General features: G+C 40.4%; 1 protein-coding gene across 1 annotated transcript; it reads right to left on the bottom strand.

The window, feature by feature from the left end:
* Nucleotides 1-26,626: 26,626 nt before the first annotated feature.
* LOC115140237 (neuropeptide FF receptor 1-like) lies at nucleotides 26,627-49,806 on the bottom strand. Its single transcript, XM_029678473.1, has 3 exons — nucleotides 49,388-49,806; nucleotides 32,148-32,247; nucleotides 26,627-31,794 (listed from the first exon to the last, which is right to left on the bottom strand). The coding sequence occupies exons 1-3, from the start codon at nucleotides 49,764-49,766 to the stop codon at nucleotides 30,774-30,776; spliced, it is 1,500 nt and encodes a 499-aa protein (XP_029534333.1). The 5' UTR covers nucleotides 49,767-49,806; the 3' UTR covers nucleotides 26,627-30,773.
* Nucleotides 49,807-72,089: the final 22,283 nt, after the last annotated feature.

The raw sequence follows: 72,089 nt of genomic DNA, 5'->3' as shown, positions 1-72,089 counted from the left end.
ATGAATGGAAAATATGTTATCCATTTATTTTCACCTATTTATCAGGACACAATGTTTTGGAACATTCAGATAGAAATAGGCTGTAGATGTGGTAAAGACATCAATAGAACTTGACCAAAACAATGGTAATACCATGGCAACTCCACTCACAAGTCCCCTAGTGGGTGAAATATTCACTGAACACTGAACAATAATATAAGCATATGCAACAATTTCAAAGATTTTACTGAGTTACGGTTCATAAAAATAAATCAGGCCCTAATCTATAGATTTCACCTGACTGGGAATAGAGATATGTATCTGTTGGTCATAGTTACCTTAAAAAAAGGTAGGGGCATGGATCAGAAAACCAGTCAGTATCTGTGTCGATCATTGGCTGTGGGACACATCTCCTTTGTGTAGAATTGATCTGGCTATTCACTGTGGCCTGTGGAATGTTGTCCCACTCCTCTTCAATGGCTGTGTTAAGTTGCTGGATATTGGTGGGAACTGGAACATGCTGTCGTACATGTCAATCCAAACACGCTGTCGTACATGTCAATATGATTAACCAGAGAATCATCATTTGTTTTTCAACAGGACAATGACCCAAAACTAATTTCCAGGCTGTGTAAGGGCTATTTGACCAAGAAGGAGAGTGATGGAGCACTACATCAGATGACCAGGCCTCCACAATCACCCAACCTCAATCCAATTGAGATGGTTTGGGATGAGTTGGACCACAGAGTGAAGTAAAAGGAGCCAACAAGTGCTCAGCATATGTGGGAACTCCAAGACTGTTGGAAAAGCATTCCTCATGAAGTTGGTTGGGAGAATGCCAAGAGTGTGCAAGGCTGTCATCAAGGCAAAGGGTGGCTACTTTGAAGAATCTCAAATATAAAATATATTTTGATTTGTTTAACACTTTTTTGGTTACTACCTGATTCCATATGTGTTATTTCATAGTTTTGATGTCTTCACTATTATTCTACAATGTAGAACATAAAGAAAAACCCTTGAATGAGTAAGTGTGTCTAAACTTTTGACTGGTACTGTAATTCCACTTTGACATTATGGGGTATTGTGTGTAGGCCAGTGACAAAAAAAATCGCAATTTAATCCATTTTAAATTCAGGCTGTAACACAACAAAATGTGTAAAAAGGTTTGTGAATACTTTCCGAAGGCATTGCACATTATTTTACTGCACTGGTAGATCATTTATTCATTATCAAGTGCTTTGGAGTCTGAGGTATCAAGAATGAATGCCTGTAAGCCTGTAGAATAATTAAGAAAGCCATGCCTGATTTGCAGGTGGCTTGTGCTTGGTGATCTGAATTTCAAAGCTATGGGGCCCATCTCTACAGCAGGCATATTTCTCACATTTCAGTCTTGGCTATGTTCTCTGAAGAAAATATTATGTTTCAGGGTCCTTATGCAAGTTATGATCACTGAAGCATGAAAGTGGCAATTCTGGTCCTATAGGAGGAATGTCAAGCCAAGTCCCTTTTATATTCTAGAACTTAGTCTCTATACTCCAGAAGACTGGGTAATTAAATGCCTTAATATGTCATCCAGCAGTCCCTGGGTTTGAAAATGATTTAATTGACCTTTTATCCCAGCTGTCACAGCATAAACTATCCAGATCTGCCAAGCAAATGATTACCAGCTAGGCTACTTCAATACAACTCCCTTTGACCTTAGCACAAAACAAATGTCAATGCAATGAAGCGCAATGAGCTTGTCCAAAAATGAGTTGCCACTCAAACACCATCCCCTGGTTCCATTTACTGTACACTCCCCTCCGCATGTATTTGGACAGTGAAACTAAAACCTTTAACTTGATGCTATACTCCACCATTTTGGATTTGAGATCATGTGCTTTCATTTTTAAACGGTAAAACATACTGTATGTATGAAATACCCTTGACATTATGTACTATTGGGCTAAAACATTAGCCCAATAATAGACCAAAAGACGCTAACATTACTCCTTACTTGTTCTGTTTAGAGGCGAAATGGATCTGGCAGCCAAAACAGCCAAATAATCCATCTAAACGTGAATTGATCTTCAATTGCAGTACGGTTTTTAGAAACATAAATCTCTCTACTTTAATGGACAGAATTTCAGAATCTCCACATGAGACCTGGATGGAGTCTGAGGACAAAGTAAGGGAAACGATCTCAGAGAAACCAAAGATTGACCACAGGAAGATTGAGGTGGAGTGTGCCCACAAAACCCACCACCGGCCCAGGTGACAGGCCCAGGCCGATAGTGGTCAAGTTGCTGAGGTTCAAGGACAAGGAAGCTGTTCTGGAAAGAGCCCAGAACTTGAGAAGAATATATATCTTCCTCAATGAGGACCATCCTGAGGCTGTGCACCCGAGGAGGAAATAACTTATCCCAGCCGTGAAAGCGGCCAGAGCGCGTGGGGACGTTGCTTACATTTGCTATGACAGGCTCACTGTCCACTCTCCCTTTCAAAAGCCTGGAAGGGGTGAGAGAGTGAAGCCTATGGGTTCGTAACTTCAACCCCGCAGCACACACACACACACGCACCAATTGATTAATGGATGTATATATTTTTTTTCTCTTGCTTTGTTTGCTCATTTCCATATTATGTCTATCTCTCATAACCTACCCAGGAAAGGCCTGAAAATAGCCCATATTAATATATGTAGCCTTAGCAAGAAGGTTCATGAAATCAATAACTTGCAAACATCAGATAACATTCATATATTAGCCATTTCTGAGATTCACTTATATAACTGATTTGATGATACAGCAATATCAGTACAAGGATATAACATCTATAGAAGAGAGAAATGCTTATGGGGAGGTGTTGCTGTATATATTCAGAGCCCAATCCCTGTAATGCTTAGAGAAGATCTTATGTCAAGTGTTATTGAAGTGTTATAGTTGCAGGTTCACCTGTCACATCTAAAGCCTTTTCTTCTGTGGTGTTGCTGTAGGCCACCAAGTTCTAACAGTCATTATCTAAATAATATATATGAAATGCTTGATAGTGTATGTGATGTAAACAGAGTTTACTTTCTTGGGGACCTGAATATTGACTGGTTTTCATCAAGCTGTCCACTCAAGAGGAATATGGTTCAGGTTATTCATCAACCTACCAGGGTGTTTATAAACACTACAGGAACAAGAGCATCCACATGTATCGATCACATGTTTACTAATACTGTAGAACTTTGTTCTAAAGCTGTATCCCTACCCATTGGATGCAGTGATCACAATATAGTTGCTATATCCAGTTGCTATATCCAGGAAAGCCAAAGTTCCAAAAGCTGGGCCTAAAATAGCGTATAAGAGATTTAGCTGTGACTCTAATGTGGATGATGACTCAACAAAAATACAAATAAACTGTATTATGAAGCCAGTATCAATGATATAAACTTTGGAGCACTTTAAATAAAATTAAGCTACTGAAGATGGTAGCCACTCCTATATATCATATCTGAGCCTAGAGGAAAGTCTTTGTCCTCAGGCCTGGAGGGAAGCTTGGAGGGAATGCACTACTGTTCCACTGGATGTCATAAGGTGAATGCACCAATTTGTAAGTCGCTCTGGATAAGAGCGTCTGCTAAATGACTTAAATGTAATGTAAATGGGAAGCGGCCTTTACTGGTTCTAACAGCTGACCTACGAGCTTGCTGCCAGCTCTTAGTAAACTGTTGGAAAAAATTGTGTTTGACCAAATACAATGCTATTTCTCTGTTAAAAAAAAATTACAACAGACTTTCAGCATGCTTATAGAGAAGAGCACTCAACATGTACTGCAGTTGAGTGTACTGCAGTGACACAAATGATTGATTACTGACCTCTGCCATATCGTGGATTCAAAGCTATCTATCTAATAGAACTCAAAGGGTTCACTTTACTGGAAGCTTCTCTAATGTCAAATATGTAAAGTGTGGTGTACCACAGGGCAGCTCTCTAGTCCCTTTTTTCTATTTTTACCAATGACCTACAACTGGCATTAAACGAAGCATGTGTGTCCGTGTATGCTGATGATTCAACCATATATGCATCAGAAACCACAGCTAAGGAAGTCACGGAAACCCTTAACAAAGAGTTGCAGTCTGTTTTGAAATGGGTGGTCAGCAATAAACTGGTCCTGAACATCTCTAAAACTAACAGCATTGTATTTGGCACAAATCATTCCCTAAGTTCTAGATCTCAGCGGAATCTGGTAATGAATGGTATGGCTGTTTGAACAAGTTGAGGTGACTAAATTACTTGGCATTTCCTTAGATTGTAAACTATCATGGTCAAAACATATAGATTCAATTGTAAAGATGGGGAGAGGTCTGCCTGTATAAAGAGATGCTCTGCTTTTTTGACACCACACTCCAAAAAGCAATTCCTGCAGGCTCTAGTTTTGTCTTATCTTGACTATTGTCCAGTCGTGTGGTCGAATGCTACAAAGAAAGACCTAGTTAAGCTGCAGCTGGCCCAGAAAAGAGCGGCACTGCTTTTCACTGTAATCAGAGGGCTAATATAAATACTATACATGCCAGTCTCTCTAGGCTAAGAGTTGAGGAGAGACTGACTGCATCACTTCTTCTTGTTATAAGAAACATTCATTAAAATTCCAAATTGAATGGGAGAAACTCGCCAAGTACAGGTGTGCCAAGCTTGTAGCTTCATACCGAAGAAGACTTAAGGCTGTAATCGCTGCCAAAGGTGCTTCAACAAAGTACTGAGTAAAGGGTCTGAATACTTGTGTAAATGTGATATTTCAATTGTTTACTTCAATTAAATTTGCAAATATAAAAAAAACAGTTTTTGCTTTGTTATTATGGGCTATTGTTGTAAATTGATGAAGGAAAACAAATGTCATCAATTTTAGAATAAGGCTGTAGCATAACAAAATGTGGAATGAGTCAAGGGGTCTGAGTACTTTCCGAATACATTGTCCTGTTACCTAGTCACTTTTTCCCTACCTATATGTACATAGCTACCTCAATTACCTCATACTCTGCACATTGACTCAGTACTGGTACTCCCTGTATATTGCCATGTTATATTAACTCGTTATTGTTGTTCATTATTCTGTGTTTTTATGCCTTGTGTCACAATTTATTTTTATTTTTTCTTGTTGGAAAATGACCCGTAAGTAAGCATTTCACTGTTAGTCTACACCTGCTGTTTACCAAGCATGGGATAAATAAAATTAGATTAGATTAGTATTTTATATGATCTAAAACGAGACCAAATCATGAAGTGCAGGCACCCTTTAACATGCATTTACATGTAAAGGGTTTGTCAAGGGTTTTGGTTAGGAGTCATCAGATCAAAGATACTGTATAGCAGGGGTCAATAATTACATTAAACTGCGTGCTGATCATTTTTACACTGCGAATTGACCGCAAGAATACCAAACAGAATTAACAACGGAATTATTTCAAGCCTTGATTACATTGGGATATGATCACATATGCCTCTCTATTTATGCATGGGAATAATTGTGAACAGATTTCCTAAATTAAAATCACATGCAGCTGATTTCCTGGTGATTTTACAGTGTTTTATGTCCAACAATGAAAATAATTTTAAAAAATAGATTTGGGGCCAAATAAAATCACTTGCGGGCCGAATTTGGCCAGTGGGTCACATATTGGGGAACACTGCTGTACAGAATGTCAAGGTGGCTGGGGATTTGGACCAACACAAAGGATTGTAAACAAATACAGACTGTGGACTTTCTGAAAAGGGAGGTGATGGGGCTGAGGACAGGCTTTGGAAGAGCTGTTGAGAGGGGTGGATATCAAATTAGGCAAACAGTGCTAACTGATTTCCAGTAAGCAAATTATAATAGCATGATAAAATTATTCAATCAACAAGTAGCCTCTATGTACCCTACCAAAGTAACCGAGGATAATGTCCCTACCCGCAAAGAGGCTCTCAAAACAATAGACTGATTGGCAGAGTAGAAGCAATGCTGCCATTATCCAATCAGTCTGGTTTGATTTGTGACAATCATTGTAATTCAGACATTTGTTCCTGACAGGAGACTCAATCTATCAAGTCCATTGCCTCTGCTGCTGTTGTAATCTGTCCATTGAATAGGACTGAGGGAGGGAACTGGGTTTTCATTCATGTACTGCTATGGAGGACAAGGAATGACTCTTTCTTTCATTCTTTCTTTCTACAGTGTTATTTTAATTGTTTAGCTGTATTTGTAGGTGTTCTAGGGACGGTAGGTAGCGGTTAAGAGTGTTGGGCCAGTAACCAAACGGTCCCTGGTTCAAATCCCAAATCCTGAGTGTCTAAAATGTAAATGTACAGCATATAACTATATTAGGCCAAAGGCCAGCAGATGGCGATATTGAGTCATCTTCATTTTACCATTCAAATGCATTGAATGCAGACAGCAATATTCGTATCCCTCGTGGACCAGTTTGTATCTAAAACATGCAATTTCCTCCCTAACTTTATTTAATTGCGAAAAAAGCTGGGAAAATATGCATACTTTCCATATGAAATACCATTGTCCACCACCATGCTAGAGCGGCTAAATACTTATCCTGGATGTTGTGTATCGCGTTCAGCGGAAAAATAAAGAGTCAACTCAAATTATTACATTGCAACAACAACAAAAAATGTCATGCCATGACATGTTCCAGAACGAAACAGTCCAAAACGGAGAGGTGGCAGATCCTGTTCCGGCAGGATTGGCTCAAATGACGCACTGCTTTTCATCACTCAAAATGTTCTGTGAAATAATCTATCCTATTTTATATGTTTGAAGTTCTTCTGGCACCATGTTGTGATCTTAGTCAGACTGTAGCCTACTGAGCAGCAGAGCACAAGCAACTGGCTCAGCTTCAAAATACCCAAGCCCTGAAGGGAGCCTACTTATTGTCGAAAAAACAGGCCTTACCCGGCCCTAACCAGATATATAATGAATGTTGGGGCCTGTTGGGCTCGGGAGCCTACCTCAGCTGTTCAGCAGGAGCAAAAAATAAGCTACAATATTCTCATAATAACTTTGCTTTACAGAGAGTAGGCTACTGAGACAGACAGTGATGTGTCGCACTGGCGCTCAGTGGTAAGGCTGAGGCAGGAAGAGAGGAAACAAGCAGAAAGAGATTAGTACATCTCAATTGTCCACTGGAGTTTATAGTTAACCTTTTTTACCACTACATCACTGATAGTAATTCAGAAGCGTAAGTAATATTCTAATAATGAATTTGAATGTGATATGATCATCTGTGTGCTTAATTGATGTCTGTTTGTGCATAGCTTGATTATAAATGCCTAGGAATACAAATGTGAACGCTATGCAACTTGAGAAAAGAGATATCTATGTAAAGAGTTGATGATTTTATACAATTCATCATTACAACTAACTGAACTGTCTCTGATGCTACAGGTCAGTGTGAATTATTTCTCATATTTCCCTCTTTTCAGGGGTATAACGTTACAATTGCATAGCTAATAGACTATGTGTTTGTAGATTGACTGAGGTCAATAAACCTTTTAGCCACCAATTGTCTTGTTTTGCACACTTTGTACAAAACAATAAAATGCAGTACTACATGATATTTCTTAACTTAGCTCTTTATTAGCTAGCTATAACTGGCATGTTCACGTATCGCCAACCAGGATCAAACTGCCCATGACCTAACCATTTGGGTGGTCTTAACCAATAATAGCACAGTATGATATGGCGGTACAATGCATCCAATTACAATTCAGTATGTTTACACATATGAATATTACACCAATTAAATCAACATTTGCAGTCCATCACATAATAATTGGAAGAATTATTATTTCAAATTATTTCATACTCTGAAAGGTTTTACTGTTAGACAGTGATGATTCTGATTATTCACATTCACAAATGATGAGACGCAACATCAAGGTCAAGGGTTCATTTCCCCCAGGGATCAAATATCCACCTGTGGATAAAAGTGTCTGCTAAGTGGCATATATTTTGGTCAATATCTGGTCGTTAGGCTACAGCTCATGTGGTGTGTAGATGATTCATAGCACAACTGGTATACTCTCCAAGGTCAACTGAACCAGCTCTACATAAATAACTGCACTATATACCCACATTGATAAGGTAAGTCAGATATAGGGCCATGCCTTTTGGCGCAGAAATGGTTGCACTGTGCTTTTACCGATATTGAGTTGACACAAGCTGTCTCCAATCAACAAATCAATGTCTGGCTGTGTGAACGTATGCTTGGCAGGGAGGATTGCCTGAGCCAGGGAAGACGTAGCTCTGCAAATCTGGATTGCACAAAACCTGTTATTAAGCAGGAATATTATTAGTAGATCATTAATTCTACACCTCACTTTTCTGTATGGATTCGGTAGAGATCAATCAAACCCGAACAAAACAATGGGAAAATGCCATGGCAACTTCACTCACACTGGGCCCCTGTGGGGAAATATTCATAAACACCTCATTGTCCCCCAGCAAAATTAGCTTACATTTAGGCTATTCACACTATTTGGGGGTAAAAATCGAGTATAAGTTTGTTTTACTCACTGCTTTAGCACACTCTGCCAACCCTCATGTCCTTGCCGTGTCTGAATCCTGGCTTAGGAAGGCCACCAAAAATTCTGAGATTTCCATACCCAACTATAACATTTTCTGTCAAGATAGAACTGCCAAAGGGGGAGGAGTTGCATTCTATTGCAGAGATAGCCTGCAAAGTAATGTCATATTTTCCAGGTCCATACCCAAACAGTTCGAACTTCTAATTTTAAAAATGAATCTCTCCCGAAATAAGTCTCTCACTGTTGCCACCCCTCAGCTCCCAGGTGTGCCCTGGACACCATTTGTGAATTGATCACCCCCCATATAGCTTCAGAGTTGGTTCTGTTAGGTGACCTAAACTGGGATATGCTTAACACCCCGGCAGTCCTACAATCTAAGCTAGATGCCCTCAATCTCACACAAATCATCAAGGAACCCACCAGGTACAACCCTAAATCCGTAAACATGGGCACCCTCATAGACATTATCCAGGTTTCGGGGCTGCAAACTTCAGACGGGCCTGGACATGCGTTGGCTTGAGCAGGGGAGACCTTGCGTGCGCTGCAGGATTTTAATCCATGACGGCGTAGTGTGTTACTAATGGTTTTCTTTGAGACTGTGGTCCCAGCTCTCTTCAGGTCATTGACCAGGTCCTGCCGTGTAGGTCTGGGCTGATCCTTCACCTTCCTCATTATCATTGATGCCCCACGAGGTGAGATCTTGCATGGAGCCCCAGACCGAGGGTGATTGACCGTCATCTTGAACTTCTTCCATTTTCTAATAATTGCGCCAACAGTTGTTGCCTTCTCACCAAGCTGTTTGCCTATTGTCCTGTAGCCCATCCCAGCCTTGTGCAGGTCTACAATTGTATCCCTGATGTCCTTACACAGCTATCTGGTCTTGGCCATTGTGGAGAGGTTGGAGTCTGTTTGATTGAGTGTGTGTCTTTTACACAGGTAACGAGTTCAAACAGGTGCAGTTAATACAGGTAATGAGTGGAGAATAGGAGGGCTTCTTAAAGAAAAACTAACAGGTCTGTGAGAGCCGGAATTCTTACTGGTTGGTAGGTGATCAAATACTTATGTCATGCAATAAAATACAAATTAATTAATTAAAAATCATACAATGTGATTTTCTGGATTTTTATTTTAGATTCCGCCTCTCACAGCTAAAGTGTACCTATGATAAAATTACAGACCTCTACATGCTTTGTAAGTAGGAAAACCTGCAAAATTGGCAGTGTATCAAATACTTGTTCTCCCCTCTGTATATCCATCCTGCCCTGCCTATCTAAGGTCTTCGAAAGCCAAGTTAACAAACAGATCACTGACCATCTCGAATCCCACCATACCTTCTCCACTGCGCAATCCGGTTTCCGAGCCGGTCACAGTTGCAACCTCAGCAACGCTCAAGGTACTAAACGATTTCATAACCGCCATCGATAAAAGACAGTACTGTGCAGCCGTCTTCATCGACCTGGCCAAGGCTTTCGACTCTGTCAATCACCATATTCTTATTGGCAAACTCAGTAGCCCCGGTTTTTCTAATGACTGCTTTGCCTGGTTCACCAACTACTTTGCAGACAGAGTTCAGTGTGTCAAATCGGAGGGCATGTTGTCCGGTCCTCTGGCAGTCTCTATGGGGGTACCACAGCGTTCAATTCTCGGGCTGACTCTTTTCTCTGCAATATATCAACGATGTTGCTCTTGCTGCGGGCGATTTCCTAATCCACCTCTACGCAGACAACACCATTCTGTATACTTCTGGCCCTTCCTTGGACACTGTGCTATCTAACCTCCAAACGAGCTTCAATGCCATACAACACTCCTTCGGTGGCCTCCAACTGCTCTTAAACGCTAGTAAAACCAAATGCATGCTTTTCAACCGTTTGCTGCCTGCACCCGCACGCCCGACCTAGCATCACCACCCTGGATGGTTCCGACCTAGAATATGTGGACATCTATAAGTACCTAGGTGTCTGGCTAGACTGTAAACTCTCCTTCCAGACTCATATCAAATATCTCCAATCCAAAATCAAATCTAGTCAGCTTTCTATTTCGCAACAAAGCCTCCTTCACTCATGCCGCCAAAACTGACTATCCTACCGATCCTCGACTTCGGCGATGTCATCTACAAAATAGCTTCCAATACTCTACTCAGCAAACTAGATGCAGTTTATCACAGTGCCATCCGTTTTGTTACTAAAGCACCTTATACCACCCACCACTGCGACCTGTATGCTCTAGTCGGCTGGCCCTCGCTACATATTCATTGCCAGACCCACTGGCTCCAGGTCACCTACAAGTCCATGCTAGGTAAAGCTCTGCCTTATCTCAGTTCACTGGTCACGAGGGCAACACCCACCCGTAGCACGCGCTCCAGCAGGTGTATCTCACTGATCATCCCTAAAGCCAACACCTCATTTGGCCGCCTTTTCTTCCAGTTCTCTGCTGCCTGTGACTGGAACGAATTGCAAAAATCACTGAAGTTGGAGACTTTTATTTCACTCACCAACTTTAAACATTTGCTATCTGAGCAGCTAACCGATCACTGCAGCTGTACATAGTCCATCTGTAAATAGCCCACCCAATTTACCTACCTCATCCCCATATTGTTTTTATTTATTTACTTTTCTGCTCTTTTGCACACCAGTATCTCTACTTGCACATGATCATCTGATAATTTATCACTCCAGTGTTAATCTGCTAAATTGTGATTATTCGCTCCTATGTTCTATTTATTTTCTACCTCCTCTTGCCTTTTGCACACAATGTATATAGACTCTTTTTTTCCTACTGTGTTATTAACTTGTTTATTGTTTACTCCATGTGTAACTCTGTGTTGTTGTCAGTTCACACTGCTATGCTTTATCTTGGCCAGGTCGCAGTTGTAAATGAGAGCTTGTTTTCAACTAGCCTACCTAGTTAAATAAAGGTGAAATAAAAAAAATTTCAACCCCAATACATATTTATGTTATTAAAATGGCTTAAACTACCACCACCGATTTCTATATGGCTAGCCATGCTACCATCTTATACGGACGGGAGATAGCATATAGCAGAATTTTTTTCTAACCCCCAAAAATTACTATTTCAAAAACAAATAAATATATCCAAATTAGATTTTAGTAACCACATTGTGATAATTGTGGGCCTTTGTAAGAACAGATTCTTTGAACATCCGCCAATGATGGTGTCCTTGTTCTTCCCTCAACTGTCTGTGTTCCATTGATCTCTTTACCACATATACAGTACCAGTCAAAAATTTGGACATACCTACTCATTCAAGGGTTTTGCTTTATTTTTACAATTTTCTACATTATAGAATAACAGTGAAGACATCAAAACTATGAAATAACACATATGGATTCATGTAGTAACCAAAAAGGTGTTCAATCAAAATACATATTAGAGTGTAGATTATTCAAAGTAGCCACCCTTATGTTAGATAATTGCGGTATAGCCTACACACGTGACAGTTTATTGACACGTGGTGTGAGAATGTGCTATATCGGCCCTGTAATGGCCTTTTGAGGTGGGGTGATCAACTTGCTGGGTAGAAAATAACTGGAACAAAAGACACGGCTCTGGGCATATGCTGTAGGTCTACCATGCTGTTCCTTCTAAAGTGTTAAAAACACAGGGTTGCAGAAATCAGCCAGCAAGCCCTCAGCGGATGGCATGTCCCCACAGATAGCTGACAGCCTGTGATGCATTTTAAGCCTGTGATGCGTTCTGCAGCTTTTAGCACATCCTGTATATTCTTCTGCCTTCCTGGAATTGATTCAAACTGCTCTTCATCACTGTCTTCCACCTTTATCTCTCTCCCTGGCATTCACTCCTAGTCTGAGTACCATTATTTTTAGCTAACATTCCTCTCCTTGGCACTCCTGTCTTTGGTAAGTGGGATTAAGATGGATTTAATTGTAATTTTTGGTTAATGATTTACACAAAATACTGTAATGTCAAAGTGAAAGAAAAAGTAAAGCAGTAAAAAAATGTAAAACTAATATACTACAGTATATCTTGATTAGATACGTATTCAACCCGAGTCAATACATGTTATAATCACCTTTGGCAGTGATTACAGTTGTGAGTCTTTCTGGGTTGTGAGTCTTTATTTTACAATGTAAGCTCTGGTAAATTGATTGTTGATCATTGCTAGACAGCCATTTTCAAGTCCTGCCATCGATTTAAGCCAATTTAAGTAAAAACTAACTAGGCCACTCAGGAAAAAAAATATTTACATTTTTTATTTCACCTTTATTTAACCTGATAGGCTAGTTGAGATCATGTTCTCATTTACAACTGCGACCTGGCCAAGGTAAAGCAAAGCAGTGTGACACAAACAACACAGAGTTACACATGGAATAAACAAACAGACAGTCAATAATACAATAGAAAAAAAGTTGATATACAGTGTGTGCAAATGAGGTAGGATAAGGGAGGTAAAGGCAATAAACAGGCCATAGTGGCAAAAAATTACAATATAGCAATTAAACACTGGAGTGGTAGATGTGCAGACGATGAGTGTGCAAGTAGAGATACTGGGGTGCAAAGGAGCAAAATAAATCAAATAAATATCAGTATGGGGATGAGGTAGTTGGATGGGCTATTTACAGATGGTCTATGTACAGGTGCAATGATCTGTGAGCTGCTCTGACAGATGGTGCTTGAAGTTAGTGAGGGAGATATGAGTCTCCAGCTTCAGTGATTTTTGCAGTTCGTTCCAGTCATTGGCAGCAGAGAAATGTAAGGAAAGGTGGCCGAAGGAAGAATTGGCTTTGGGGGTGTGCTACGGGTGGGTGCTGCTGAAATATACCTGCTGGAGAGTGTGCTACGAGTGGGTGCTGCTATGGTGACCAGTGAGCTGAGAAAAGGCGGGGCGTTACCTAGCATAGACTTATAGACGACCTGGAGGCAGTGGGTTTGGCGACAAGTATGTAGCGAGGGCCAGCCAACGAGAGCGTACAGGTCGCAGGGATGGGTAGTATATGGGGCTTTGGTGACAAAACAGATGGCACTGTGATAGACTGCATCCAATTTTCTGAGTAGAGTGTTGGAGGCTATTTTGTAAATGACATCGCCGAAGTCAAGGATCGGTAGGATAGTCAGTTTTACGAGGGTATGTTGGCAGCATGAGTGAAGGATGCTTTGTTGCAAAATAGGAAGCCAGGTGGACAGCATGGCCAGCTGTAGAAAATTGCTTATTGTCGCAGATTTATCGGTGGGGACAGTGTTTCCTAGCCTCAGTGCAGTGGGCAGCTGGGAGGAGGTGCTCTTACTTTACAGTGTACCAGAACTTTTTGGAGTTTGTGCTACAGGATGCATATTTCTGTTTGAAAAAGCTAGCCTTTGCTTTCCTAACTGCCTGTGTATATTGATTCCTAACATCTCTGAAAAGTTGCATATCGTGGGGGCTATTCGATGCTAATTGCAGTCCGCCACAGGATGTTTTTGTGCTGGGCAAGGGCAGTCAGGTCTGGAGTAAATCGAGGGTTATATCTGTTTCTGGTTCTACATTTTTTGAATGGGGCATGCTTATTTAAGATGGTGAGGAAAGGACAGGGTGCCCGTAAACAGGGTGCCCGTGTTTACTGATTTCGGATTGTACCTGGTAGTTTCATTGATCATTTGTGTGAGATTGAGGGCATCAAGTGTAGATTTTAGGGGTGTTAAGTATGTCCCAGTTTAGGTCACCTAACAGCACGAGCTCTGAAGATAGATGGGGGGCAATCAATTCACATATGGTGTCCAGTAAACAGCTGGGGGCAGAAGATGGTCTATAGTAAGCAGAAAAGGTGAGAGACTTGTTTCTGGAAAGGTGGACTTTTAAAAGTATAAGCTCAAATTGTTTGGGCACAGACCTGGTTAGTAAGACAGAACTCTGCAGGCTATCTCTACAGTAGATTGAAACTCCGCACCCTTTGGCAGTTCTATCTTGTTGGAAAATGTTATTATTAGGGATGGAAATGTCAGGTTTTTGGTTTTCTACCTAAACCAGGATTCAGACACGGCTAGGACATCTGCGTTGGCAGAGTGTGCTAAAGCAGTGAATAAAACAAACTTAGGGAAGAGGCTTCTAATGTTAACATGCATGAAACAAAGTATTTTACAGTTACAGAAGTCAACAAGTGAGAATGCCTGGGGAATGGGAGTGGAGCTAGGCACTGCAGGGCCTGGATTAACCTCTACATCACCAGAGGAACAGAGGAGGAGTAGGATAAGGGTACGGCAAAAGGCTATAAGAACTGGTCGCCTAGTATGTTCAGAACAGAGTGAAAAAGGAGCAGGTTTCTGGGCACAGTAGAATAGATTCAAGGCATAATGTACAGACAAAGGTATGGTAAGATGTGAATACAGTGGAGGTAAACCTATGCATTGAGTGACAATGAGAGAGATATTGTCTCTAGAAACATCATTTAAACCAGATGAAGTCACCGCATGTGTGGGAGGTGGAACTGAAGGTTTAGTTAAGCGTATTGACCAGGGTGTGAGGCCGTTGGTAAAATTGAATAAATGCAGAGTCAGGCACAGGACGCAGTTCTGAGTAATATTCCAAGATTTATGGTAAGATGGTAAGATTCCAACAAGGAACATATACAATAAACTAAAGCATGAACAACGAGGACCCACATGAAAAACAACAACGTACAAAACAGAGAAGGAAATCAGAGGGTTAAATAATTAAAGTAATTAATGGATTGGAAACCAGGTGTGTAAATAATCAAGACAAAACAAAAAGAACATGAAACATGGATCGTGGTGTCTAGAAAGCCGGTGACATCGACCGCCGAACGCTGCCCGAAGAAGGAGAGGGACCAACTTCGGCCGAAGTCGTGACACAGGGCTAGAGGCTCTACAGTGAAATAAGGCAATAATTACTAACCAGAATAGCAATGGACAAGACATATTGACTTTAGGGAGATGCATGCATAGCCGAGTGATCATAGGGGTCCAGTGAATAGCTCGGCGGGCAGGAGACACAGCGATTCAGACAGCTAGCAGACCGGGGCTAGCAAGCTAACTGAAGGGCCTTAGAGGGACGTCGTGACGGAAGAAGTCGGTTGTAGCCCCGTCGGCAGACCAGTCGTCATGGATCAGCAGGGCTCCGTGTGGTAAAAGGGTTCAGGCCAATTGGCAAAATAGGTATAGCGGCCAAAGAATTTGACCGATAGGCCTCGTCAGCTAACAGTCCAATTTCCTCTAGACAGCTAGCGGGCCATGGCTAGCAGGCTAGCAGATGGGCAATTCAGGGGACGTCGCAACGGAGGAGCCAGTTTTAAAAAACCCTCGGGCGAATTACATTGGTAGTCCAGTCGTGATGGGTCTGCGGGGCTCCGTGTCGGCAGTAAAAGGGGTCCAGGCCAATTGGCAAAATAGGTATTGTAGCCCAAGGAGAGGCTGATGGACCTCTTCGGCTAGCCGGGAGATGGGCCTAGCAAAGGCTAGCTCCAGGCTAATTCGTTCTAGCTTCGGGACAGAGACATTAGCCAGGAGTGGCCACTCGGATAGCGGCTAGCTAGCTGCGATGATCCAGGTGAAAAGGTTCAGAGCTTGCGGTAGGAACCCAGAGATATGGATAAAAATAAGTCAGATTTGCTCTAGTTTGAGTCGTGCTGTGCAGACTGGTGAGAATTGTCAGGGCTAAGAGTAGCTGATGACCGCTAGCAGTGGCTAGCTGACTACTAGCTAGTAGCTAGCTAGCTGGCTAGCTTCTGTTGGGGGTTCCGGTTCAAAAGTAAATAAAATAGCAGATCCATACCACATTGAGTGAGGCGGATTGCAGGAGAGAATGTGGAAGTTGAGGTTAAAAAAATATATATATATATATATATGCGAAGAAAAAATATATAAAACACGACAAGACGAGGACAAAAGACGTCAGACTGCTACGTCATCTTGGATATGACATAGAATTGTCTTGGTAAGCAACTTGTGCATATTTGGCCTTGTGTTTAGGTTATTGTCCTGCTGAAAGGTGAATTTGTTTCCTAGTGTCTATTATAAAGCAAACAATCAGGTTTTCCTCTAGGATTTTGCCTGTGCTCTATTCCGTTTCTTTTTATCATAAAAAAAAACTCACTAGTCCTTGCCGATGACAAGCATACCCATAACATGATGCAGCCACCACCATGCTTGAAAATATGAAGAGTGGTACTCAGTGATGTGTTGGATTTGCCCCCAACATAAAACTTTCTATTGAGGACATGGAGATAATTTCTTTGACACATTTTTAGTTTTGCTTTAGTCCCTTATTGCAAACATGATGCATGTTTGAATATTTTATTCTGTACAGACTTCCTTTTCACTCCGTTATTTATGTTAGTATTATGGAGTAACTAACGGAGATGCTGGGAGTCGAGAAGCAGGTGCAGGGGGTGAGTTTAATAATACAAAACAAGAGTAGCGTCTGGACATGAAACACCTAACCAATACTGCCTGCGGATTGGAACTAAGGGAGTGACAGTTATAGGGGAGGTAATCAGTGAAATGACAGAGTCCAGGTGTGTCTCATGATGAGGCTCAGGTATGCGTAATGATGCTTGTCAGAACCAGTGATTAGTAAACCGGCAATGGCGAAAACCGGAGAGGGGGAGTAGACGTGACTGTACGACGACGCCAGCCAGGGGGACAGCCTCGAGGGCAAGGAGCAGGCTGGTTGGCAATCATGGATGATATTGGGATCAAGAATGTCCTCCACCGGAACTCAACCCCACTCCTCTCGACCGTACCCCTCCCAGTCCACCAGGTACTGGAGCTGACCCCCACAACGTCAGGAGGCCAGTAGGGATCTGACTGCAAAGGCGGGACCTCCCTCAACATCCAGGGGAGGTGGAGGGGTATCGTGGGGGACAGCCTCAGACAGGGGACCAAGAACCACCGGCCTGAGAAGGGAGAAATGAAAGGAAGGTGAGATACGGTAGTCACTTGGGAGAACCTTGAACAGCTCCACAAACCAGGGGCTCAGCTTCTTGTAGGGAGGAGTGGGAGGTTCCTGGTGGAGAGCCAGACTGCTATCCCTTCCAGTGTGTTCTGGGTTTCAGCCAGGTGGAAGAGTGACGTAACAAATTCTGGGCGTACTCCGCCCAGGGAGGGAATCGGGCCCACTCCCCCTGCCGGTCCTGGCAGTGGCTCCGAAGGAACCTCCCCAGCTCCTGGTTCATCCTCCCCACCTGCCGTTAGACAGAGGCCTATACCCGGAAGTGAGGCTGACTGTGACCCCGAGCTTCTACATGAAGGCTCTCAATAACTGTGATGTGAATTGGTGGCCACGTTTAGGGATGATGTCCTCTGGATAGATATAATACTGTAAGACTTACTGGAACAGTGCCTCAGCAACCTGGAGAGCAGTAGGCAGACCAAAGAGATGACAGGATTTTGAGAACATATCCACAACCACCAAAATTGTGGAAAAGGGAAGGAGTTTCCCTGTTGTAGTGTGCCCGTATTCTGTAACGGTGACACTGGTAGTCGAGAAGCAGGTGGTGAGATAAATAAATACAAGCAGCATGGACAGACACAAAACAAGAGTAGCATCTGGACATGAAACACATAACCAATATTTTGGGCGCACACACAGAACAGGAGTTGCCGTAGAGAATAACATCCTGTGCCAAGGTGGGCCACCATTACTTTTCAGAGAGATGTCCAGTGATGACAGCTGTGTGTGCCCAAGTCAGCAGCCAGTCCCTTATCCCTGTGGGAATGTAGATGCGCTCAGGATGACAGGTAGTGGGTGCGGGTTCCCTTTCCACAGCCTGACGAATGTCCACATCTACATCCCAGACCACAGGTGCTACGACTTGAGAGGGGACGGGAAAGCAGGTCCTCCAGCATTCAAGTGACCAGTCCGTCATTCTCATCCTCGATCATGAGATGGTGGGGTTATGGCGTTGGAGCCATGGGAGGCCGAGGATGATCTTGTAAGCTGGTTGATCAAGGGTATGTTTTCCTGATCAATGGACTCCACGGTGTGGGTGAGTGGTGTAGTGGTGTGTGATGGTTCTGGATCCTAGCGGCCGATTATCAAGAGCTTGAACCTGGAAACTGAGAAGAGAGCAGGTATCAGGTGATGTTCAGAGAGGAGGCAAGGGTCTGATCAATAAAGTTCCCAATGAAACTGGAATCGATTAGCGCTGTGAAATAGTACATGACGGACAGCCAGCTAGTGTGAGTGACACAAAAGGTTGGCAGAAAATTATGAAGATAGGATACTCACACCTGCCACAGGAGGTGGAAGATCATGTGACAGTCCCTCTGCTCTCGTGGAGCCCAAGCTGGGACATACCAGACACTGCTGAAGCCTCCCTTGATCACAATAGGGACTGAGCCCTGCCTGCGTCACTCAGCTGCGGCGAGGCATGTGACCCCTACCTCCATGGGTTCAGGCTCTGATACAGAGTGGTCACTGAGGGAGGGAGAGAAGCGATGAGGGTACCGACGCTCCCGAAGGTTATCCAGACAGATGGCTATTGCAATAAGTGCATCCAAGGAAAGGATGTCGTCTCGACATATTTAAACTTTTTTATTGAACAGATTAACTTCCGGCGCCGACAGAGATGATCCAGAGAAACCCTGGATCATTGTTATTCTAACTTCCTCGGCACATATAAGGCCCCCCCCCCCCCCGCCCTCCTTTCAGAAAAGCTGACCACGACTCCATTTTGTTGCTTCCAGCCTACAGCACCCACACTCAGGTCTGTTCAACGCTGGTCCAACCAATCTGATTCCACGCTTCGAGACTGCTTCGATCACGTGGATTGGGATATGTTCCGCATTGCGCCCAACAACAACATTGACGAATACGCTGATTCGGTGAGCGAGTTCATTAGAAAGTGCATCGGCGATGTTATACCCACAGCAACGATTAAAACATTCCCAAACCAGAAACCGTGGATTGATGGCAGCATTCGCGCGAAACTGAAAGCGTGAACCACTGCTTTTAACCAGGGCAAGGTGACCGGAAACATGACCGAATACAAACAGTGTAGCTGTTAGCTAAGTGTCAGTATAGAGACAAAGTAGAGGTGCAATTCAACGGCTCAGACACAAGAGGTATGTGGCAGGGTCTACAGTCAATCATGGATTACAAAAAGAAAACCAGCCCCATCGCGGACCAGGATGTCTTGCTCCCAGACAGACTAAATAACTTTTTTGCTCGCTTTGAGGACAATACAATGCCACTGACACGGCCCGCTACCAACACCTGCGGGCTCTCCTTCACTGCAGCCGACGTCAGTAAAACATTTAAATGTGTCAACCCTCGCTAGGATGCAGGCCCAGACGTCATCCCCAGCCACGTCCTCATGCTCAGACCAGCTGGCTGGTGTGTTTACGGACATATTCAATCAATTCTTATCCCAGTCTGCTGTTCCAACATGCTTCAAGAGGGCCACCAAGGTAACTGAGCTGAACGATTACCGCCCCGTAGCACTCACTTCTGTCATCATGAAGTGCTTTGAGAGACTAGTCAAGGACCATATCACCTCCACCCTACCTGACACCCTAGACCCACTCCAATTTGCTTACCGCCCCAATAGGTCCACAGACGATGCAATCGCAACCACACTGCACACTGCCCTAACCCATCTGGACAAGAGGAATACCTATGTGAGAATGCTGTTCATCGACTACAGCTCAGCATTTAACACCATCGTACCCTCCAAACTCGTCATCAAGCTCGAGACCCTGGGTCTCAACCCCGCCCTGTGCAACTGGGTACTGTACTTCCTGACGGGCCGCCCCCAGGTGGTGAGGGTAGGTAACAACATCTCCACTCCGCTGATCCTCAACACATCCTCTCAGCCTCCAGTATTTATGCTGCATTAGTTTATGTGTCGGGGGGCTAGGGTCAGTTTGTTATATCTGGAGTACTTCTCCTGTCCTATTCGGTGTCCTGTGTGAATCTAAGTGTGCGTTCTCTAATTCTCTCCTTCTCTCTTTCTTTCTCTCTCTCGGAGGACCTGAGCCCTAGGACCATGCCCCAGGACTACCTGACATGATGACTCCTTGCTGTCCCCAGTCCACCTGACTGTGCTGCTGCTCCAGTTTCAACTGTTCTGCCTTATTATTATTCGACCATGCTGGTCATTTATGAACATTTGAACATCTTGGTCATGTTCTGTTATAATCTCTACCCGGCACAGCCAGAAGAGGACTGGCCACCCCACATAGCCTGGTTCCTCTCTAGGTTTCTTCCTAGGTTTTGGCCTTTCTAGGGAGTTTTTCCTAGCCACCGTGCTTTTACACCTGCATTGTTTGCTGTTTGGGGTTTTAGGCTGGGTTTCTGTACAGCACTTTGAGATATCAGCTGATGTACGAAGGGCTATATAAATAAATTTGATTTGATTTGATTTGACTGGGGCCCCACAAGGGTGCGTTCTGAGCCCTCTCCTGTACTGTTCTTCACTCATTACCTGTATTAACTGCACCTGTTTGAACTCGTTACCTGTATAAAAGGCACCTGTCCACACACTCAACAAACAGACTCCAACCTCTCCACAATGGCCAAGACCAGAGAGCTGTGTAAGGACTTCAGGGATAAAATTGTAGACCTGCACAAGGCTGGCATGGGCTACAGGACAATAGGCAAGCAGCTTGGTGAGAAGGCAACAACGGTTGGCGCAGTTATTAGAAAATGGAAGAAGTTCAAGATGACAGTCAATCACCCTCGGTCTGGGGCTCCATGCAAGATCTCACCTCGTGGGGCATCAATGATCATGAGGAAGGTGAGGGATCAGCCCAGAACTACACGGCAGGACCTGGTCAATCATCCCAACCGTGAAGAATGGAGATGGAAACATAATTCTTTGGGGATGCTTTTCTGCAAAGGGGACAGGACAACTGCACCGTATTGAGGGGAGGATGGATGGGGCCATGTACCGCGAGATCTTGGCCAACAACCTCCTTCCCTCAGTAAGAGCATTGCAGATGGGCCGTGGCTGGGTCTTCCAGCATGACAACGACCCGAAACACACAGCCAGGGCAACTAAGGAGTGGCTCCGTAAGAAGCATCTCAAGGTCCTGGAGTGGCCTAGCCAGTGTCCACACCTGAACCCAATAGAAAATCTTTGGAAGGAGCTGAAAGTAATGTATTGCCCAGTGAAATCCCCGAAACCTGAAGGATCTGGAGAAGGTCCGTATGGAGGAGTGGGCCAAAATCCCTGCTGCAGTGTGTGCAAACCTGGTCAAGAACTACAGGAAACGTATGATCTCTGTAATTGCAAACAAAGGTTTCTGTACCAAATATTAAGTTCTGCTTTTCTGATGTATCAAATACGTATGTCATGCAATAAAATGCAAATGAATTACTTAAAAATCATACAATGTGATTTTCTGGATTTTTGTTTTAAATTCCGTCTCTCACAGTTTAAGTGTACCTATGATAAACAATTACAGACCTCTACATGCTTTGTAAGTAGGAAAACCTGCAAAATCGGCAGTGTTTCAAATACTTGTTCTCCCCACTGTAGATATTTTTGCATCTGTTTCCTCCAGCATCTTCACAAGGTCCTTTGCTGTTGTTCTGGGATTGATTTGCACTTTTCACACCAAAGTACGTTCATCTCTAGAAGACAGAATGCGTCTCCTTCCTGAGCGGTATGACGTATGCATGGTCCCATTGTGTTTATACTTGCGTGCTCCCAAGGATGAACCAGACTTGTAGAGGTCTACAATTTTTTTTCCTGAGGTCTTGGCTGATTTATTTTTGATTTTCCCATGACGTCAAGCAGAGGCACTGACTTTGAAGGTAGGCCTTGAAATACATCCACAGGTACACCTCCAATTGACTCAAATAATGTCAATTAGCCTAACAGAAGCTTCTAAAGCCATGCCATAATTTTCTGGAATTTTCCAAGCTTTTTAAAGGCACAGTCAACTTAGGTGTATGTAAACTTCTGACCCACTGGAATTGTGATACAGTGAATTATAAGTGAAATATTCTTTCTGTAAACAGTTGTTGGAAGAATTACTTGTGTCACGCACAAAGTAGATGTCCTAACCGACTTGCCAAAACTATAGTTTGTTAACAAGAAATGTGTGGAGTGGTTGAAAAACAAGTTTTAATGACTCCAACTTAATTGTATGTAAACTTCCGACTTCAATTATACTTTCTCGAAACGGATGACACAAACAACTGGATTCGTTATACCTTTCATGCCCTGCCTCCAGTCCACTTAACCATATCTGAAGAAAAGAGCCTCATCAAAATTTCAACAAGCGGTTTTGTGAAAATATAATTTAATCAGAAGCCACTGCTAGATTGGGTTGCGCTCAGAGTATCCTGCCTTGGCAAATTTCGCTATTAAGACACTGATTCCCTTTGCAACCATGTACCTTCAGTGTGTGAGAGTGCATTCTCGGCCCTCACTAGCATGAAAACTAAATACAGGCACAGACTGTGTGTGGAAAAACACTGAGACACTCTCCAATATAACGCAACATTGCAGAGATATGTGCTTCCTTTCAAGCACACTCTTCTCATTAAGCTGTGGTGAGCTATTCACAATTTATGATGAACAAATAAGGTTTTATATGTAAGATGGCTAAATAAAGAGCAAAATTATTGATTATTATTATTTGTGTCCTGATCCTGTAAGAGCTCTTTGTCACTTCCCACGAGCCGGGTTGTGACAACTCGTCATTTGAGAGTGCGCTGACCCTGGTGCTAGAGGGGGTACGCAGCTGGAGGTTGAATGTTTGAAGGAGTTCGGGACTAGAAAAGGTTTGGGAACCACTGTTCTGTATTATGTCATGTTTCATGTTTTGTATGGACCCTAGGAAGAGTAGCTACTGCTTTTGCAACAGCTAATGGGGATCCTAATAACATACCAAAAATGCTCATGTGCCCACTCAAAAAGAAGCTCCAATCTGTAACCAGCACCTTCAATCTGGTTCAAGTCATCAGTCTACCTACCAAGGCATTTACAAACAGAACAGGAACTAAATCATTCACATGTATTGATCACATCTTTACTAATCCTGCAGAAATATGCTCTAAAGCAGTATCCACACCCATCAGATTTAGTGATAATAATATAATAGCCAAATCTAGAAAAACCAAAGTTCCAAAGTCTGCAATTAAAATTGTGTATAAACAATCATACAAGAGCTTTTGCAATGATTCCTTTGTCGAAGATGTGTAAAATATTTGTTGGTCCGATGTGTGTAGTGAGAAGGATCCGGAAAGTTGCAGTATTTATGAAACTGCTTCTTCTGGTTACTGATAGGCATGCAGCCATCAAGAAACTGATTGTTAGAACTGCCAAATCCCCATGGATAAATTATGAATTGAAAAACGGTATGGCTGAGATAGATGAGGCAAAGGGAATAGCAAATGAGTCTGACAACACAGCAGACTGGCAGACAAAGAGATAATTGAGAAATCCCATAACGAAACTAAACAAAAAGAAGAAGAGACTATACTATGGAAAAAAGATAAATAAATAATTATAGTAAAAAGCTCTGGAGTTTTTCAAATTAAATTCTCGGCAAGAAAGCAAACTCGGATCCATCTTTCATTGAGGCAGATGGCTTGCTCATAACAAAACCCTTTTGATATTGCCAACCACTTTAATAACTTTTTTTGTTGACAAGATTAGCCAATTTTGGCATGACATGCAAACAACAAATGCTGAGCCTTCATATTCATGCATAATGGACCAAATAATGAAAGACAAGCACTGTAGATTTGCGAGGTGAAAATATTGTTGCTATATATAAATAAGGACAAATCACCTCATACCGACAACCTAGATGGTAAATTGCTGAGGTTTGTAGCGGAATACATTGTGAATCCTGTTTGCCACATCTTAAATTTTAAGCAGAAGGCGTGTGCCCTCAGACATGGGTTAGGCAAAGGTTATTCTGCTACCCAAGAATAGGCTGACCAATCAGACTTTTACAAGTGCTAAGCAAATTTAGCAAAGTTTCATCAAATACATAGTTATTTTACATAAAACTAAGGCTTTCAGGATGCTTATTTTTATTTTTTTATTTAACTAGGCAAGTCAGAACAAATTCTTATTTACAATGACTGCCTACCCAGGCCAACCCTCCACTAACCCAGACGACGCTTGTGCTCCCCCCAATGGGACTCCCGATTTTGGCCGGTTGTGATACAGCCCGGGTCTGTAGTGACGCCTCTAGCACTGCGTTGCAGTGCTTTAGACCGCTGCGCCACTCGGGAGCTTATAGGGAAGGGCACTCAACATGCTCGCCACTGACTCAAATGACTGATGATTGGCCGAAAGAAATTGAAAGTAAGTAGATTGTGGGAGCTGTTTCGTTAGACTTCAGTGCAGCTTGTGATGTCATTAATCATAACCTATATGCCTTATTATGGATTGAGAGTTACCTATCTAAAAGAACACAGAGGGTTTTCGTTAATGGAAGACTCTCTCATGCAAATTCAGTTGAGTGTGGTGTACTGCAGGGCAGTGGGCAGTGCAATAATTTGTTTTCTGTTTTTACAAACTAACCTTGAATAAAGCCTGTCTATGTACGCTGACAGATTACACGTCGGCTGCAACAGTAAAATAAATAACTGAGACACTTAACATAGAGCTCCAGTCTGTTTTAGAATGGGTAACTAGCAATAGGCTAGTGATAAATATTTGTAAAACTAAAAGCATCATTTTTGGTACAATTCACTCGCCCAATGCTAAACCTTATTTAGATCTATTATTGAATAATGTTGCTGATAAGAGAAGACTAAACTGCTGGGTGTAACCCTATATAGCAAGCTTTCATGGTCAAAACCTATAGACTCAATGGTTGCTAAAATGGGAAGAGGTCTTCTCCATGATAGGGCATTGCTCTGCCTTCTTGACATCTCAGTCAACCAGACACGTCCTACAGGCCCTAGTTGTCACACCTGGACTACTGCCCAGCTGTGTAGTCATGTGTGACAAAGGAGGACATACTGTAGGTAAATTGCAGTTGGTCCAAAAAAAAGCAGCACGTATCTCACTTAGATATACATGGCGGATAAGTGTCAGCAACATGCATGGCTCAAAGTTGAGGAGAGATTGACTGCATCACTATTGGTTTTTGTGCGAGGTGTTGATGTGTTGAAGGTACCGAACTGTCTGTTCAACCAGTTGGCACACAGTTCGGACACTCATCGGTAGAGCACAAGACATGCAACCAGAGGTCTCTTCACAGTCCCCAGGTCCAAAACAGAGTCTGGGAAACACACAGTATTAAATAGAGCCATGGCTACATGGAACTCTCTGCCACCCTAGGTAAAGCAAGCTAGCAATAAAACCAATAAAAAAGCACAGCTATTTTATACATGTTGTATTGCAATTTGCACTGTATTAGACCTAGATATTGTGTGTATGTACTGATATGTGTGACATTTCACATTTATGTATTTCAGTCCTTGACTAATAATGTTCTGTGCTATGTATTATGTCATGTTTATGTGGACCCCAGGAAGAGTAGCTGATGCTTTTGCAGCGGCTAATGGGGATCCTAATAAATACCAAATACCAAACAACTTGTGTACATTCTTGAAAAATATAACTTATAAATGTCTCATGAGTGTAGTTCAACTGTCGTGCCGCATCAGAACCCAAAATATTAACTTGTTTTACTACAATGTTTGTAAACAAAGTAAATGTTAACAAACACTATAACCTCAAAACATGGTTAAAACTATATGGTTTTACACCATGGATGGTCAGTCCTTGCATCCATAGCTCTGTCTATGAATTTGAGCGTGGTTACATTTCTCCAGCCCCATCCCTCAGATTTGTACAGAAACAGGGCGTGCAGAACTCTTATTGTTTCTACTGCTGATTGCCGCTGTAAAGCTAGTACACCCCGGTAAAACTGACGCATCCATTTTTGGATATTTCAATAACAAAGAAGTTACTGCAAACAACAAGCAGTTTTTTCCCCCACTCTGACGTCATTGCATGCGGGATAAACAGAAGAATATGTACAGCAATTTCTTTTTTTCACCATTCTGCCAGACGCTACTCTCAACCAAAACAATAACAGACGCTGTGGTGAACAGTTGCGCTGTTTATCCAAATGCGGTATGATCTTTAAGAGAAGGATGATTAGAAAACTTCTATCATCTTTTTTTAAGTGCAGAACACCTTACACTGCATTTTCAAAATACATTTATTAAGCAATGTTCCTCCACCCACTTTATAGACTATTTTCAATGCAAGGCACCATTTAAAACACATGGTGGAGTATCAATTTACATGTAGCATAGCAACCAATTATCACAATTACCATGTTCATGTTTCAAGACAGATTCAATTAATAGCACTGATTACTTTCAATTTGATTTGATTGAAATCTGTAATATGAATAATTTTGACTAATCTGTCATTGCAACATGAACTCAGGTTAAACATGGTTTGTTATGATAAAACAATTACTCCCAGAACATCAATAATATCAGGATACATAAACATACATTTTCAAACACCACTCCCACTACAAATAGATAACACAAACAGTAATCTGACAATCATAAGATGTAATGGGTTAATTACATTGATCCTGCATTAGTATATACAAAGTGGCTCTTATTCCATCGTTAAATAAAATATACAAAATGCCATTTGGGTATTGTAAAAAACATTCTACTACAACCTGGTAGGCTTGCCTCACAGGAGAGGCTTCCAGTTGTCAGAATTATACCTGTGTCAGCAGGCAGTAAGTAGCCTTCTGTCTGTGTCAACATAGAATCATGTATACTGCATAAACACTTCCATTACAGATTGGGTCAATACAATTTCCAATTTAATTCAGGAGGTAAACTGAAAGTCCAATATTCCTCAAGGTTTTCCAGTGAGATGTGATCTCCAAAGTGCAAAGGGCATGAGGACTTAAGGTTGACATTAGGATTGGGCCAGAGCTTATCTGGTGCCATGCCACTGCCTAAACAAAGCTACCCTGTCTTCTGTTTTCCTCGATTTCTTTCTCAGGAGGATCATGGTGAAGACAGGACTGAGACCTCAGCCGTGCTACTACCTGTCTGGACAGCACCTAATCCAGTTTGGACATCCTTTGTTGTTCTGACAACAAGCTTTTTTCAGTTTTTGTCCAATATATATGAAATTGACTGAGGGCCTCAGCAGATCCTTGGTTTGATCTGTTATTTCTACTCTGGTCCTGCTGGCACTGTTTTTTACTCCCACACATCACCACAGAGGAAATGTTATTTGACAAAACTGACACATTTGAAATAAACCCCAACCCTGCTTCTTTTAAACAAACAACAGTTGCATGCATTTCCAGTCTGTAAATGGGAGAATCTGAAAAGCCGTTGACGCCATGCTTTCTCCTTTCGCCCCATCCCCTCCTGCCCACAAAGCTCCCACCACAAAATAAACCACATAATACAATATACTGTACACAACACAAATGTGGAGGCTTGCAGTACACCAAGCAGCATAACGCCATAGCAACCATACTGTGTAAAGACTAACACAAACATTATTCAGCAGATCTTTTTGCAAGCAAGCCGCTTTGATATTTAAACAGTTGCAAATGAGGCTGTTAACTTTTTTTAGATTGTATTTGTCTTATCAGGTTACGGTTTGTTATCTTGTGTTCTATAAAATATTAGCTAGATTGAGTTTTTTAAGGTCTTGCCAGATGATTACCATTAAAACTATATTAGTAGTAAATTAATTAGGTCTCTATGGGTACAGTAACCATAACGACATTGCTTAACAATGACATATGGAATAGAAAAATAGCAATTTTTTTGTGTCATACCTCTGACCTGAGCGTGCTTTTCAGTTGAATTAGTGCTCTGTCTTTTCAGCACCTGAGTAAGTCTACCCAATGATGTACGGTGGGGTTGACATTTTTGACACCCTTCAAAATAACCGTATAAAATAAACAATTAAAATACTAAATTATATTGTATGCTGGAAAAATGTAGGAAATTATATTATTTTATACTAATTCAGAGAGAGATCGTTTAATAACAAGTAATACTTTTTTTCTTAAAAAAAATATTGACACCCCGTTTTCATTCAATACCTTTCAATACCTCACCCTGCGGGGATAATGGAACTGAACCTTTTTCTACAATGTTTTATGAGTTGGAGAACACATTGGGAGGGATCTTAGACCATTCCTACATACAGAATCCTTCCAGATCCTTGAAATCCTTTGTCTGCACTTATGGACTACCCTCTTCAATTCCATCCACAGCTTTTCCATGGGTTTCATGTCCGGAGACTGAGCTGGCCATTGCAAAATGTTGATTTTTGTGTCCAAATAAACATTTCTTTGTGGATTTTGATGTTTTATATTTTGTATTAAATGTTTAAGTTCAAAGTATGCATTAAGGTGTCTGTAATAAAATGTTGTTTGCAAAACTAATGTACACAGGAATAAATATTTTTTTTACAATGGTGGAGGAATACAAAAATGGCTGCATAGTGGCTTCAAAACAGCAGCCCCTGTCAGTCCTCTAGTGTTTATACTAGGGATGTATATAAAGTCTAGATTGCAGATGCTATATATTGGCCAATGAGAGGCTTTGAAGTCACTGGACGACCATATTGATTCTCCTTAGAAGAAGCAGTCCTCCAAAGGAATAAATGGAATTCTACAGTCTTTCAATTAAATGTTTCAAGCACACAATGACATGTATTTAAGTATTTTTGTCATAGTGGGGACAGTAACATTAGGTACTGTCTAGAAATTATACTTTAAGAAAAATGTTTTTCCATATTTTTGTATTTGTATGTTTTGCTCACATAATATAATGTAAAGGTAGCCTCAGTGATATGATATAGATGCATAAAGTAAACATTGTAGTGGGTAAAGAGCGTTGATGAGCGAGGCTCATCTTTTCCGTTTTTTTGTTGCCCTGGCTACTATGCTGTGAACAGCATGAATGGCACCCCGTCAGTCATCTAGTGTATATATAAATCATTGCTTTATACCAGGGGTTCTTAAACATTTCAAGTTTGAAACCAAAATTAGAAGTGTAATGTCCTCCAATGACCCAAATGAAGAATAAATCATGTGTGATTAGAGACGTATTCTCATAACTCTTGACCCACCTCTCACATGCCCAGGGCCCACATAGGGTCACCATCTACAGTTTAAGAAACCCTGGTTTATACACATACATTTGGTCCTACCAAACTCTGGGCAAGGCATATTAATATTTCCCTAGTTAGAAAAACTGTCTGACTAGCCCTTAGCAATATTTGTGAGCGTTTGTTTTGTTTGACTCAGCCCCTTTTGGCGTTTTCTATCAGTCCTATAGAGTAAGGGCATTCTCAGAAAACTTTAATAAAACCTTACATAAAATACATCTTTCTCACTCCTTATTAAACTGATATGCTTGTTCAGTAACATGTACAAATGTATTGATCAATAAATAGTTTGGTCCCTGTTTTCACTAGCGACAGGGACTAGATTTCAGTCCAATACTGCTTCTCCAAAACAGTTATTTTCCACCCGTGTACTTTTTAATAGTTGTTTAAAACGTAGAACTTATTGTGTTAGTCATCACTCTTATTTATACTTTATTTTATTTTATATTTCACTGCAATGTTGAGGTAGCTCGCAAGTAAGTATTTAATTGCACCGCTTACCTGTGTATACGATGAATAACCTTTGATTTAATTAGATATCATTTGATTTGTTGTGCTCTGTAGTATCAGATAATACACTTCCCCTCTGTGCGGAAATTTGTTTTGCTTCAAGTTTCAAGATTGAATTGAACCAAACTGCCTTTTTCTGAGGCATTATGTTCTTTGAGACATTTTAAGAGACATCTATATTGTTGACAGTGTTCAGATTGAGACTACTTTAGGGCTAAAACGTTGACATTAAATCGTCTCAACTATATCCCCTCTCGTTGTTTTGCTGACAATGTTCAAAGAAATCTTCACTGAGCAAAACATAATTCATTTTCACTAATTCATATTACAAGCAAAAACAGAATAAGGGTATCACCATGATTGATGTCTTTGCTTTGCTTTGCTTTGTTCTCTTTCTTTTCAAGTCTATCTTTGGTGTTTGGAGAGTACTTAGTGGCTCTAAGATTATAGTTTGTCAGACATTTTCAAATCCCTATACGATCTAATCTAATGTTGAGATGAGTCCACTTCCTTCACAATTTGAGTCCACACATGCCATCTGAAAGAAAATAAAATAAGATGGTGCCTATCTTTTCTATGCATTAAGTATGCGTTTAGATTGTAAATGTAATGTACATCTAAACGTAAAATATTATTCGGGATGCTGAAAGCACCTCCACGGTTTACATCCCCACTAATGATCCCAGGCCTGACAAACTCCCATTGGGCTGGTCTGCTCGTCAACGTGTAGCCCCTTTTTGTTCATCCCATTTCCATTCCCTATTCCTCCGCCTGCCCCAGTCCCCCCAACCTCAACATGGACCGTGTTGCTTCCCACCTTAGAATTTTTCTTCAACTCCAGCTCAAGATGGACAGAGTGCATCACATTACCGTCAGTATACACTTTGTTTCTAGCCCCAAATGGGAGATGATTGGGGTTGCTTGTAGGCTCCCTCAGGCCGCCTCCACCCTCTCCACCATTACCCCCACCCCCTGCTCTACCTTCCCGGTTTCCCCTCCCTGCTACCTCAACCCTATTTCCCGGGCGGCAGCAGGAGTTGGTCTGGTAGACTGCCTGGAAGCCCCTCTTGAAGTTCTCATTGAAGTATCCGTAGATGATGGGGTTGACAGAGGAGTTGGAGAAAGCCAGCCAGTGGGCGAAGGGGAAGATGTATCCAGTCAGAAGCTCCAGCTGCTCCTCGTCCAGCCCTGCGTAGTCTGTCAGCAGCATCAGAGTCCACAGGGGCAGCCAGGACAGCATGAACAGCAGGGCTACTACGATCAGCATCTTGATCACCTTGATCTTCTTCTGTGAGATCAGATGCCTGCCCCCCTCATGCCTGGCTTGAGGAGGAGGATGTGCTGCATCCTGAGGCTCTCTTCTTGACACCACGGAGGTGTAGAGCTTCACGCCTATGCGTCCGTACATGACAGTGATGAGAGCCAGGGGCACCAAGTAGATGTGGGCGAACAGCACTGTGGTGTAGACCTTCCGCATCTTCGGGTCGGCAAAGTTCTCATAGCAGGAATACAGGGGGTAAGTCTTGTTGTAGTCCTGGTTATACACCATGTAGTGATCGGCCACTTCCACCACGGTCAGGGCAGCTGCTGAGGGGCACATGATTACCACAGCCAGGACCCAGATCATCGCTATGGTCACCTTGGCAACTATTAGGGTGAGTTTGGGTTGAAAAGGGAACACAATGCAGCGGAACCTGTGGAGAGCAGAAATAGACAGAGGAAAAGGAAGAACACTTGCTGTTTGTTTTTTTGGGGCAAGGCAAATCAATTTCAAATCTGTGTGAACTTCCATATTTTATCAATAGTTCTGCAAACCTTTCTCTATCCTTCCTGTCTCTTCTATCTATCCAGCCATCCAATCAACAAGTTTAAACAAGTTAAAATAATGAAGCAAATAAACTGTAAAAGAGGTAGAGGAAGAGGCATTTGCAAACCTAAAAAAACAGTAGGTAATTTATGGATCAAATCTACTATTCTCCATTCACCACCACCACCTCTCCTTCACACCACACGCCCCTGCCTCTCTGTAGATCTCCATCATACCAACCTGTCTACTGCAATGGCCACCAGGGTGAAGACTGAGGCAGCTACAGACATCCCCTGCACCAGACCACTCATTTTACACACAGAGTTGGTAAACGGCCAGCCTGTCAACAAAATAAATGACAATTATCAACATCATCATCTTGTAAAATAATTGTAAATAAAAAATATAGACTTTCCCAGCAGCAATTTGTGTAACTTGAGTGTGTACAGTACTAGGCCATATACAGCACAGTGGTGAACACGTGTGTGTTGAGTGGTTAGATTCTGCACAAATGGGAGTATAGATTTGACCCTTCTTCATAGAAGATCTCTGTTCAGTGAAATTAATGACCTTAATGAATGATCTGGCCTACAACCTGGCCTAAACGTCAATAGAGTATAGTATTAAAATACTCCCATTTAATTTTCACCCAGTTATTTTTTTCTTTAACCTTTATTTAACTAGGCAAGTCAGTTAAGAACAAATTCTTATTTACGATGACGGAACCCTACCCAAACCCTAACCTGGACGACTCTGGGCCAATTGTGTGCCGCCATATGGGACTCCCAATCACAGCCGGTTGTGATACAGCCTGGAATCTAACTAGGGTCTGTAGTGACACCTCTAGGACTGAGATGCAGTGCCTTAGACCGCTGTGCCACTCGGGAGCCCAAGTTAGTGTGGCTGCAGGCCAGGGAAACATTCTGTTTTTAGTGTGCTTTGTATCATATTGTACAACAGCTAATGAAACCAACACTGTAAAAATGTGATTGTGTTTTTTATCAGTGTTATTTCCTCATAGTTGATGTTTAAAAATAAAATTCACACAGGCCCTTTTAATCAGCAGGCTTTGCATGGGTGGAGCTTTGGCTTCCCTGGTGACATCACCAGGCGGTATAGTCCGGCGGCTAATCGTCAAATTTTGGGAGAATTGTGGCTTTTGTGATAGAGGCATCACATTTTACACAGCTAGGAGTAGTCCTTATAAGTATTTTAAGCTATACTGCCATCGCATATGTTTTCATATTACCCCAGCTCCCTGGGGCCATATTAGACAAGAGTCACATGGCTATATCATCATAGATAATACAGTGCCTTAAGAAAGTATTAATAACACATTCTGTTGTTACAGCCTGAATTCAAAATTATTCAAAAAAATATTTCACCCATCTATACACAATACCCCATAATTACAAAGTGAAAACATGTTTTTAGACATTTTTGAAAATATATTGAAAATGAAATACCGAAATATCTAATATACATGAATATTCACACCCCTGATGCCATACATATATGTTAAAATCACCTTTGGCAGTGATTACAGCTGTGATTCTTTCTGGGTATCTAAGAGCTTTGCCCACCTGGATTGGTTGTCAATCATTGCAAGACAACCATTTTCAAGTTTTGTCATTGATTTTCAAACTGATTTAAGTCAAAATTGTAACTCGGCCACGCAGGAACATTCACTGTCTACTTGGTAAGCAACTTCAGTGTAGATGTGGCCTTGTGTTTTAGGTTATTGTCCTGCTGAAAGATAAATTAATCTCCCAGTGTCTGGTGGAAAGCAGACTGAACCAGGTTTTCTTATAGAAATTTGCGTGAGCTTAGTGCCTTTCCGTTTATTTTTTATAGTGAAAAACTCCCCAGTCCTGAACAATTACAAGCTTACCCATAACATGATGCAGCCACCACTATGCTTGAAAAATGGAGGGGAAAACTCAGTAATGTGGTATTGTATTTGCCCCAAACACAACACTTTGTTTTCAGGACATAAAGTTAATTGCTTTGCCACATTTTTGGTAGTATTACTTTAGTGCTTTGTTGCAAACAGGATGCATGTTTTGGAATATATTTTTATTCTGTACAGGCTTCCTTCTTTTGACTCTGTCAATTAGGTTAGTATTGTGGGGTAACTACAATGTTGCTGATCCATCCTTAGACTGGTTTCCTTCCTCTCCTGCAACTGGGTTAGGAAGGACTATATTTGTGGTGACTGGGTGTAGTGATACACCATATAAAGTGTCATTAATAATTCACCATGCTCAAAGGGATATTCAATGTCTTTTTTTTTACCCCTCGTCCAATATGTACCCTTCTTTGTGAGGCATTGGAAAACCTCTCTGTTCTTTGTGGTTGAATCTGTGTTTGAAATTCACTGCACGACAAAAGGACCTTACAGATAATTAATTGTGTGTGGGGTACAGAGATGAGGTAGTCACTATTATTGCAAACAGAGTGAGTCCATGCAACTTGTTAAGCAAAATGTTTAATCCTGAACTTATTTAGACTTGCCATAACAAAGGGGTTGAATACTTAATGATTTAAGTAATTTCATCTTTTCATTTTGTATTAATTTGTATAAATGTCAAAAAAACATAATTCCACCTTGACATTATGGGTTATTGTGTGTAGGCCATTGAGAGAATGTCCCAACTCATTCCATACATTGAAACTAGTTCAGTGGAGTTTACTCTTTCCATCGTTCTCCCTGTAGCAAGCCTCGCTCTTCTCCGCTGTGAGGAAATGGGTGTTTCAGAAATCTGTGAATCATGGAAAAATATGATGTTTTACTGAAAGCGTACTTATCAAAAGTATCGGTTTTGTCATGCCTACTCACGCTCCCTCTCTCCGGTGCTCGATGTCGCCGGTCTACTAACCACGGGCCCTGGCAACCATTATTACGCACACCTGCTCCCCATCATTACGCACACCTGGACTTCATCATCACCTTGATTACCTTCCCTCTATTTAGTCCTCAGTAATAAGGCAGTATTGGTGTGTTTTCATGTTCAGTACGCATCCCCTGTTTTGTTCATTTGCCTTGCATCATTGTTATTAACCTCTCCTTCTGCACCTACTTCCTGAGTCTCTGCGTATACGTGACAACTTGAGTCAGGAAATGTGTACTTTTCCACCTATAACATTTGCAATTATTTTATAGCGTTATTTTATGTGACCATCTGACAAGAGCAGAGATGGATAACAGCTGCGCATATGCGCTTGTTGGGGGATCCCTGCTATGTAAAAGGACACTACATCCCCTTACTTTTTGGTGGGAGAAGGAACTGGTTTATGAGAAAAGAATAACAAGCTCCCCCCTCCTTGCTAGTATCACTGCTCTTTATTAAGCTTTACATACTGGCTTCAAGGCCTTCGTCAAAGCTTAATAAAGAGCAGTGTGCGGGTTTGTTCTTTTTTCTCATGTTATTCAACTGCAACCATGCTCCTGCAACAAAGATAGCTCAGATGTCCGAGTGCCTTTAGAACGAACTGGTTCCAAAGTTTAGAGAGTTATCAAAGGTCAAGTTTGTTCTGAAACGTGGAAATCTTAAGAGCTGGTGTTCGGTCCCTGGTTGCAATTTATATATGCAATCTAGGGAAGAAGGCACAAAATGTCACAGATGCAGAAAATTGTTCATAGCAATTAGAAACAAATACGATGTAAATATTACGTTGCTACAGTATTATGTTGCTAGGTGTCTGTAGTAAGTACTTGAACGCCGACGACTATGAAATAGATCGAAAATGATGGGGACAGATCCCCGAAGAATACTCAAAGATACAGCTGTTCCTTCTGTGTTACACCATGGACTGGATCTGGTGCAGGGCCAAAATACAGAGCCGTGTTTGAGAAGAAAAAGCAGCAAAGTTTTCTTAAATAATTCCCTATTTATTCTAAAATAAGTTGAAATTTAAAATAAATGTTGGTCTCCACACCTTGGTATTGGATTTCCAACATGACAGAACCAGTTTTATTTTTGTAAATTTAAGTTAAATAAAGACAAAGGGCATGGTCAAAATGATTGGCAACCCAGAGCTAGTACCTGGTTGCACAGCTTTTAGCCAAGATAACTATAGACAAATTCTGCTTGTAGCCATTGATGAGCTTGCTACATATTTCTACTGGCAATTTGGCAGTAAACTGCTCTAATTCTTTCATGTTTGAGGGATGCCCTCCACGAACTACTGTTTCTAGATCTCACCATAGGTTATAGATGTGATTCAGATCTGGACTCTTCGCTGGTCACTCTCAGTCCAGCATTTCTTCTTGAACTATTCCAGGGTGCTTTTGTGTGTTTGGGGTTGTTGTCCTGCTGGAAGGTCAACAACCTTCAACAGATACAGTTTTTGGACACTGGGTTGAACATTGCACTTCAAAACACCTTGATAATCTGCTGATGGATGTCATGATGTCTTCCATACTTTAAAGGCCCACAGTACCAGAGGCAGCAAAGCAACCCTACAGCATTATTATTATTTTAGGGGCTCCCGAGTGGCACAGTGGTCTAAGGCACTGTATCTCAGGGCTAGAGGCGTCACTACAGTGCCTGGTTTGATTCCAGGCTGTATCACAACTGGACGTGATTGGGAGTCCCATAGGGCGTCGCACAATTGGCCCAATTTTTCCCCCCAGCTGTCTCACTTCACAACAGGGAGAGGGAGAGAGCAAACTTCAACTAGTTTCAATGTATGAAATCACTTGGGACATTCTTGATTTTAGGTCAACTTCTCCTTAAAAGGTGGTGGGGAGAACACAAGAAAATGGCTCAAATATGCCATATACAGGTAAATGCCAGAATAATGGAAACACAAGTAAATAAGGGATACAGAGTATATTGAAAGCAAGTACTTCCACAAAGGTATGATTGAGTTAATTAAGAAATGAACATCCCATAATGCTTAGGGTCATGTATAAAAATGCCAATTTGCCCATTATTCTGTGTAACAGGCTATAAGACAAGATCTAATTGACTTTGAAAGAGGGATCTCAAAGAACCATAGGGGGTTTAAAGTGTGTGTGTGTGTGTCTCAGTCACCAGATCTCAACCCAAATGAACACTTATGGGATATTCAGGAGCGGCGCCTGAGACAGCTTTTTCTATGACCATCAACAAAACAACACATTTTTTGTGGAAGAATGGTGTCGCATCCTTCCAATAGAGTTACAGACACACGTAGAATTTATGCCAAGGCACATTGAAGCTGTTCTGGCTTATGGTGGCCCAACAACCTATTAAGACACTTTCGGTTGGAGCTTCCTTTATTTTGGCAGTTACATGTATATGTTTCCTTTTTAATAAGTGGCAAAAAAGTGCCCAGAAATCTATCCAAATTTCTGATTATCGAATATACACTGAACAAAAATATAAATGCAACATGCAATGTTTTTTTATTTTACTGAGTTGCAGTTCATATAAGGAAATCAGTCAATTAAAATAAATTCATTAGTCTATGAATTTCACGTGACTGGGAATACCGATATGCATCTGTTGGTCACAGATACACTACATGGCCAAAAAGTATGTGGACACATGCTCATCAAATATCTCATTCCAAAATCAAGTGCATTAATATGGAGTTGGTCCCCCCATTGCAGCTATAACAGCCTCCACTCTTCTGGGAAGGCTTTCCATAGATAATGAAAAATTGCTGCGAGGACTTGCTTCCATTCAGCCACAAGAGCATTAGTGAGGTCGGGCACGGATGTTGGGCGATAATGCCTGGTTCGCAGTAGGCATTCCAATTCATGCCAAAGGTGTTATATGGGGTTGAGGTCAGGGCTCTGTGCAGGCTAGTCAAGTTCTTCCACACCGATCTCGACAAACCATTTCTATATGGACCTCACTTTGTGCACGGGGGCATTGTCATGCTGAAACAGGAAAGGGTCTTCCCCAAACTGTTGCCACAAAGTTGGAAGCACAGAATCGTAGACTGTCATTGTATGCTGTATGAACCATGAAAAACAGCCCCAGACCATTATTCCTCCTCAACCAAACTTTAAAGTTGACCATATGAATTAGGGCAGGTAGCTTTCTCCTGGCATCCGCCAAACAAAGATTTGTCTGTCGGACTGCCAGATGGTGAAGCATGATTCATCACTACAGAAAATGCGTTTCCACTGCTCCAGAGTCCAATAGCAGTGAGCTTTACACCACTCCAGCCGTCGCTTGGCATTGTGCAGGGTGATCTTAGGCTTGGTTGCAGCTGATTGGCCATGGAAACCCATTTCATGAAGCTCCCGACGAACAGTCCTGTGCTGACGTTGCTTCCAGAGGCAGTTTGGAACTCGGTAGGGAGTGTTGCAACCAAGGACAGACCATTTTTACACACTACACGCTTCAGCACTCGTCGGTCTCGTTCTGTGAGTTTGTGTGGCCTACCACTTTGTGGCTGAACCGTGGTTGCTCATAGACGTTTACACTTCACAATAACAGCACTTACAGTTGACTGGGGCTGCTCTAGCAGGGCAGAAATTTGATGAACTGACTTGTTGAAAAGGTGGCGTCCTATGACGGTGCCACATTGAAAGTCACTGAGCTCTTCAGTACAGGCCATTCTACTGCCAGTGTTGGTCTACAGAGTTTGCATGGCTGTGTACAAAATGTTATACACCTGTCAGCAACGAACATGGCTGAAATAGCCAAATCCACTAATTTGAAGTGGTATCCACATACTTTTGGCCATTAAAAGTAGTTTATCATTGTAATCAGCATACTTCTGGGGAACATATATCCGTTTTTAGAGTGTTTACTATACATGTAAAATATTGTAACTAGGCATGAGGACATTACAAAAAAACTAATTTGGGTCACTATATCAGGTGTGTTTCCTAATCGATTCCACGATTGATTAATGATGTTTGTCCCCCATGAGACACTGTAGATGCAGAAGCATATTTCACTTTCTCAAAATACCAGAATTAATCTAAGATAACACAAGAAACCTGTAATACATTTTTACATAGGATGTTTTAGTTGCGCAATTGTATATCTAACTAAGCTGTTTGGTGCAGTATTTCTCAAGTTCAAAAATGCGCAAAATGTTGTCTTATGTAAACAAAGTCAGAGCTGATGGGAAGGTCTGTCTCACTGTCTATGTTATTGGATAGAGAGCCATCACTGCAGTTTTTCACCCCATGTTAGTGGGCAAATGGACATTTTCAAATCAAAACCCAACCTTAATTTGCCCGTTGTGACACACGGACGTTGCAAACTCTGTTTTAGACAAGACTGACTTCATGACCAATATTATCTTATTATACTTTGTACACAATTGTGAAACTAGAATAGGGATTTGTTTCAAAGGGGTTGTTGCTTTTTAAAGGCAGACCAATATACAGCATATGTGTGTTCTCCACATCACCCCACACATTTTAAGCTATCATTGGGCTTTATTTACCTTTTATTTATGGAGATATGGACATGTGCCTACTGTCCAATATGGCCCCATGGAGCTGGTTGGTGGCCATATTGGAAATGGTTGCCAGGCGGGGTAATGGACAAAATCTGTGATGGCACTATAGCCCAACATAATTATTTAGACATGCCCTAGCGGTGTGTAAAATGTCGTGCCTCTTATTACAAACTTGTCCCCTACAATCAGACCACTCCCAGACAGTCCAAGCACAATTCTTGAGTGGCCTAGTTACAGTTTTCACTTAAATCGGCTTGAAAATCTATGGCAATACTTGAAAATGTCTGTCGAGCAATGATCAACAACCAAACAGACAGAGCTTGCAGACTTTTAAATAGAATAATGTGCAAAAAATTGTCAAAGTCGTAGACTGTTAGGGTATAGACTGTTAGGGTCACTTGAAGTCACAATGAATATAGGAATACACACACTCCGTCTCTGAAGCGTAGTAGATGAGTGTGTGGTGACAGCAGTGGGGATAAGTGACAGGGCTTAAGACACCCATTAGCTAATGGATCTCTGAGAGAAGAGAAACTTCCTCTCTCTCTCTCTCTCTCCTCTCTGCCACACATCACACCCCCCACTACACTTAACCCCACCGGTCTCATCCCGTCCCCCCCCTCCTCCATCCCATCCCCCCCTCCGTCTATCAGGCTGTCAGGGGTTGGAATGGGTGGGGGGTGGGATCCTGCCCTCCTCCTAATGCAGGCATGTGATTGATAGATGACTAAGTGAAGATATAATTTAGCAATCAGGGCTGCTGGGCTATTTATCCTGGCTGACAAGGGGGCCGTTAAGCATAGAGCATGCTTGACCTGTGGCTGTGAGGAGGCTGTTGCAGGGTATTGAGAGGGAGGAGGTCTAAATATATTACACTTATAGCTGCCATTCAAACAATACACACTCCGCACCAGACAAGGTGCACTGATGGGCCTAGGATCACTAGTCTAACCATGCTTTCAGTGTGTACGACATTTGTCTCAATTCTTCTCTCGTCCCCTCTTTTTTTTCTATTCCTCCTCTTTCTCAATAGTGTGGGACTATGGTTACGCGCAATGCTGTCGGGGGTACGCCAAATAAAAATGTGATTCACATTTTCAAAACTGGAAAATATAAATGTACCGTTTTGAAAATGTGATTCACATTTTCAAAAAAGTAAATTTATATTTTCCAACAGGGCTATACATTTGGGTGACAGTTTTTTCTCGCCTGATTAACCTTCTTTCCCTGGCAAAAATAAAATGAAACCATCTAGTGTTCAGCGAAATAACACCACAATGTCAAATACAGGTTGCTTAGTCAAATAATTAACATCCAATCTCGCGGGAACCCTTCACTCTTGCGCAGACATTTAGAAATGAAACATAACAATTTGAAAAATAAGCCACAAGAGTTTTTTGAGTGAGAATAAAGACGACTTTCGAGTAGTAAGACGTGTATAAAAGCACAGGATACCATTAATAAGAAGGGGCTAGAAGCATCTTATATGGTGAGCTACCGAGTGGCTAGGACAGGCAAGTCCCATACTATTGTGGAGGACTTCATTCTTCCTGCTACCGTGGATATGACTGGGACAATACTGGGGGAAAAGGGCCAGAAAACTATACAGACAATATCTTCATCAAACAACACTGTTTCACAATGCATCTGTGACATGGGCAGGAGATGTTTTGAAACAATTACTGCTTCGCATACAAGCAAGTGAATTGTATGCGTTACAGCTGGATGAGTCAACAGATGTGGCCGCCTGGTACAGCTCCTGGTATATGTCTGTTACGTTTATGGGTGATCAATTAAGGAAGACATCTTCTTCTGCAAACCACTGCAAACCAGAACAACATGAGAAGATATTTTTTAAGTACTGGACAGCTTTGTGACATCAAATGGACTTTGGTGGTCAAGATGTGTTGGTATCTGTACAGATGGTGCAAAAGCCATGACAGGGATACAGAGTGGAGTGGTAACGAGCGTGCAAGCAGTTGCTCCCAACACCACTTGGATACACTGCAGCATCCACCGAGAGGCTCTTGCTGCCAAGGGAATGCCTGACAGCTTGAAAGACATTTGGACACTACAGTGAAAATGGTTAACTCTGTTAAAGCAAGGCCCCTGAACTCTCGTGTATTTTCTGCATTATGCAACGATGTGGGCAGTGACCATGTAACGCTTTTACAACATACAGAAGTGCACTGGTTAACAATCGGCAAAGTACTGACAAGTTTTTTTTAAATTGAGAGACGAGCTTAAAGTTTTCTTTACTGACCATAGTTTAACTTGTCTGACCGCTTGCATGATGACGAGTTTCTCACACGACTGGCCTATCTCGTGATGTTTTTCTCTCGCCTGAATGATCTGAATCTAGGAATACAGGGACACTCCGCAACTATATTCAGTGTGCTGGACAAAATTGAGGCTATGATTAATAAGTTGGAGCTCTTTTCTGTCTGCATTAACAAGGACAACACATAGTTCTTTCCATCATTGTGTAATTTTTTGTGAGCAAATTAATTCTAGCTTACGGACAATGTCAAATGTTATATAGCGAAGCACCTGAATGAGCTGGGTGTGCAATTACACAGGTACTTTCCCGAAACGGACGACACAAGAGGGCCTCATCGAAATTGCAACAATCGATTCTGTGAAAATATAATTTAATCAGAAGCCACTGCCAGATTTCTGGATAGGACTGCGCTCAGTTGCCTTGGCAAATTGCGCTGTTAAGACACTGATGCCCTTTGCAACTGTAATGATTTTCTTCATCTGAACGAGAGGCGGACCAAAGCGCAGCGTGGTTGTTTTGATTCATGCTTTACTAAAATACTACACATGAACAAACTAACAAAAACAAGAAATGTGAAAACTCAAAACAGTCCTATCTGGTGAAAACACAGAGACAGGAACAATCACCCACAAACACACAGTGAAACCCAGGCTACCTAAGTGTGATTCTCAGTCAGAGACAACTAATGACACCTGCCTCTGATTGAGAACCATACTAGGCCGAAACATAGAAATACCCAAATCACAGAAAAACAAACATAGACTGCCCACCCAACTCATGCCCTGACCATACTAACTAAATACAAAACACAGGAAAATAAAGGTCAGAACGTGACAGCAACCACGTACCTACAGTTGAAGTCGGAAGTTTACATACACCTTAGCCAACTACATTTAAACTCCGTTTTACACAATTCCTTACATTTAATCCTCGTAAAAATTCCCTGTCTTAGGTCAGTTAGGATCACCATTTTATTATAAGAATGTGAAATGTCAGAATAATAGTAGAGAAATGTAATTATTTCAGCTTTTACTTCTTTCATCACATTCCCAGTGAGTCAGAAGTTTACATACACTCAATTAGTGTTTGGTAGCATTGCCTTTAAATTGCTTAACTTGGGTCAAACATTTCGGGTAGCCTTCCACAAGCTTCCCACAATAAGTTGGGTGAATTTTGGCCCATTCCTCCTGACAGAGCTGGTGTAACGGAGTTGGGTTTGTAGGCCTCCTTGCTCGCACACAGTTTTTCAGTTCTGCCCACAAATTTTCTATAGGATTGAGGTCAGGGCTTTGTGATGGCCACTCCAATACCTTGACTTTGTTGTCCTTAAGGTCATTGTCAATTTAGAATACCCATTTGCGACCAAGCATTAACTTTCTGACTGATGTCTTGAGATTTTGCTTCAATATATCCACGTAATTTTCCTACCTCATGGTGCCATATATTTTGTGAACTGTACCAGTCCCTCCTGCAGCAAAGCACCCCTACAACATGATGTTGCCACCTCCATGCCCCATGGTTGGGATGGTGTTCTTCGGCTTAACGATGGTTTATTATGGACAAATAGTTATATTTTTGTTTCATCAGACCAGAAGATATTTCTCCAAAAAGTACAATCTTTGTCCGTGTGCAGTTGCAAACCGTAGTCTGGCTTTTTTTAATGGGGGTTTTGGAGCAGTGGCTTCTTCCTTGCTGAGCTGCCTTTCAGGTTATGTCGATATAGGACTCGTTTTAATGTGGATATAGATACTTTTGTACCTGTTTCCTCCAGCATCTTCACAAGGTCCTTTGCTGTTGTTCTGGGATTAATTTGCACGTTTCACACCAAAGTACGTGAATTTCTAGGAGACAGAACACATCTCCTTCCTGAGCGGTATGACGGATGCGTGGTCCCATGGTGTTTATACTTGCGTACAATTGTTTGTACAGACGAAATTGCTCCCAAGGATGAACCAGACTTGTGGAGGTCTACAATTTTTTTCTGAGGTCTTGGCTGATTTCTTTTGATTTTCCCAGTTTCAACTGTTCTGCCTTACTATTATTCAACCATGCTGGTCATTTATGAACATTTGAACATCTTGGCCATGTTCTGTTATAATCTCCACCCGGCACAGCCAGAAGAGGACTGGCCACCCCACATATGCTCTCTCTAATTCTCTCTTTCTTTCTCTCTCTCGGAGGACCTGAGCCCTAGGACCATGCCCCAGGACTACCTGACATGATGACTCCTTGCTGTCCCCAGTCCACCTGACTGTGCTGCTGCTCCAGTTTCAACTGTTCTGCCTTATTATTATTCGACCATGCTGGTCATTTATGAACATTTGAACATCTTGGCCATGTTCTGTTATAATCTCCACCCGGCACAGCCAGAAGAGGACTGGCCACCCCACATAGCCTGGTTCCTCTCTAGGTTTCTTCCTAGGTTTTGGCCTTTCTAGGGAGTTTTTCCTAGCCAACGTGCTTCTACACCTGCATTGCTTGCTGTTTGGGGTTTTAGGCTGGGTTTCTGTACAGCACTTTGAGATATCAGCTGATGTACGAAGGGCTATATAAATACATTTGATTTGATTTGATGTCAAGCAAAGAGCCACTGAGTTTGAAGGTAGGCCTTGAAATACATCCACAGGTATACCTCCAATTGACTCAAATTTGGTCAATTAGCCTATCAGAAGCTTCTAAAGCCATTACATCATTTTCTGGAATTTTCCAAGCTGTTTAAAGGCACAGTCAACTTAGTGTATGTAAACTTCTGACCCACTGGAATTGTGATACAGTGAGTTATACGTGAAATAATCTGTAAACAATTGATGGAAAAATTCATGTACAAAGTAGATGTCCTAACCGATTTGCCAAAACTATAGTTTGTTAAGAAATTTGTGGAGTGGTTGAAAAACAAGTTTTAATGACTCCAACCTAAATTATATGTAAACTTCCGACTTCAACTGTATGTGAGAGTGGATTCTCGACCCTCACTAGCATGAAAACTAAATATAGGCACAGATTGTGTGTGGAAAATGATTTAAGACAGATTCTCTCCAATTTAACAGTTACCTGCATGCTTTCAAGCACACCCTTCTCATTAACCTGTGGTGAGTTATTCACAATTTTTGATGAACATATAAGGTTTTATATGTAAGATGGCTAAATAAAGAGCAAAATTATTGATTATAATTATTATTTGTACCCTGGTCCTATAAGAGCTCTTTGTCGCTTACCACAAGCCGGGTTGTGACAAAAACTAACACTCATTCTTATGTTTAATAAATGTATCGTATAGTGTGTGCGTGGCAGGCTTACAATGATGGCAAAAACAACATTTGAGAGTGCGCAGACCCTGGTGCTAGTAGTGACGCCTCTAGAACTGAGATGCAGTGCCTCTGACCACTGCGCCACTTAGTTACCTGTCCTCTGTTTAGAATATAAAAAATAATCATGTACAAACATTTTAAATGTATAATGTATTTGATTCATACATATTTCTTTCAGGGCGAATTGGAGGAGAAAAAACTTGTAGTTCTGTTCAGGACTACACAACAAGTCACCGGATACCGGATGACTGGAGAACAACATTAGAAGATGTTAAATGTAAATGTAAATGTAAGTGTAAGATGTGTGGGGACACCTTTTTGACAATCAAGGCCTTAGAAGCGTTCTGAGAAAAGGCCCAACCCCCTTTCCAAGGTTGCCCGGTTCAGATAGATACACAGCGAACAACACGGAAAACAAAAGGCATTTTTCACGTGAATACATTCATGATTTTTCTCCAAGCAAGTGGTGGTTCGTGTGTAAAGTATAAGTGAGACTAGTTTCTCAATGTAGCAACGTTAAGTGTCTCTGTCCCTCTCTTCCTTTCTCTCCATGTCTTTTGTAACAAGCAGCCATATTGTTGCCAGTCCACTAGGGACCTGTTTCTTATGTATTAAGTGTGTATGTCTATCCTGTGTTAGTATTTAGTTAGCTAGTAAATAAATAATTAAACCAAGTTGTGTAGTACTGAATCATCAGTAAGGCTCAGGTTTTTGCAGATGCAAGGATACAACTGTTCAGAAGGATGATATTATATGAGGTTATGGTTAATAAGTTGACTGTTTATGGATGTGATAGTTGTTTTATTTGTTTTTAACTAGGCATGTCAGTTAAAAACTTCTTTGGAATAGGGGGCAGAATGTTCACTTTTGGATGAATAGCGTGCCCAGAGTGAACTGCCTCCTACTCAGTCCCAGATGCTAATATATGTATATTATTAGTAGTATTGGATAGAAAACACTCTGAAGTTTCTAAAACTGTTTGAATGATGTCTGTGACATCATTCAACAGAACTCATATGGCTGGCAAAAATCCAAACAGGAAGTGGGAAATCTGAGGTTTGTAGTTTTTGAACTCAGCCCCTATCGAATTCACAGTGGGATATGGGTTATTTTGCACTTCCTAAGGCTTCCACTAGATGTCAACCGTCTTTAGAACGTTGTTTCAGGCTTCTACAGGGAAGGGGGGCCTTATGCGAGCTGTTTGACTAAGGGGTCTGCCAGCAGCCTCATTCTCAGTCACGCGCATTTCACATGACAGGTAGCTCTCTTTCCATTACTTTTCTCCAGACAATGGAATTCTCCGGTTGGAACAGTATTGAACATTTATGATAAAAACATCCTAAAGATTGATTCTATACTTAGTTTAACAAGTTTCTTCGACCTGTAATATAACTTTTTGAACTTTTCGTCCGGCTGGACCTGAAAGCGATTTTGGATTTGTTTACCAAACGCCCTAACAAAGAAGCTATTTGGACATAAATGGACATAAATAGACATTATCAAACAAAACAAACATTTATTGTGGAACTGCGATTCCTGAGAGTGCATTCTGATGAAGATCATCAAAGGTAAGTGAATATTTATAATGCTATTTATGACGAATGTTGACTGCGCAACATGGTGGATATTTCTTTTGGCTGGTTTGGGCTCTGAGCGCCGTTCTCAGATTATGCTTTTTCCGTAAAGGTTTTTAGAAATCTGACACAGTGGTTGCATTAAGGAGAAGTGTATCTAATGTTCCATGCATAACACTTGAATTTTCATCAACATTTATAATGAGTATTTCTGTGACTTCATGTGGCTCTCTGCAATATCACTGCATGTTTTGGAACTACTGAACATAACACGCCAATGTAAAATAAGATTTTTGGATATAAATATGAACTTTACCGAACAAAACATACATGCATTGTGTAACATAAAGTCCTATGAGTGTCATCTGATGAAGATCAAAGGTTAGTGATTAATTGTATGTAAAGCATTTTTTAAATCAGACACTGTGGCTGGATTAACGAGACTTTTCTTTAAAATGGTGCCTAATACTTGTATGTTTGATAAATTAGATTTATGAGATTTCTGTTGATTTGTATTTGGCGCCATGCAATTTCATTGGCTGTTGGCGAGGGGTTCCGCTAGCGGAACGGGGTTCCCCAGTCCTAGACAGGTTAAGAACAAATTCTCATTTACAATGACAGCCTAGGAACAGGGGCAGAACGAGGATTTGATCTAACAACCTTTTGGTTACTGGCCCAATGCTCTAACCACTAGGCTACCTGCCGCCCCATAGGTAAAGACCTTTAGAGTTTAATTCGGGAGAAGGTAACTCTAGAACTGCTCTCGTGGTGCCCCAAATCCTAATGAGTTCATTGTTACATGATTAATTCAATTGGGTAACAATTAAACATAGTTAGTTAATTAGATAAATAACAGTCATCAGATTGATGAAAGTCAATTCATGACAAACATGTCAAAATACTGCACCAGTTTTTAAAGGCACCAACTTCGTGGAACGACCCTGGTACATCCATTTTTGGACTTATAAATGAGTGATGTACGCATTGATTCTTGAAGAATATAACTTATAAGTGTCTCATGGGGCATGGACTAGTAACCGGAAGGTTGCGAGTTCAAACCCCCGAGCTGACAAGGTACAAATCTGTCGTTCTGCCCCTGAACAGGCAGTTAACCCACTGTTCCCAGGCCGTCATTGAAAATAAGAATGTGTTCTTAACTGACTTGCCTGGTTAAATAAAGGTTTAAATTTTTTTTTTTTTAAATGAGCTTAGTTCAACTGCCGTACCACATCAGAAACCAAAATAAAAGCTTGTTTTCATTCAAAGTACATGTTCACATACACTAACCTCAAAACATGGTCACACCTGAAATTCTGATGAATCTCTGTTGCCTCTACACTAAATGTCTAAATTGATAATTGTACATTGGCCTATGTCTAATATGATCAGTGTACAGTGGGGTAAATCCCCCCCATTTTAATTGTCCAACACTTTCCCTGATTCATAATGATGTGGCATCAACTATGCATGGACATTTTAATATGAGGATGAATTCATTAATCATATTATCTAATTCACTTTCTAGCAATGTCATGTTAATTATATGCACAGGCAGGATTTGAATTGGCATTCACATTGGTCTTGTGTTGACAAAAAGATAGTGGACAAGTATAACATTTTTAATGCTTGGTCCATTGGTCCCTCCAAAATCTAAACCCAGTCTATGAACAATAACATATTAATAGTCGCCTGATATACTTTGTTCATTTTAATTGTTTGTTTATGTGCTTTCTTTTTGATGAGTCATTCAATTCACAAATTACTTTAATATCTACATACCAGACCTGAGTGGAAATGGATCTGACTCAATCTTTAGATCTGATATTGATGTGTCACGGATATTACACTATTCATGGATTGTTTCTAGAGTGGAATTAAGTTTGTAGTTAAATTCACATTGATCAACACATTCACCTTGATATGGAGTTCAATGAATGGGATGTAATCAGTGGTGTGAAGTAAAAATACAACTTAAGTAGTTTTCGGGGTATCAGTACTTTTCTTTACAATTTATATTTTTGACCACTTTAACTCTTACTTCACTACATTCCTAAAGAAAATAATGTACTTTTTACTCCATACATTTTCCATGACACCCAAAAGGACTCGTTAAATTTTGAATGCTGAACAGGACAGGAAAATTGTCAAATTCACACATTTATCAAGAGAACATCCCTGGTCATCCTACTGCCTCTTATCTGGCGGACTCACTAAACACACATGCTTTGTTTGTAAATGATGTCTGAGTGTTGGAGTGTGCCTCTGGCTATCTGTAAATGATGTCTGAGTGTTGGAGTGTGCCTCTGGCTATCTGTAAATGATGTCTGAGTGTTGGAGTGTGCCTCTGGCTATCTGTAAATGATGTCTGAGTGTTGGAGTGTGCCTCTGGCTATCTGTAAATGATGTCTGAGTGTTGGAGTGTGCCTCTGGCTATCTGTAAATGATGTCTGAGTGTTGGAGTGTGCCTCTGGCTATCTGTAAATGATGTCTGAGTGTTGGAGTGTGCCTCTGGCTATCTGTAAATGATGTCTGAGTGTTGGAGTGTGCCTCTGGCTATCCATTAAAATAACAAGAACATGGTGCCGTCTGCTTTGCTTAATATAAGGAATTTGAAATTATTTATACATTTACTTTTGATACTTAAGTATATTTTAACAATTACATTTACTTTTGATACTTAAGTATATTTAAACCAAATACTTTATACAAGTAGTATTTTACTGGGTGACTTTCACTATTACTTGAGTCATTTTCAATTAAGGTATCTTTACTTTTACTCAAGTATGACAATTGGGTACTTTTTCCACCACTGGATGTATTGATGATGATGCTGAGTTGCATTCGCCAAACTCAGACAGAGTTGAGTTCACCAGCTTAGTTAAACCAAGTTGTTTTACTTACCTGTGATGAGGTTGTCCACAAGAGTAGTGGGGATGCAGAAGATGCCCACCAGCAGATCGCTGACTGCCAGGTTGAGGATGAAGAGGTTGGTGACGGTTCTCATGCGACGGTTCCCCAGCACGATCAGACACACCAGTACATTACCCACCATGCACAGCAGGAAGATGAACAGGTAGGCCAGGATGAAGCTAGCAGCCACAGGGAGGGAGTACTGGTAGTAAGGGAAGTAGGTGATATTGTTGGTGGTGGTGTAGTTGGAGTCGTTAATAGCTCTGTGATGGAGGAGGAGGTGTTTGGATGTGGTCAGGGCTGTCATGGTGTCTGAGGAGCCCTCCAGTTCAGTCAGTCCCTCCTCTTCACCACTGTTCCACACCTCCATCACTTCTTCCTTCTTCAGGATGGATTGGTCTGATAACACACCACACCTTGTGACACAAACAAAAACATACAATCAGGAACTATTGTGAAATTATAATGTATTCATTCACTGTGTATCCATACAGTGTGTGACAGTGCTGGCCATACCCTGTGCACGTCAACAAGATGAAATAACTGGACTGATCAAAATGGTCAAAATCAAATAAATATTTATTAGGCTATAAAACAGATGGTTTTACGGAAGTTAAAACACACCATGCTAAAAGCTTATTAAACACAACAAAAACTGTTGCTGCAGAGCATATATCATGTCTACATCTCCCTCCCACTGTTCAAATAACCACCTTTCAAGACACAGACCAATTAACACGCTCAAAGGTCAACACACCTGAACACACTTAAATTGACAACAAACGACTGACGTTGAAGATGAAGTTGATGGTAAATGTTTAAATATATGGAATGGTTTGAACAATGAAACCGTTTTGGGCCCAATTAACACACAAGTAACAGAATCACACATTTAAAAGGTATAAATGAAGATGCATTGAATGCAATAAAATTCATCTTCACACAGTGTATCTCCAGTGCTTTGAATCTTTCTGTAATTTGTGTAAGATTTTTTCATAGCCTACTTATACTAAACAAAAATATAAATGCAACATGTATTTAAAGCGTTTAAAGTGTTGGTCCCATGTTTCATGAGCTGAAATAAAATATCCCAGAAATGTTCCATACTGTATGCACAAAAAGTTGTGTTCACAAATTTGTTAGTAAGCATATCTCCTTTGCCAAGATAATTAATCCACCTGACAGGTGTGGCATTTCAAGAAACTGATTAAACAGCATGATCATTACACTTTGTGCTGGGGACAATAAAAGTCCACTCTAAAATGGAGACTTAAATACTCTGACCAAGTGAGATATACATGGCGGAGGCTTAATCAAGCTAGCCGTCTCGACTACTTTCTTATGCCATTCTCTCAGGCACTAAAAGTTAGAAAAGTGTTGATAGGGGACAGAATGCGGTCGGATCATCACATAATTGGCATATGTATTACCCGTACAATATTTCCATGTGGGCGAGGATATTGGAAATTTAATCAAAGCCTACTAAATGATAAATTGTTTAGAACTAGGACAGAAGAATTTATAACTGCCTTTTTCCAGACATAACATAGGTACAGCAGATCCCCTTATTGTACGGGACACTTTTAAATATGCCATTAGAGGCCATGCAATTCAGTACTCATCTATAAAACAAAAGCAATTTATATCAAAAGAGTCCATATTATCAAAGGAAATTGAAGGATTAACAGTACAGTTAGATAGCAATAAAACTGTACCATAGAGGCACATAATAAGTCAGAGGAAAAACAAAAATAAATGGAGGAACTTATTCAAGAAAGATCCAGTGTAATATATTATAAAAATAAAGCGAACTGTATGGAATATGGGGAAAAATGCACCAAATTATTTTTCAATCTTCAACATAAGAAATGCTACCAAAAAATGTATTAAAACTTGTTAAAAATGATGGAGTCATGCATGGTTCACCAAATTATATTTTGAAAGAGGAAGTAAAGTTACTTTAAGAATATGTTTTCATTTCAGTCTCCTCCATCTCCACTAACAAACTAATTGTATGGATCTTTTCCCTAATAATAATGTATACTCTTTAGTCATATCACAGTTTACCTATTTGCTTATGGTTTTGCCTACACCTAGTGACCTGCTTTTTAAATTATATGAACAAACAATATTAAATTATTATTTGGAACGGCAAGCCAGACAAAATTAAAAGGGCCTATTTGTATAATGAATATGAATTCGGAGGGCAGAAATGATTAAATATTAAAGCATTAGACCTCTTACTAAAGGCATCATTCATACAAACGTTATACTTAAATCCAAACTGGTTCTCTAGTAAATTGGTAAGAATGTCTCATCCTGTGTTCAAGAAGGGCCTTTTCCCTTTATTCAGATTACACCTGCTCACTTTCGGTTGTTTGAAAAGGAAATAATCTCCAAAATATCGTTATTTTTTAAACAAAAAGTTGGTTGCAATTTCACTTTAATCCACTTGAAAAGACAGAACAAATAATACAACAAATAGTGGTTCAACTTAAATATACTAATTGATCAAATATATATATTTTTTAAAGGTATAATGTTGTGAATGATATCATAAATAGGACTGGTGGAGTTGTCACACATACAGCTAACACAGACATGGACATGTCTGCTCTACCCAAAATTGCAGCATTGCCACAAAAATGGAAGAGGCAAGTAGAAGGGGAAAAGGGAAGGAACTTGTATGTCAGCCCTGTACTAAAGAACATAAATGGTTAAAGAAAAGTGTGATAAATAAAAACATTGACCAATTTCATTTAACTTCTTCGGGGTAGGGGGCAGTATTCAGAAGTTTGGATGACTGAGGTGCCCAAAGTAAACTGCCTGCTACTCATGCCTAGAATCTACGATATGCATATAATTGGTAGTATTTGATGAAAAACACTCTGAAGTTTCTAAAACTGTTTGAATGATGTCTGTGAGTATAACAGAACTTATTTGGCAGGCGAAACCCCAAGCACAATCCATCCAGGGGAAAAAATGGAGGTCAATCTGTTCTCCATTAGTTTTCTATGGCAAGCCCGTTTTAATAGAAATATGATTGCAGTTCCTATTGCTTCCACTGGATGTCAACAGTCTTTAGAAATTAGAAAGAAGTCACAATAATTATTTTAGCAAAAATGTTTATTTTACAATCTGTAGAAGCTATGAGAATAGAAAGTTTCACTACTTTTGTGAAGCATCACTGCACAGTTGAAAAATATATGGCAAATAGAAATCCAAAATGGATGGTGTTAAGAAATAGATGGGAGGGGTTGAATGGAGCTGAAGGGTGGGACTAATAACAAGATAACCAATGTAAAACATACAGGGTCTGTAAAATGTAAATAGGTTCAGAACTTTTGTGAAATAGCACAGTTACAAATAGAAATCAAACTGGATGGACATCAGAAAGAGAGGAAGGACTAAAAACAAATCAAATATAACTATTATAAAATAAAATGTGTATAAGATATAAAATGAAGGTATAAGCCTAAGTGTTTATTGGTTTACTCCAATTGGGGGAAGGGTGGTAGGGTTTGCGGGGAACAATAAAGGTATATTCTATTCTAAAAAAAAGTATGTATGTCTAGATAGGTATGTATATATGTATGCATGCGTGCATATATATTTACCCCAAAAATATATGGGGGATTGGAAATGATGCAGAAGCAACATTCTTTCCGCAATATTAATGATCCACAAAAAAAATCAGAAAAAAGTGCAGTTTTGTCACACAACCCAATGTCACAGATTTATCAAGTTGAGGGACTGTGCAATTGGCATGCTGACTGCAGGAATGTCCACCAGAGCTGTTGCAAGGGAATTTGTTAATTTCTCTACCATAAGCCACCTCCAACGTCACAGGGGCCCACCCAGGAATGCGTCCCTGACCAGTCATGTGAAATCCATAAATTAGGACTTAATACATTTATTTAAATTGAATCATTTCCTTCTATGAACTGTAATTCAGTACAATGTTCGAAATTGTTACATGTTGTGTTTATATTTCCGTTCAGTATACTTTGGCCAATACATCACTTCATACTTGGTAGTGCACAAGTTTGGCTATTGGGACAAAGACAATGTAATCTACCTTTGATCTGGGCTTGAGGACATTGCTTTCAGAATGAATAACAATGATCTCATATCACAAGTGTTTCATTGTAGTAATGTACGCTTACCTCAGACGCACTGAGATAAAGCACAAGGATGCAATTATGTGCACATAAAACTCAAGTCCACATCTACAAACTAGAGTGATGACTATTTTTACAGTATATTCAGAAAATAATATAAAAAAGTACTATAATTTAGAACAAATCCATATTGAAAATTGGTAGTAATTGGCTCAGCTGGACAACTCAACCACTCAACCTGTCCTTGCAGGAATGAAATATTGGTAATGATTCATATTTGTTTCATGACTTATCTCGAGGCTGGTGAAATGATGAAACAGCCATTGAAATGGAAGCTCTTCAAAATATGAGGCAGAACAATACACTGTGTTACCTTTTTGATAATGTAAATATTACTGCAAACATCACTGAAGCCCCTTTGACCAATAAGCAAGCAGGTCTAAATGACGCTTCGAAATGTACTGTAAATATACCTTTTTAAGTAAGAAAATGCCCACACCCTCCCCCTCATAGAACTCACTCAAAATGATGTTTATGACCACGAATAACAATTACTCTAGCGACTATAATGGAGAGGCGTGACACTCCACATTATAGTGTTTATAAGCATAGATAATTACTTTGCCACTTAGTAAATGCCACGCAGGGCTACAGGCCAGAAGGTTTAGGGTTGCTGACCACCACAGATAAGCTCACTCTCCCTGCCTATAGGCATACCATACTATCAGAGCTGGCTGCAGACAATCAGATAGGGGGAAATCAGATTTAACATTTTGATGCCATAATTATAGTTCTATAAAATATATGCAACACATTTTCCACCAATAGGTTTGTGTGCCAATGTACCACACAACCAATAAACAAAGCATACCGACTTTGGGTGTTTCAATATCATGGTTTGCGTTTTCAACACCTAAATAAATGTACTATGACTATGTCAATCTGGACAAACAGAAAATACATCCATCCCTACCTTGTAGGCCTAACCAGTATTGAAGGCTTGGCTTGTCATGAAACCTTTTGGTGTTTTATAACGATTTCTCTTTCCATTCATCAAATGGCCGCTGCACAGTTTGGATTTTGTCAGTTAAAAACAATGACTTTCAGAAAGTATTCATACACCTGGACTTATTACACATTTTGTTGTGTTACAGCCTGAATAAAACATTGATTAAATAAAAATTCTCTCACCCCTCTACACACAATGAATACCCCATAATGACTAAGTGAAAACATGTTTTTATTAAATGTTGCTAATTTATTGAAAGTTATATACAGAAATATCTCACTTAAATAAGTATTCACACTCCTGAGTCAACACGTTGTAAAAGCATCTTTGGCAGCAATTACAGCTGTGAGTGTTTCTGGGTAAGTCTCTAAGAGCTTTCCACACCTGGATTGTGAACATTTTTCCAATTATTCTTTCAAAAATTCCTCAAGCTCTGTCAAATAGGTTGTTGATCATTGCAAGACAACTCAGCCACTCAGGAACATTCACTGTATTCTTGGTAAGTAACTCCAGTGTATATTTCACCTTGGGTTGTAGGTTACTGCCCTGCTGAAAGGTAAATTAATCTCCCAGTGTTTGCTGGAAAGCAGACTGAACCAGGTTTTCCCTTTAGGTTTTGCCTGTGATTAGCTCCATTCCATTTATTTTTATCCTGAAAAACTTCTCAGTCCTGAACAATTACAACCGTACACATAACATGATGCAGTCACAACTATTCTTGAAAATATGGAGAATGGTACAAAGTAATGTGTTGTATTGGATTTGCCCAAAACATACACTTTGTATTCAGGACAAAAAGTTAATTTCTTTTCCACATTATTTTAGTGCAAACAGGATGCACGTTTTGGAATATTTTTTATTCTGTACAGGCTTCCTTCTTTTCACTCTGTCAATTAGGTTAGTATTGTGAAGTAACTATAATGTTGTTGATCCATCCTCAGTTTTCTCCTATCACAGCCATGAATTAAACTCTAATGGTTTTACAGAGTGGTTTCCTTCCTTTCAGGCAACTGAATTAGGAAGGACGCTTGTATCTTTGTAGTGACAGGGTGTTTTAATTCACCATCCAATGTATAATTAATAACTTCCCCATGATCAAAAGGATATTTTTTTACCCATCTACCAATAGGTGATCTTCTTTGTGAGGCATTGGAAAACTTCCCTGGTCTAAGTCGTTGAATCTGTGTTTGAAATGCCCTGCTCGATTGAGGGACCTTACAGATAATAATTGTATGTGATTTTTAAAAGTGACCGGGATTGCACAATAAAGTCGGGGACTTATTTCCATTGTAGTCCCTATTTTTTACATAAATACATATGCAATTACATAGATAACCACTTTATTTCTGTAATGTGTCTGTGGTTGGTATGGCTTTGAGTTGCTATGGTAGTTTTGTTCCACTCAACAGCGCCTGTAGATAAACACAATTTCTTACCAGATAAAGTCTTATATTTAAAAGAGTGAATATTAGAGTCTCTGGCTCTGGTATTATGCTGGTGGACATCTTTAACAAATGTAAGATAGTTAGATAGGTACCTGGGGGCTGAGTCCATGAAAATTCTGTGGACCAGACCATGTTAATTAATGTTACTTTTTTCGCCCCACAGATAGCCAGTTTAGCTGCTTAAAATGCTCAATGTCCAGATGAGTATGAGGGGGTGGGGGCATAATAAAAGTGACACTGGACTAGTGCACAGTCTTTAGGTGTCTATAGCTAGGTTTTCATCTAATTGGTGACACATTTCATACGAATGTCTAAAATCAGCATAAAAACAATATGCACATTTTTGTTTCCACCCAAATGACTTGTTGCAGATAAAAGTCTGTGCCTAAATACATAGTGCATTTCAAAATAACTTTGTGTTTAAAAATAATAAAATATAAGTTAAATGGGTTTGTGATGCGAGTGACTGACTAGTGGGGATTCGTTCAGTGTTTTCAATTTGGCAGTAAGCCCAGAACCTTTTTTTGAGAACGAAATTCTCTCAGTTTCAAGGTCTCAGCTTGGAGAGAAGAAGCCTCGTGAGGTATTGGTCAGTCACATGCATGAACCAAGCGTTAATGATTAATTAATTATGAATGATGAATAAGCTAAATCACGCCTGTAAGCAGTATAAGAGATCTTAACGGGACTGCCCCGAGAGAGCTCCTAACAGATATGTGCTATGGTGCCTCTACAGTTAACTGTTAATAAACAATGATTAATTGAAGATTGATTTCGCGTGTCCCTGTGTAGAATTTCCATGACAGGATTCCATCGCATTTTGAGCTCTAGGCCTACTGGTGGTTTTGTCACAAAAAAATGTTGCGTAGTTATAGCAAATGTGCCCACTAGTGTTGGCACGTGCGCTCTAGTCAATAGCTCGCAGATACAGTGCGGTATAGCCTAAATTACGTGATAACTATGGGTAAGAAGAAGAATATTTGTATTTGTCAAATGGCAGCCAAGCATCGATCATCATGTCACCAAAGTCAGACACTCAATATTTATTGGAAAGGTGCATCAAGATCACTGTGCAATTGTGAAGTTCATAAATTATTTAATCTGTAGCCTAATAAACTACATGGTTTCCCAAGTCGTAGTGGGAGGACCACACACCATACTGTATCATCACATGGCTCCCAAGTGTACTTCAATACGATGGTTATTATATCAATATTTGCACATAAAGGAATTTACACCTCCATTTCTCTCCAAAAATATTTTACAGACAGAAAAAGATCTGACCATGTCAAACAAACAAAGTATCTGTTGGCATTTATAAATTGTACTGAAAATTCCTGTTTCCATCACAGGTGTTGTGATTTTTATTTTATACATAATGAGTTTACCCACATAACTATAGATGAAAACGTGGTCATTAGCTAGGTTTCCATCCAATTGGCAACAGATTTTTATGTGAATATTCATCAAAACAAGGCACACATTTTCCCACCAGAGATGTGTTTCCATCAAATTGACCTGTGGATAAAATGCTGTGGGTGATGACATAGTGATATAATATACAGCGAGGAGAAAAAGTATTTGATAACCTGCAAAATTGGCAGTGTTTCCTACTTACAAAGCATGTAGAGGTCTGTCATTTTTATCATAGGTACACTTCAACTGAGAGACGGAATCTAAAACAAATATCCATAAAATCACATTGTATGATTTTTAAGTAATTAATTTGCATTTTATTGCATGACATAAGAATTTGATACATCAGAAAAGCAGAACTTTTTGCAATTACAGAGACCATGTTTCCTGTAGTTCCTGACCAGGTTTGCACACACTGCAACAGGGATTTTGGCCCACTCCTACATAAAGATCTTCTCCAGATCCTTCAGGTTTCGGGGCTGTCGCTGGGTAATATGGATTTTCAGCTCCCTCCAAAGATTTTCTATTGGGTTCAGGTCTGGAGACTGGCTAGGCCACTCCAGGACCTTGAGATGTTTCTTACGGAGCCACTCCTTAGTTGCCCTGGCTGTGTGTTTCGGGTCATTGTCATGCTGGAAGACCCAGCCACGACCCATCTTCAATGCTCTTACTGAGGGAAGGAGGTTGTTGGCCCCATCCATCCTCCCCTCAATAGTGGTCCTGTCCCCTTTGCAGAAAAGCATCCCCAAAGAATGATGTTTCCACCTCCATGCTTCACGGTTGGGATGAAGTTCTTGGGGTTGTACTCATCCTTCTTCCTCCAAACACAGTGAGTGGAGTTTAGACCAAAAAGCTATATTATTGTCTCATCAGACCACATGACCTTCTCCCATTCCTCCTCTGGATCATCCAGATGCTCATTGGCAAACTTCAGACGGGCCTGGACATGCGCAGCTTGAGCAGGGGGACCTTGCATGCGCTGCAGGATTTGAATCCATGACGGCATAGTGTGTTAGTAATGGTTTTCTTTGAGACTGTGGTCCCAGCTCTCTTCAGGTCATTGACCAGGTCCTGCCGTGTAGTTCTGGGCTGATCCTTCACCTTCCTCATGCTCATTGATGCCCCACGAGGTGAGGTCTTGCATGGAGCACCAGCCCGAGGGTGATTGACCATCATCTTGAACTTCTTCCATTTTCTAATAATTGCGCCAACAGTTGTTGCCTATTGTCCTGTAGCCCATCCCAGCCTTGTGCAGGTCTACAATTTTATCCCTGATGTCATTAAACAGCTCTCTGGTCTTGGCCATTGTGGAGAGGTTGGAGTCTTTGATTGAGTGCGTGGACAGGTGTCTTTTACACAGGTAACGAGTTCAAACAGGTGCAGTTAATACAGGTAATGAGTGGAGAACAGGAGGGCTTCTTAAAGAAAAACTAACAGGTCTGTGAGAGCCAGAATTGTTATTGGTTGGTAGGTGATCAAATACTTATGTCATGCAAAAATGCTAATGAATTACTTAAAAATCATACAACGGGATTTTCTGGATTTTTGTTTTAGATTCCGTCTCTCACAGTTGAAGTGTACCTATGATAAAAAGTACAGACCTCTACATGCTTTGTAAGTAGGAAAACCTGCTAAATCGGCAGTGTATCAAATACTTGTTCTCCCCACTGTACGTACGTGTATGTATGTATGTATGTATGTATGTGACTAAATACTTTTTTGCCCTACTGTATGTATGTATGTTCAATGCAAATTTTGTTAGGTCGCCCATGGGTTTACATCACATTTTCAACTCAACTGATGGTTTTGTAAAAAAAATGTGTTTTATTGCGAATGTGTCCACTCTGGTCTTTCTCGCCAACAGCTTGCAGATACAGTGTGGGTAAATCAGCCTAAATGATGAGCGAGATTATTTTTATTTGTCAAAAGTCATCAAAGCATCGATCATCATGTCTCCAGAATAAGACTCTTGATATTTATTGGAAAGGAGCATCCATCACCGTGTGCATTTTCACCGCCTTCATAATTCATTTTATCTCTAGCCTAATAAAGTGCCTTCTTTCCCAAGTCGTAGTGGGAGAACAAAACATCACAACTCCAAGTTTACTCCAATAAGATGGTTATTATGTCTATATGAGGCTAAAGGCATTTCTAATCACCATTTCTCGCATACTTAATTGTACAGACACAAAAAGATCCCATCTTGTTTTAGCGGATTATATTTTGTCGACATTTGGAAAATATATCAACAAATTTGCTGTTTCCATCAGGCCTGTCGTGACATTGTTCATCCAACATACTTTACTCGCATAAAAGGTTGGATGGAAACCTGGTTACTGTCTATGTTGAACATGTTATACCATCCATGGTTTAAAGGCTTTCCTATTGTTGAATGTGAGGTTATTCTAAGACAGCAGGACAGCAGCCAAGTCAATAACCACCATCATGGGACCAGCCTTAACACAGTTAAGTTAGTCCAGGGTCTAAAAGTGGCCGATCTTGAGTTCAGTTGTAGCCTACGTTTCTTTAATCAATTTATTAGAGTTATCCAAAATTCATCTCTTCTAGTTCAGCGTCAGTTTGAAATCATCTTGATTGTTATGTTCATTGTCTTTCTGAATTACCGTCTGTCTCTCAGTTGACAAATACTCAGTTCATTTCTGTAATATCTCTTGGGAAATGTGAAGATAGTGATTCAGTTTGTGATTCAAATTGTGTGCTAAGTGGTTTGTGATAATATTGTTAAGTAAATGTGTACTGTACTGTACAGTAGACACATCAATCTATCTCCAATTAAATGAGACATTCAGTTGGAATCATTCTAATTGTCACCATGACTATTTCTTCCCGCAATATCGGTACATTTAAATGTTTTCATGCCATCTTTTGAAAACGTTTTTATTTTACTTGGTACTTATTTTAGACATTATGCTGTAGAATTGAGTTTACTCAGAAAAATATAATCCAAGCTAGTGGGCACTCATAGGAAAGGACATGGTGGGTATAATGGAGCAGTAATACCATGCCCATTTTCAATAAAACATTAGATAAGGCAAGAAAAATGTCACAGTAAAGTTTTAAACTTTTTAAACCCATTTACTGAGGCAGCTTTATGGTTGCATTTGACATCTGGGGAAAGTTTACTTTTCAAAATGATTTCCAAGACCACAACCACTTCCCCTTAGAAGCATCGATCATTCATTTCACATTGCATCCTTGACGGAGTCGTGTACAATGATCATTACATGCTCTCTATGGCTGCGTTTACACAGGCAGCCCAATTATGCAATTTTTTCCCCCCGCTAATTGCTATTTTGACAATAATTGGGCAAAATCTCAGAATTTGTCTGTCTTTGATAACATAGCCATTCTATGCTCTCAAAGAATTGTACAATGAGAGACATTTACAACAAGTGACCTTAACCTGACATTTTTTCTGTCATTTCCTTTTGCACAGATACATACTGTACCTTCCTGAAACAGCATACTAGAAGGCCACGGAAAACAGTGAACATATTGTTTGTGTTCCCCTGCTCTGACGTTGATGCCGCATGCCAGATCTTACAACACCTGGATAGGTGTTTTACCTATCCGCTAACCACATATGCTGTCGCAATCTGGTGCCCGACTGCACAGTCGATGATATGGCACGCAACCATTGGTAGACGCATGCAACGTCAGACCAGAAGAACGCAAGCATTGCTGACCCTGGCCTGACATATATAGAGGTTGTGTCCATAATCAAATACCTACAGTATACTTGCATTCTAAATAGTAGACATTTGGCGTATGTGAAAATATAACCTTTTATAGTATGTGAAATTTATTTATTTTTTAAAATATAGTTTAAATGCCAGGATGTCATACTAATTTGTCCAAATCTGCAATAGGCTAAATAGCAATCATATCACACAAAAACATTCTAAGCTGCATACACTTTTTATATGAACCGACAAGAACAAATCGGAATAGCTGATAGGGCCGCCAGGCTCTGCCGCTGCCTATATGCTCACTACGGAAGTTGTGTAGGGCCCCGCAAATTACGAAAGGGCCCTTCCTTACCCTCATGTCAAAGCGCGTATCAATGTTTACAACTTCGATGAGAGGATGAAGCGGAACCATCCTTCTGGCCACGAAAAGAGAGAAAAAAACACCATGAAAGTGAATTACGGGATCAGCAATCAGGTAAACTTGTGTTCTCTCCAAGTTTGATGTCAGCAAATAACAGTAAAGTTGATGTGCTAGCTTGCAGTGCATAATCTCTCTAGTCTGTCTGTCTTGGTAACCTAGCTGGGCAGTGCATCTCTTGGTCTGTCTGTGTCTTGCTTGTTTACCAGCCACTTCCAGGGGTGTGTTCAGTGACTTGGTGCCTGACAAAAAAGAGAGGGAAACAACTATTTATTAATTACATTTGATAAAATGGCAATGGTGTTTATAAACTGCAGCTCTGAAAAGAACCGCATTGCGCGTGAACATGCGTTCATATGCGTGTGCACAAAATTAAACTCATGCTTTTCAATAGCAACCTCTGTGGGGACCAGTCCAGACAATATACGGGCGTGATGACACTCCTCATAGGCGTACAATTTCAAAACAAGACAATGATTATCTAGTCTCTCAGTCGAGGTTTAGTTACAACTCTGGACTAATGCAAGATGGAAAGCAATGGATTGACATTGACTATTGATTTATATATTGAATTTGAAATGTTGATTAGCTGGGCATATGGATGCAGATCTCTCAGTAAATAATAACCATCAAATTAATAATAGTATTGTTATCTATAATATACAGGTGCTATGCTTAAGTTTGTCAACAGAGGAGATGCTGGATCATCAGCCAGTACAAGCACAGACTCAGTTGATCCACATCCAGCCAGTACTAACACAGACCCAGTACAAAATGGCTTGACATTAACCAGGTTTCCATCCAACCTTTTTATGTGAGTAAAGTAGCATACATGTCTGATAAAATGTCAACACATCAAAGAATGCAGTTTATTAGTCTACAGATGAAATAAGTTATGATGAACTTCACATGATGGTGAAAGTACACAGTGATGAGGTTGATGCTCCTGTCGATAAATATTGAGGTTCTTATTCTGGTGACATGATGATCGATGCTTGGCTGCCATTTGACAAATAAAAATAATCTTGTGACAAAACCATCAGTATGCCTAGAGTTGAAAATGCAATGGAAACCCATTTAAGTTGTATTTGTTATTGGGTACATGGGAATTTAACCGCAAACTGTATTTTTATGTGCACTACATATTTACACACAGTCAATTTGATGGAAAGATAACTGATTGGAAAATGCTCCAGGGTTTCCCTTAGCTGGTAATTGTCGGCATTTGGCCAATATTTTTTGTTTTAAGCCCATAAATCAAATTGTATCAGGCCAACTTGTCCAAGAGAGGCTGTCTATCATAGCCTACACCCCGAATTCGCACTTCAGCAGCATTTTCTCACACCTTGTGTGCACTTGATGCTGAGGAGAGAGCAAAAGAGGAGCCTTGACCTAGGCTACTTTTCATTGAAGTAAAACAAAAAGTTAGAGGGAAAAAAGTATGCATGGCAAGTGAAAAGCCTACAAGGGGAATTTAATGTCAGTTGTAATGGATGTAGTGGAATAAGCTGAGAATGCAGGCTACTATGCAACTCGCTATTATTATTGTATACCATTGTTATTATTGTAGGCCTATTTGTTCATCTAAACCAGTTCTTTCAATATGCAAAACCTGTTTGGCTTAATTCTGTTGAGACATATTCATTGGCTAAATTAAATTAGATCTGTCTTTTTAATTGTGTGCTCCATATTTAGTTTGAGGTCTGTTGTAAAATAAATAACAGCCTATTTCTGTCAAAAGTTTTGTGAAGGTTTAAACCAGTTTGCAAGTGTTTGGTTTCATTCTGTTGAGACATGTTCTTTGGCCAAATTAAGTTCCAACTGTAATGGTGTGTTTGCCACAATATTGCTTGTATTTTCCCTATAAACAATGGCTTGACTTACTTTTGTATATTACCCTAATAAAGTTGAAAACCTTTTGTGAAGGTTTGGTGTGGCTATTATTCATCTTTAGCTACTGAAAGCCTATGATATTAAGGCAGCGTGGCCGACGCTCCAACTAACTCTTGAACTTGAAGTGAGGGAGAATGTTTCAGGGCTACCAGAGTTACTCCTATAATCTAACAATGTAATGCTTATCCCTATACACAATACTCTGATTGAAAATGTATGAATTAGCCTCCTTCTGTACATCTGTATAGCAGACGCAGTAACCATCTGACTTGTAAAAAAAAATGCATCTTGGTGTCATGGCATGCCAGTCCATCTCTCTCTCTGGGGCTAAGCTTAAGCTTCTCTTCCTTTTATATAGGCAATAACTTTTTTATATCATAGTGGACACCTAAGCCTATAGGCCAATGCATGCCCTGATACAATTAGTACTCAAATCTCCAAAACCATACGATATGTAGATGTTTTAGGAAGATTAAGCTCAACATTTCTCCAAGTTTTCACCATCATTGTAAAACCCTGGTTATTATTTTTGATTTGACAGTCATTTCTGAATATTAGTATGTATTTCATGTGATTAGTGATTCATTTGAAGGTAATAAGAAAACATGATCATTGTCCCTCATTTTAAGGTTTAAGATAGCTAGGTGGGAAAGACTGTTCCTCAATAAGTAGCTATCAGAAAAGTCAGTGCTAGTAAGAAAAGACAAAGGAGAGTGTTCGTTCAAGAAGACAATCGACTGAAGGTAGGGAGGGGCATCACTTAGTCATACACACTGTCAATCTGTACCTACACAGTATGCTTGTTACATCCCTTTAACCTGAATCACACTAAGAGTGTGCAGTATAATGCCTATCTGAAGGAAGCAGCTGGTATTCTGAATGAAACACAAATTGTATTGTTACTGGGATGGGGACTGATAAATTGCCTACAGGTGAAGAGGTTGACTTTCACAGCAGTTTGTATCAGAGGGATGTCTACAACAGAGGGAAGCAATGTTTTCTGATCAACTTCTTATCAGACCCTACTGGGCATTTCCATGTAAAAGGATCCATGAGCACCAACATGTGATAGGAGCATAACAAATTGGATGTCAAATGAAAGCTAAGAATCTATATTTTGGGGGAAATGAAGGCATAGATACATTTTTCAACCATTTTCCATCTTTGAAATTAGGCATAAGTAAAGGCTTTGATTTCTGGTCAAACAGATGGAAAAGATGTCTTAGGAAAAAAATTCTTAAAAGCTACCAGAAATACATCAGAACACAATGTTGACGTAAAGACTCCTGCCAACTAACATCAACACTTTTAGGGGGGCAGAAATTCTTTCCCTTCTGTAAGTAGACATTTCCTAAGATATTTTCACATTTGTCTCCCTAATGTGGAGGGAGGATAATGAAAGTTTTTAATGAATTATTTAGTAGTAAAAATCTAAGGGATTTACTGCAGCTGAATTAGAAAAAAATGGGAAATCATAAATTACAAGCCACAGTTGTCACCTGCTAAAATCCTCCCTTCCACCAGCATACTGTTCTGTCCAGTGGAAAGCTGTTCTTTCTTTCTGTCGTCTGGTGGTCAAACCAAGAATGTAACAAATCTGGACAATCACACCCTCCCAGTCTCTCTCTCTTCCTTTATCTCCCTCTACTTACTGTCACCTCTCCCAGCTCTTACTGACACCTACCCATGTGTCCCCTCACTTTCCATTTATTCTAACCAGCATCCTCAGCCACTGAACACCAACCGACACCGGACTTCCACGGGTGTTGAAAAGTGGTTGAAATTTGGTCAGTCCACCTTGGCCTTGATGTTAATGTCCACAGACGGACCAGACTGGACCAAATCTGAACCTATCATAGATGTATGTTTCATAAGTTTGGATAGCACAGTGCAGTGAGCAGAGCACAGTAGAGAACAGTCCAGTACAATGGTAAAGTCCAATACAATACAGTAAAAGAGAGTATAGCAAAGAAATGTAGTGTATAGTACAGTAGAGTATATTGTACTGTACTCTGCTGCACTGTCCAAACTTGTGAGACATCGGGAGAATGACATTCATATCCATAATTATGCATTTCTGTATAGTACAGATCAGGCACCCATTGATTTAATTCCATTACCGGGTGTAAATCCACTTCACTTACTGTAACCAAAATAGATTTGTTCAAACTTAAGGTGTCATGTCATAGCTGACACCCCAGTCTTTCTGCAGACATCTTTGAATTGTAATTCGGGACAGATATTTAACAGAGTTTCTGAAAAACGTGGTCGCATTAAAACCTGAGAGAATATCGTAATTCCTTTAACAAAGTTTGTGTCTGCACAGTTCTTCCACTAAATACGTTTTTGTACATTTTTTAGTGGACACAGGTAGTTCTTGTGCAAATAATATGGTTTGTTCAACACTGAAATCAATGGATTTTGTTAGGCATACAGTACATTTTTAAGTGAAAAAACTGAGTCAAAGCGTAATTCCATAGCCCTACTGGCTATGGAATAGCCCTACTGCAATATACTGTACCTCTCATACAAAATACAGTGGTTGACTTGTTGCTGACCTCTGGAACGTAGTGTACTGTACTCCTGGAGAACATGGCGTCCACTCTAAAGACCATGGGTCTCATAAAGTAGGCCTATACAGTGGGTATCATTGTAACGTTCGTCGTCCTCGTCTGAGGAGGAGTAGGAGAGATCGGACCAATATGCAGCGTGGTTAATTTATTCAACAGAATACTAAACTAAATAACAACGGAGAATGAAACGAAACAGTTCTGAAAGGTGACATACAGAAAACATTCGCCCACAAAACACAGGTGGGAAAAGGCTACCTAAGTATGATTCTCAATCAGAGACAACTAACAACACCTGCCTCTGATTGAGAACCATACCAGGCCAAACACATAAACACAAACTAGAAAAACGAACATAGACTGCCCACCCCAACTCACGCCCTGACCATACTAAAACAAAGCCAAATAAAGGAACTAAGGTCAGAACGTGACAATCATAAGTATTCACCCCCCTTAGATGTATTTATTTTAAACTTTTTTTTGCGTCAAAGGGATTGAAAGTAGTGACGCACCGATATGACATTTTTGGTCGATACCGATATCCAATATTTTCCTTGCCCCCCAAAAAACGATACCGGTATTTAAAAATTTTAGCAACCTTTTATGCATTCTAGTTCAATTAAATAGTTAACACACACACACGGATGCATAACAGTCCTTGGTTCGAATCCAGGCTGTAACACATTCAGCCGTGATTGGGACTCCCATAGGGTGGCGCACAATTGGCCCAGCATCGTCTGCATCACCATCATTGTAAATAACAATTGGTTCTTAACTGACTTGTCTCGTTAAATAAAAGGTCTCACACACACACACACACTGACCAAAAAGTTATTTTGTTGGCATTTACGCATCTCCCCATTACCAGTAAAACATAATCAAACCCCATTTCTTTCACTCACTTGCTCTGCTGTTTTGTTGTTCATTTGCTCAGTCATTTCATTATCAACAAGGATTTCTATGGAACGCCGTTTGGGTCTTTGCATGTCAAAAAATATACACTATTTGACATGTCATGACCTATCAGGACCTGAATATGACTGCAAGTCACGTCATTTAACGCATTCATACATTTCTTACGTAGGTATTAAACATTGATTACACTAGCACTCATATTTCATATGTCAAAACGATTCATTGATACGTATGCAATGATGCTGGTAAAGTTGTTTCACGCACCTACAGTGCTGGTCACAAAAAAAAGCTAGCTAGCTCATGGATGCAAACAGTGGCGGCAGGTAGCCTAGTGGTTAGAGCATTGGGCCAGCAACTGAAAGGTTGCTAGCTCGAATCCCCGAGCTGACAAGGTCAAAATCTGTCCTTCTGCCCCTGAACAAGGCAGTTAACTCACTGTTCCTAGGCCGTCATTGTAAATAAGAATTTGTTCTTAACTGACTTGCCTAGTTAAATACATTTTTAAAAAACTATGTTCTTCCCCAAAAACATAGCAAAATGTCAATCTGTTTCAGTAGCTATATAGTTAGCTAGCTAACTATATGGCTTGGTGTCACCATCTAAAATAAACCTAATTTATAAGACAGTTCTTATTTGATTAATGGTGGTCGGACCCATCTATGTGAAGCTAGCCACAATAAGGATTAGCCACAATAGTGGACATTGCAGTTAGCCTTCAAAATAAGAGTATGGCATAATTCTACTATTTCTATTAATTTGCATCACTGGCAATGACAGTTTTATTTTGAAGGCAAACCGCAAATTCCGCTATTTTGCCTAATCCTTATTGTGGCTAGCTTCACAACATATAACCCAGTCCGGTCGAGCCTCACCAGCCAGATGAAGCTAGCTGGCTGCTTATAACGTTAGCTTTGGACAACAGGGTTAAGTAGCTGGCTAGATATTTATTTTCATGAACTGAAGTTCAATTTCAATAGGCGAACAACAAGTGGCAACCTAGCTAATACTTACTCACAAGGACTCCTAAATCATTGCTAAGAATAATGAAAATGACTGCAGTTTCTACTGGTCATTGTTTTCAGACTGGTTGTATTGGTGCTAGCTAGATACCAAGCTAAAGCTAGCTACCCCAGGAAGTTGCGGTCGAGCAAATGATGCTTTACTACCAATGCGGTATTGTAAGCACATCTTTTGTGGTCGGCATTTGCTTGTTTGCAGACTTTTTTGTACAGCTTTGACAGTGCTACTGTATCTTTTTTGACACGCAAAGACCCAAACGGCGTTCCATAGTATGCATGTCATGTAGCTCCAGTAGGGCAACATCAGAAAAATAGCGCACTTGGTAGTGTGCACCAGTGCTCGACCAGTCGACGAAAGCCAACATCACCCACGACGAAACAGTTGATTGTCAAGGGCAATGCATTCCATTATCTTGGCTTTCATGGATTTCACCTTTGAGTTGTCTTGCTGAAATTTTCTTACTCTTTCAAATGACTGCTCAACTTGTTGACTGCTCGATCCACACAGCAGACATTGTGTGGGCTAGGTTAAGAATGCTGTGTTGCACGTGTAGCGCAAAATTTTACGTTATATAAGTATGCACGGTAGCTTTGACATTTGTTTTTGACATCTGCGTTAAACTAGACATCGGCTGATACCGATGTTGCCATTTTTAGCTAATATCGGCCGATTCTGATATGTTCACCGATATATTGTGCATCCCTAATTTAAAGAGATGAATAGGGATTTTTTTGGTAATTTACCTACACAAAACACTCTACATTGTCTAAGTGAAAAGAAAATTCATACATATTTTTACAAGTTCATAAAAAATAAAAATAAAAGGATTCCGCCCCTTTGTGAGGCGGCAGGTAGCCTAGTGGTTAAAGCGTTGGGCCAGTAACTGAAAGGTTGCTGAATCGAATCCCGAGCTAACAAAGTAAAAAGTCGTTCTGCTCCTGAACAAGGTAGTTAACCCACTGTACCCAGGTAGGCCGACATTGTAAATAAGAATGTTCTTAATTGACTTGCCTAGGTAAATAAAGGTTAAATAAAACATTTAATAAAAAATAGTTTAGGCAAGCCTAAATTAGTTCAGGGGGAAAATGTGGCAAAACAAATTACATAATTTGGCCTCACTGGGTCAAATAATAGGGGTTGACTATTTTTTAATGACTAACCCTTCCTCTGTCCCCTACACATACAACATCTGTATGATTCCTGATGACAATTACAGGCCTCTCTCATATTTTTAAGTGGGAGAACTTGCACAATTGGTGGCTGACTAAATACTTTTTTGCCCCACTGTAGGTGAGACAACCGCATATCACAGTCATAGTAAGCAAAACATTTTCCTCAGTAAATAGCAACAGTAAAGTAAGTATCAACAAAGTCAGTGCTAGTAAGAAAAGACAAATGCGAGTGTTCGTTCAAGAAGACAATAGACTGAAGGTAGGGAGGGGCATCACTTAGTCATATACAGTTGAAGTCGGAAATACACATACACTTAGGTCGGGGTCATTAAAACTTGTTTTTCAACCACTCCAGAAATTTCTCCTTAAACTATAGTTTTGGCAAGTCAGTTAGGACATCTACTTTGTGCATGACACAAGTAATTATTACAACAATTGTTTACAGACAGATTATTTCACTTATAATTCACTGTATCACAATTCCAGTGGGGCAGAAGTTTACATACACTTAAGTTGACTCTGCCTTTAAACGGCTTGGAAAATTCCAGAAAGTGATGTCATGCTTTAGAAGTTTCTGATTTCTGACATCATTTGAGGCAATTGGAGGTGTACCTGTGGATGTATTTGAAGGCCTACCTTCAAACTCAGTGCCTCTTTGCTTGACATCATGGAAAATCAAAAGAAATCAGCCAAGACCTCAGGAAAAAATGTGTAGACCTCCACAAGTCTGGTTCACCCTTGGGGGCAATTTCCAAATGTCTGAAGGTACCACGTTCATCTGTACAAACAATAGTACGCAAGTATAAACACCATGGGACCACGCAGCCATCATACCGCTCAGGAAGGAGACGCGTTCTGTCTCCTAGAGATGAACGTACTTTGGTGCGAAAAGTGCAAATCAATTCCAGAACAACAGCAAAGGACCTTGTGAAGATGCTGGAGGAAACGGGTATAAAAGTATCTATATCCACAGTAAAACGTGTCCTATATCAACATAACCTGAAGGGTCGCTCAGCAAGGAAGAAGCCACTGCTCCAAAACCACCATAAAAAAGCCAGATCATACTTTTTGGAAAAACGTCCTCTGGTCTGATGAAACTGTGTGGCCATAATGACCATTGTTATGTTTGGAGGAAAAAGGGAGAGGTGTGCAAGCCCAAGAACACCATCCCAACCGTGAAGCACAGGGGTGGCAGCATCATGTTGTGCGGGGTGCTTTGCTGCAGGAGGGACTGGTGCTCTTCACAAAACAGATGGCATCATGAGGTAGGAAAATGATGTGGATATATTGAAGCAACATCTCAAGACATCAGTCTGGAAGTTAAAGCTTGGACACAAATGGGTCTTCCAAATGGACAATGACCCCAAGCATACTTCCAAAGTTGTGGCAAAATGGCTTAAGGACAACAAAGTCAAGGTATTGGAGTGGCCATCACAAAGCCCTGACCTCAATCCTAGAGAAAATGTGTGGGCAGAACTGAAAAGTGTGTGGGAGCAAAGAGGCCTACAAACCTGAGGAATGGGCCAAAATTCACACAACTTATTGTGAGAAGCTTGTGGAAGGCTCCCCGTAACGTTTGACCCAAGTTAAACAATTTAAAGGTAATGCTACCAAATACTAATTGAGTGTATGTAAACTTCTGACCCACTGGGAATGTGATGAAATAAATAAAAGCTGAAATAAATCACTCTACTATTTTTCTGCCATTTCACATTCTTAAAATAAAATGGTGATCCTAACTGACCTAAGACTGGGAATTTTTAATAGGATGAAATGTCAAGAATTGTGAAAAACTGAGTTTAAATGTATTTGGCTAATGTGTATGTAAACTTCCGACTTCAACTGTACACTGTCAATCTGTACCTCCACAGTATGCTTGTTACATCCCTTTAATCTGAATCACACTAAGAGTGTGCAGTATAATGCCCAACTGAAGGAAGCAGCTGGTATTCAGAATGAAATACAAATTGTATTGTTGCCGAGATAGGGACTGATAAATAGCTGACAGGTAGAGAGGCTGGGTTTCACAGCAGTTTGCATCAGAGGGCTGTCTACAACAGAGAGAAGCAATGTTTTCTTATCAACTTCAAGGCCCTACTGTAATATACCTCTCATACAGTTGTTGATTTGCTGCTGACCTCTGGAATGTACTGTACTCCTGGAGAATGAGTTCCACTCCAAAGACCCTGGGTCTTATAAGGCCCATATATAATAAGTATTCACACTCCTTGGATCTTTAAAATTGTTTTTTTTGTATTACAAATTGGGATTGAAATAGATTTACTGGTCACCGATCTAAACAAAACTCCATCATGTCAAAATGAAAATAAATTTCTACACATTTTTACAAATGAATTGAAATTAAATAACTTAAATATAGTAATTGCATAAGTATTCACCCCCTTTGTTTAAGTTAGGCTAAATTAGTTCAGGAGTAACATTTGGCTTAACAAATCACATAATAAGTTACATGAAATAACAGGGGTTGACAATATATTCCTCTGACCCCCATGCATACAGTATAACAACTGTAAGGTCCCTCAGTCAAATACTGAATTTCAAGCACAGATTCAACTTCAAAGACCAGGGAGCTTTCCAAATGCCCCAAAGAAGGGTAGTGATTGGTAGATGGGTAACAATAGCACATTAAGACATTGAATATCTCTTTATGCATGGTCAAGCTAATGCTTATGCTATGGATAATGCAATAAACCACCCAGAAACATCAAAAAGATAGCCATCATTCTGAACTGTGCTGCAGGACAGGAAGAAAGCAGTTTTAATGGTGACATCCCTGAGCAGTTAAGTCGTTCAATGGCTGCGATGGGAGAAAACTGAGGATGGATCAACAGTAGTGACTCTACAATAATGAGAAATGACAGAGGGAAAAGAAGAATACAAATATACAGAATAGAAATATTCCAAAACATACATTCTCTATGCAACAAGGCACTAACGTAATACTGCAAAAAAACAAGGCAAATGAATACACTTTCTGGCAAAG

The sequence above is a fragment of the Oncorhynchus nerka genome, linkage group LG13 (assembly GCF_034236695.1).
Source record: "Oncorhynchus nerka isolate Pitt River linkage group LG13, Oner_Uvic_2.0, whole genome shotgun sequence".
NCBI classification, from domain to species: Eukaryota; Metazoa; Chordata; class Actinopteri; order Salmoniformes; family Salmonidae; genus Oncorhynchus; species Oncorhynchus nerka.
The sequence above is the reverse complement of the archived record's forward strand: the minus strand, read 5'-3'. Positions and strand labels throughout refer to the sequence as shown.

Coding starts and splice junctions, on each gene's coding strand:
- LOC115140237 (XM_029678473.1), bottom strand. CDS start 49,766: ATGGAGGTGTGGAACAGTGGTGAAGAGGAGGGACTGACTGAACTGGAG. Junction 32,248..49,387: donor TGTGGACAACCTCATCACAG/GTAAGTAAAACA, acceptor TTTTGTTGACAG/GCTGGCCGTTTACCAACTCT. Junction 31,795..32,147: donor GTGGCCATTGCAGTAGACAG/GTTGGTATGATG, acceptor TGCTCTCCACAG/GTTCCGCTGCATTGTGTTCC.